The 72,089-nt window shown below is 38.3% G+C and overlaps 1 protein-coding gene and 1 long non-coding RNA gene across 3 annotated transcripts in view; one reads left to right on the top strand and one right to left on the bottom strand.

The window, feature by feature from the left end:
• Positions 1–12,816, bottom strand: part of BBX (BBX, HMG-box containing) — a 348,489-nt gene extending 335,673 nt beyond the window's left edge. Inside the window, exons 1-2 of the mRNA XM_027867261.1 lie at positions 12,720–12,816; positions 9,865–9,937 (exon numbers count right to left, since the gene is read on the bottom strand). The gene's annotated coding sequence lies outside the window, so the exon portion shown is untranslated. The remainder of the gene's footprint in view (positions 1–9,864; positions 9,938–12,719) is intronic.
• Positions 12,817–32,628: 19,812 nt separating this feature from the next.
• LOC114046774 lies at positions 32,629–61,297 on the top strand. Of its 2 annotated transcripts, none has more exons than XR_003569546.1 (3): positions 32,629–32,688; positions 37,739–37,823; positions 61,250–61,297. It is a non-coding gene; the product is annotated as an uncharacterized LOC114046774 (long non-coding RNA). The 2 variants fall into 2 exon arrangements; XR_003569545.1 differs by lacking the exon at positions 61,250–61,297 and adding an exon at positions 38,984–39,018.
• The last annotated feature ends 10,792 nt before the right edge of the window (positions 61,298–72,089 follow it).

Genomic DNA, 72,089 nt, shown 5'->3' with positions numbered 1-72,089 from the left:
CAACATTCATGTATCATTCAATTATTCTAGTCTCAGGTAATCATGCTCATCAATTTTATCATACACAGATGACAGAATATTAGCTAGGAAATAACTCCACAAAAAAAAATGGTTCTTTTATAGTAGTGTGCCAGTGTAATCAATAAATATTAAGATGATATGTTATTATTGAGACGTTTTTATCTAGTAGTACCAACTAGGAAGAGTTGGGCACCTCATTTGCTACCTGGTACCTAACTCAGTTCATAACCTACAAAAAGGGTCTTCAGAAATTCTCACTAATGGGAGAATTTCTCTATTCCTTTCCTTAGAAAAGCATCTGGATGTTAACAGCTTTCTAGCTCCATCAATTCTTTCTGGTAAAATTCCCAATATCAAAATGAGAAGGACCTCTATTACAAAAAGAAAAAAATTATTTGGAGGAATATCTATTGGTATAGAAAGCCAAACACTAAAAGAGTATTTTGTCACACCTCCCTAAGAAGTATAGAGAGACACACTCTCAGCATGAGATTTTTTAAATAAATCACATTAGATACAACTCCTAAGAAACTTTTCAATCTTTCCATCATTCTAATAACAAAACTATACAAATACTGCTTTTATCTTAGTCCATTTCAGGAAAATTCATAAAGATTACTGGCATCTTTAGTCATTCTGGCCTTAAAATCCCAGCTGCAAAACATACTTGCTAGGAATTCTGCAAGAATCAAATTCACATTAAAACAATTTTAGCATCAAGGTGGAATTTAAGTTTATGTTTTAGTTGTTACCTATATATCTATCCCTAAAAATCAATTAGGAGTGAAAAGGTAAACTACAAATATCAATACTCACAAATATTTACAGGGCATATCAATGCAGCAAATTCATCAAGACAACAAGAGATTTTATATGGATACATGTGAATCTAGATGTATATCACTAGCTCACTATGCAGATAATTCCAAGAGCAACCAAAACTTGACAATTGGATAGGGAGAATTATTTTCTCATTTCGTTACATTTCCCAAGTGCCCTTTGTTGTCAATAGGAATTTCATCCACACTCAGATAGCTTTGGGAGGTGGAAATAAAATTTAGAAATGATTCAGCGTTTTGAAAATGCCGTAAGAAACCATACTGCTAACCTAAGAGTTGATGACCTACTCAATCTACTACTAGAATCTCAATCAAAGGAGTTTTTGAAAGACAGTCCCACTGACCAGAAATGAAAAAGAAATAATTTTGCACACCTGCTCAACTATATTCTAGCAATTGCAATCTATTACTTAGTTTTTATTTGAATCGATTCTTAATATAACAATGCCCAGATCCTCATCTATAATTCTATCTCAATAAATTCCATAAGCAACATAATTTATATCATCTATAATTTTTAAAAATTTTCTATATAATCATTTTTTCCTTTATGCTTATTCTTCTTTTCTATTTTCTCTTGAGGAATTAAGACAAAAGGGAAAGTTCTAGGCAGACAATTCAACATGACTTTCTTAAAGAGAAAAGTGATGAGAACCTTCATAGAAAACATCATTAAAGACAAAAAAAATATGAACTAGAAAGATACTTAATCTATATTCATGTTCCCATAGATAGAGTTACTTTTTTTTCTTTTTCTTGCTTTTTGATGAGGCAATTGGGGTTAAGTGACTTGTCCAGGGTCACACAGCTATTAAGTGTTATGTGTCTGAGGCTGGATTTGCACTCGGGTCCTCCTGACTCCAGGGCTGGTACTCTATCCACTGCGTCACCTAGCTGCCCCCTACAGTGACTTTTTATACTTAGTTTCCTGATGGAATAGGAGAAATACTCAGATGCACTGGATAACATTATTTGAACAGTATGACAGTGCTATTAAGAACCCTAACTTTGGGATTTCTTGCCTTTTTAAGCTTTCCACTTTTCCACATAAGACATCTTTTAGCTTCTCTTCTTCTATCCTTCATAATCTGTTCAGCATTCTTCATATTCCACTCTACTTGAATTCAACAACTACACAGTAAATAAACGTAGAATCGAACTGAATTTAACTGAATCTTACCCCTGGATCTACCTTTTTAGTCATTATAATATCCAACATTTATTGAGTTTCTATTCTAATCAAGGCTTTTTGCTAATTAATAAGGGAGATGTAGTAAAATATAAATTACTTGAGGGCAGGGATTGCTTTCATTTTTGTCATGGTATCTCTAGTGCCTAGCGCAATGCCTTGCAGGGTAGGAAGTTAATTAGGGCTTGATGAGTTGACTGAATATGCTATAATCCTAGGCCTCAAGGAGTTTGCAGGATAAGTAGGGACAATATAATATAAACAAATAGCTGTGACATAAGATAGTATGTGCTACAATGGGAAAAAATAGGATTGTGTTCAAACCCAGCTTATCCCTCTTTACTGCCTCACTTCATCTACATAATCTTTTTATTTCCCCTTTATGAATTACATGTCCTCTGGTATTATCTACAATTCTTAAGGTCTGTCTGTTTGGGGTTTGTTGTTTTTGTTTGTTTTTTAAATCAAGTTTTGTATATCCTGTTGAGGATTAAGCTCTCATACATCTTCCTTTCTTTCCTCCCTACTTCATTCATTTTATCCAACAAACACTTATTAAGCACCTGCTATCCTAGGAAAGACACAAAATACTATACTAAGAGGTCTCACTGTGAATACAGCACAGGAGTTGGATTTAAGAAGACCTGAAGTCAAATCTGGCCTCAGACACTTACTAGATATATGACTTTGAGCAAATCATTTAACCCCTGTTTGCCTCAGTTTCCTCATCTGTAAAATATAGATAATAACAGCACTCATGCTGTGTGGATAAAATGGGGTATTTTAGAAATGCTTTGCAAACCTTCAAGTACTACTTAAATATTTATTATTATTATTTATTATATCAACACCCCCTGCCTTACAGCTAAACTCCTTGGGGAAAAAAAGCCATCTATACTTAGCCTCTATTTCCCTTCCTCTTGTATTATTTCTAAACCCATTCCAACCTAGCTTCAAGACTCATCACTCACTGAACTGTTCTCTGCAAGATGACCCACAAATTGAAATTGCCAAATCCATCAGACTTCTTTCATGCTATGCAACATTTAACACGACCACTCTTGCCCTCCTGGAAATACTCTCACCTTTTTGGGTTCCACATGGATATAAAAGGGAACATGAAGACATATGGCCATTCAGTCCAACTCTCTCATTTTACATATGGGGAAAATGAGGCCTAGAAAGATGGTAAGATGCAGGATTTGAACACAGGTCACAGATCCTCTGAATTCATGGTTCTCTCTTGGTTCTTGGAGGTGGAAATAAAATTTAGAAATGATTCAGTGTTTTGAAAATGCCATAAGAAACCATACTGCTAACATGAGAGTTGATGACCTACTCAATCTACTACGAGAATCTCAATCAAAGGTGTTAAAGTTTTTGAAAGACAGTCCCATTGACCAGAAATGAAAAAGAAATAATTGTGCACACCTGCTCAACTATAATCTAACAATTTCAATCTATTAATTAGTTTTTATTTGAATCGATTCTTAATATAATAATGCCCAGATACTCATCTATAATTCCATCTCAATAAATTCTTTGTCGTTGTTGTTGTTTGTTGTTGTTGTATAATCACTGATGTCCCACCTCCTAACTTTGGGCTCCCTCTCATCCTTCTTGGCAACTTCATCAGCTCCCAAGGGTTCAACTCTGATCTCTACGCACCACACAGATCCATACACCCAGCCCTAGTCTCTGCCCTTCCCGAAGTTCATTTCTGCATTTTTTGTTGTTTGCTGTTGAGTCATTTCAGTCACGTCCGACTCTGTGACCCCATTTGGGTTTTTCTTGGCAAAGACACTGGAGTGGTTTGCCAGTTCTTTCTCCAACTCATTTTACAGATGAGGAAACTGAGGCAAACAGGTATAAGTGACTTGCTCAGGGTCACATAGCTATTAAGTTTCTGAGGCCACATTTGAACTCAGGTCCTCCTAACTCCAGATCTGCCACTCTATCCACTGCACCACCTAGCTGCCCTAATGTATTTCTGCATTACCAACTGCCTACTGAATATCTATCATTGAATATATAAAACCAAATTTTTTAACTTTTCCCCCAAACCTACCCTTCTTCCAAACTAACCTATTTCAGTCAAGGGTACCAGTATCTTTCCAGTTCCGGTTTGCAAGCTTGGACTCATCCTCAACTCTCTGCATTGCTCCTTCTCTTACCAAGTCTTTTCAAACATACCTTTAGAATATTAACAACCATTCACCTCTGTCCAGTCACAAGGCTACCACCCCGATTCCAGACTTCATCACCTCTTGCCTTTAATATTGAAGTAGTCTGCTAACTGCTCTTGCCTTCAAACTTTCTCCACTCAACTTCTAAAGTGAAATTACTAACACCTGAGGCAGTTAGGTGTTCGTTGACAGTCCTCCACTACTATCTCTTGAATAGAACAGAAACACCTCTATTTGGCATTTAAAGCCCTGCCTACCCTTGTCCTTCCCTAAATTTCCAGTATTCTCATGCTTTCTTCCCACTACCTGCTGTTCCTCACACACACCACTTCGTCTCAGTTCCATGGCTTTTCACCGTTATTCCACATGCCTGGCATGCTCTCCCTCCCAGCTCTCTGGCTTCCTTACAGCATTAGCTCAAGTTCCTACTGTTTCTACAAAAGACCTTTCCTGGTCCTACTTCCACCTCCCCTCCATGAGTGATTTCCCATTGACAGTAACTTCCATTTACACTGTACATATACATGTACCTGGTCACCTCCGTTAGAATGTGACTTCCTGAAAGGTGGAAACCACATTTTTGCCTTTCTTTCAATCTCCAGTACTTAACACAGTGTACGTGGCACATAGAATGCACTTACTCCAACCTATCTTTCCAACTACCCCTCATGCAGTTTATACGCTAATCAAATTGGCTTACTTACTGTTCCCCGTACATGGTATCCCATGTCCTACCTCCATTCCTGTACAACACAGCCCTCACCTAGGCCTCACACGTACTTTCTTGGCCTCTGTCTCCTAGAAAGTCTAGCTTTCTTCAATGTTTAGTTCAAGCATAGTCCCCTACCATAGGCCTTCCTGATCCATCATTGCAGTTTACCACCTAAAATCATTTTGTATTTACTTTGTATACTTTTGTATTGACCCATCTGTGGATATACTTTCTCTCCTCAGTAAAATGTAAGCTCCTTGAGGGAAGCCATATGTGTTTGTTTCTATGTTCTAGCACCTAGCACAGTGTATTATACATGGCAGACAGTTAATGATTGATGAATGAATGAATGAATAAAAAGATAAGATAAAATACCTCCCATCATTGGGCCTTATGGTCTATTTAGGGGTATAAGACAAAAATTGACAACTTTAATATACAAAATTATATAAAAAGTACATTCAAGAGTTACAAGATATCAAAATGATTTGTGGGCATCTCATATTCAATGCAAAAGAAGAAAAATGTGGTTTTCTCTATGTGCCTGCTAAAATAAATGCATCTAATTCTTTGATTTGATTCTCTTATTAAAAGCTTCACCTCAGGTCTATATTTGATTACTCATTTCATTGCCTGACAAATTATTTGATATATGCTCCCAAGTCTCTTGTTTTATAAAATGTTCACAAGATTACACTTTTTGCTTTCCGATTTTCATTTTGGCTTTCCATATACTTTTCACTTTCTGATACTATGTAACTACTTAAATATTTCATCTTTCTTGCTTTTTAATAGCTTATTTGTTTATGGTGATTTTAAAACTAAAAATCATCTGCATATGTAGGTATGTAAATGTTTTATTGCCAATGTTGATTCTTTCCCTCCAATTTCTCTTCTGTTGATGAACATGTTAAAAATGTATACAATTCTTTGCTAGAGGCATTTGCTTATATTTCTTCATAGCTATTATTTCAGTACTTATGATGCTTTTTTCTTCAAATTCAAATGAAAACATACTACTGTATATCCATGGAGATTTCCTGAATATATCTTTGCACTGGAATTTTTAGGGAGTGATACTCTCAAAAGTCTAACACTTAAGAAGTACCCATGAACATTCATTGACAAAACAGAGGAAAAAACGGTATTTTTTTCGGAACAAGTTTCCTTTTGTTTATTTTTAAACACACTGAACCTGACTCTAACTCCTTGCATGGAGTGAAAGGTAATGAAAATGAGAGGAAAGATTTTAGCTAAGACATTTGGAAAGTACTTATAGGCCATGTGAACTTCAACAAAGACTTTCAAAAGTAAATATTGAATGATGGAGTGCCAAAGGATGGTTTTGGCATTAACATTATAATTCAAGAGAAAAAAAGAATCTGCTTCATAAGTTCAGGATCTATTTAAGTTAAAAATATAATTTTAAAACTTTAAAGGTAGCTATTCCTCACAGATGGCAATGTAAATGCCCAAATGAAGCTAATGGATTTTGGTTATTTAAGAATTTCAACATTCTCTTACATTTTTCTTCCTTTTAGAAACAAGCATCATGGAAAAGATTTCTTTTATATTTTAAGGAATATTCATATTTGGGAGAAGTTTATTTTCTGAACACTTTAATGGAAGTAATGATTAGAAGCTTTTAAAATTCTACTGTAGTGACTAACATGACAGAAATTACTGTTCATAATTTAATCCACTGTAAAACATGATATTAGCACCTTAACATGTATAAGAACAAAGTCTACTTTAAGAAGACTTAGGTTAATGATTAGTACTGGCAATTAATTTTCAAATTCTATATAAAATAACATTTATTAATACTCTAGATGACAGGTAAGTTTTTATAAACTGTGAAACACTATTTCAAATTGTTTCCCTTTATTTGTAACTCTTTTTAGAAAACACAATCAATTACATAGTTACTTATGACACCCCCCCCCAAAAAAATTACTTGAACAAGATAGTTCTTATATAGCCCATATTTTGACTTTAATGTCTAATGAAATCTCCTATCTATCTTGGTGAAATTCTGAATAATGATGAAAGATAGCGAGATTAAAAGTGCTAAGTAACTTTTTAAATCATAAGTGAAAGCCAGGATATATTTTGGAATCCATATACTTTTTCACTTGAGTTTCCTCCCCCTCCCCCAACTTCAATCAATCAACCAACAAAAATCTATTAAGTACTGGTGATTTACCTGGCCCCGTGCTAAATACTAAGGAGAAGGGCAAAAACAATTTCTCCCTCCACTCCCACCCCAGGAGCTTATGTACGAATCTAGAAGACAACATGTAAATAAATTAGAACTTACAAAACACATATCAAGTAGATGGAAAGTCATCTTAGGAAAGAAGACTACCTATAGGCTATACGGGGCCAACTATAAAGAGAAAAGTAAAAAAAAAAAACAAAAAACAAAAAACTGGGCCCTAAACTAATGAAATAGGGAGAGTATCTGATCATTTAAAAAATAGCAATGAAGTCTTGGGTGAAAGGTTCCCTAACATTGACAGAATGCCTTTAAAAACACTGCACAAAGAGATATCAGATACAAATCTATTTTTTCATAAATTGAAATTAAACTTAAGATGTATATAAAGATCATACTTTTAGTAATCAATATAGAGATGCAGAATATTTTCTGACCAATAGTTTAGTCATTAATTTGGAAAATTCTTCATTATGCAGAAGCAATTAAACATCTTTACTAAACTTCTAGTAAAGACTACAATTGGTTCATCATTACTGGGATAAATGTATTTTAGATATAACCAACATAATGAAGAGGGTCTTAAGTTCATGCCATAAGAAGACAAATTGAAGGAACTAGCAATTTTAAAACTGGAAAAGAGAAGACTTAGGGAACAATATCCAAAAGGTGACATGGGTAGAGACTATAGAGGCAGATTTTTCCTTAATGTAAAGAAAAACTTCCTACTAAATGGAGCTATCTAATAAATGGAGTAAGTGTCCTCAGGAAGTAGGAGGTTGCTTTTCACTACCTGTCTTCAAGAAAAAGCTGAATGACTTGTATACACTATAGAGGGGGTCCTTACTCATATATGGAGCTAGATTAGTTGGCCTCAGAGGTTCCTTCCAATTCTTGGATTCTCTGAAGTCTATAATTCATTGAGTCCTTTTTAGATCATTGTTATATCTCATCACAAGTGCTGCTATTCTGAATTCAAAGCTCATATTTGTTCTTTTAAAATCTTTTCTGATGAGCTACTTATTTGATATTCTAGAGAAATGGAATATTTCATCCAGATAGTTTTTATTCAATAAATTAATGATCTGCATATTCATGTCTGAGATGGTCAAATATACTTCTACTGAGAAAAGAACTCATATTAAAAGTTAGCTAAAGTGAAAAAAAAATCCTAAGTCTCACATATACAAATGTGATGTCTTTTAGTAACCAGGAATACACTCTCAATACTCCAGCCCTATGTTCAAAAGTTGCTGTCCTTTGAAATAGGCTTTTAAAAATCAAGGATGCAGAAACCATCATTTTTGGGTTGTTGTTTTTTTTAACCAACTTTTACCACTGATTATATTAAATTATTCACCATTTGTCATTCCACAACATTTCATTGTATTGTGAACATGGGTTTGCAGTGCACAGACCTTATGACCTACAAAAACCAGCAATAATGTCACCATTATTTTGCTGTTAGATAAAGGCTATTAGAAAACCCAATCTTTGAAAACAGTTTTTCTTAACACTAAGACACAAAGTTTCACTGGCATACACAAAGTTCTGGAAGCTAAGTAATGAAGCAAGATAGGCCACAGATTTTTCCTTCCTAAAGAACTGAGCTCAAAATCTCCTTTTGATTGACAAAATCTCACTTCTTTCTCCACTCTAGGGGGTTATAAACTACCAAACTCTGTCTTACAGTTTTGAGGAACTACTTATCTCCATTTAACCACAACTTAAAGATAATATAGTCTCCTATGCTATTATTTAGGATGAGTTGGAGGAGGAATAGATTTATAATCAAGTTCTTTAGCAACTGGGATGACTATATTAACTTAAAATATTCAATGAATCCTTAACTTTCACATTGTACTACTATAACTCGGCCACTAGAAACTTGCAGCCAACCACCTACTGCTTCTTCTCTTTGGTGAGAAAGTAGGGATGACAGATGCTTCAAAAATATATATAACCTCAAAGTTGGGTTTGTTTGTTTTTTTAACACATTGCCCCAAAGTTTGAAACTTCTCCAAATACACAGTATGTGAGGTAAGTTCCAATAATATGGTCACCTGCATTTGCTTTTCAATACACTGTTCTATCTAGATGAACTATTTTTCATAAATATAGCTACTTTCACAAATGACATAGATTACCTAGAAAGAGGGACGGGGTGGATGATGCACTGTGCAAATGTCAATCACTACAGTAATACAGATCCTGTACAAATTACTTCTTTGAGTTTTGGGGGAGTTCTGGAGAATCATCAAATAGAAATTTTACCAACAGTTTCAACTGATGGCCTCCTGTCTTTCAGAAGTGTTATCTGAATTTAAGAAGTTAATTTAAGATATTTAAGTCTTTCCATATCCTACTCATTCACCTATTGTGCTAAAAGTTTCTCAATTTAATTGCTTATTTGCATATAATCAAGGTTTCAATAGATGTTTAAATTTTTTTTAAACTTGCTCCAGGGAAGGGAGAATAGAACATAACATTTAAAGTCACCATCTTTAAAAAATTCCCACCCCCAAAGTGCTGAACCTTAAGCATCATAAATTAACATCCACTGGGGGAACATAGGACAGACATGCCTCTTGGGGATGTTAAAATCTGACAAAGCATCTTCCTACAAGAAACTATTAAGAACCCTCATTTTATTATTAATAATCACTCTCTCTTCCTGTATGAACAGTTTGCATACTTACCTAGGAAGGCAAATGGAAATTACAGGCAGGGGAAGAAGAAGCTGTCTCGAAGCCTTTGTCATGTGATAGTGACCTATAAAGTATCAAATAAAGGCAGATCATCAGTATACCATCATTTTGCAATATCTCCGAATCGACACAATATCAACAGTGAAGAAGCCCCCAAAACTCAAGGCTTGCTTCTTAAAGGAGGTTCTTATTAAACAGCAAGCGACCTTCCTTCTCCAGGGAAAAAGAAATCATAGGCAGCAAGGGAAAAGATGCACTAACGTCTCCAAAGGGCACAGGGGCTATGTAAGACCAACAATCATTTGTTGGTATCTAGCTGGTTTCCACCACCCTGATTCCCCTCCCCCTTTCTCTCCATTCCTCTACTTCCCATATGTACAAAGCAGAAAGTTGATCCATTTTGCCAACGCAAAACCTCCCCGCGATCATTCATCAACTTGCCCAAGTGACCACCACCACCGAGGATAAATAAACCAGAAACAGAATCATAGCAATCGATAGCTAGCCCCAAGACTGCGCCGTCCACAGAAGCTGTAGGTTGCAACGTTGTGCCTCACAGTTGTTCAGGTAACGACTGCCCATTCCCCAGCAGACCTGAGCAGCTACAACAGTCGTCAAAACGCCAACTCTTCCCCCCACCCCCATCGCAATCCACGGATTAGAGATCTGAATCGAGCAAGGAAAACACATTCGCCAAAATCGTGGCAAGTGCAGGGCCATCGGGGTCTGCTAGGTTGGGATTGAGGGGAAGTATTAAAATGGAGAGAGATCTAACCCAGGCTTTGTTGCTGGTCACCATCAAGTTTGCATCTTAGTACAAAATGTCGATCTTAAAGGCTGACAAGACAGAGGCAGAGACAGAGAGAGAAAGAGAAACAGAATAGAGTCCATCTTGCTTTGGGGAAGAGGAAAAAAATGAAGTGCAAATCTCACTCCCGGCGTAAAAGTCTGCAAAACACCTTTCAATGAGGAAGAGGCAACGAGTGGGGTCTCCCCCTTCTCTCCGCCTTCTCAAACGACATGTCGGGAATCAAACTGGCTGTGATCAGGGCAGAAAACACCTCCTCCTACTCCTCCTCCTCCTCCTCTTCCTCCTCCTCCTCCTCCTCCTCCCCGCGGGCCCCGGCGATGATCCCGCCGCCACCGCTGCTGCTGCTGCTGCTGCTGCTGCCGCTGCTGCCGCTGCTGCCTCTACTGCCACCGGGGAGGTGGTGCTGCTTCTAGAACCACATGAGCGATACCATTCCCTGCTTGGACCATCCCTATACAGCGCATGTGATAATGTGGGGCTGGGGGAGGAGTGCCCCCACAGTGCGGGGGTGGGGTGTGCGGGCGCGGTGCTGTTCACTGGTGAGAATTAAAAGACCAGGAGGAATGCTCCTGGGGAGGTTATCATAAAAGTAGGGACAGGGAAGGCGGTGGTAGTGGTGCGCTGTTGGTGGAGGGAGGAGGAGGAGAAGGACAAGTTCCCTCCTCCCCCCCACACTCCCAGACTAGGTTAATCTAAAGGGAAGGGGAAAACGCCTCTCCCCGTGCGATTATCCAGATGGGGAAAGTACCCGTCTATGTTAGCTCAGATCGGGGAAGGTAGGTAACCCCGTGTGTGGATCTGGGAGAAGTGAACTGAACGTGTCATTAGTAGGACAGGCAATGGTTTCAAAGCCCCAGGCCAGTGACCATCAGCAGGAGCAAAGCTTGTTTCGTCCCCATCCCCCACACCCTCCACCCACCTTCCCTCACTTCTCCCCCCCCAACCCAACCTCCACCCCACCTCTCGAAACTTTTAAACTAGATCCGCCTGGACTAATTTGTCCTCAGACACTTAAAATATTGACTAGACCCTGCACACTGCGAGGGAAGGAGAATGCACGCTTTATTTTTTTCCCCTTTCTACAGAAAGGAAAGCAAAAAATAGCTTCTCTCTCCGTCTCTCTCTCCACCCCCCCCCTCTGTCGTACATGTTGTGTCTTAGCTTTTTTTGCATCGTTTCATTTTTACCTTCCTCATTTAGCTAAAACGATTACAGATATTTCACACATAAAAGTGTCACATATCCCCGAATTAATGATCTTTGTAAATTACAGGACTTGGGTTTTCTCAGTCATGTAAGTTTCATACAATACCCCCCAAAAAAATTTTTTTGAGAGCGAGCGAGGGAGAAGAGGTGGATAAGGAAAAGAAAGCTCGGGTCTGATTTCTGTAATTTACTAGCGACCCGGATCACAGCAAATAACAGTGTAACACGAATGTGGCCTCTGAGAGCTGAGAAACCCTTGCTAAAGGCATCAGCCCCATCCCTGGATAAATGATCTCCAAGTTTTCTGTCATCGCGACCATGCAATGTCATAACTTACCTTCAGAAATAAGACTTTAAACAGCGAAGGCCTTCCTCCTCCTCCCCCCCACCCCCACCCCCAGCCTCGCTCTCTCCACCTTAAACTTATTGACACAACATAATCCCACATTCATGCAAAATCCTGACACAGCCTCTCTCCTCCTCTTCCCCCTCCTCTCTCCCTCTTCTCTCTCTCTCCCTCTCTTTCCTTCCTCCCGGCTGTTCTCGCACTGAAACACCACTTTCTCTACTAACTGCACGTTTGCTTAAGGGTGGAGGGTGAGAGGGCATTAGATCTGCGGAGCCGGAAAACCCAAATCTCCAACTCTCAAGATGAACGAACAACTAAGCTGCTTTTTCCTGGTCACCAAACCAAGAAAAATAAATAAATAAACTGGGGGGGGGACCCCCCATGTTAATAATACCTTCTTCTAATTCCCTCTGACCCCTCTCCCCCCTCCCCCTCCTTCCTCGTCCTCCCGTTCCCTCCCCTCCCAAACCATGAACCAACCTTCAGATAAACGCACTTTCCCCCGTAATGAAGTTTGGGGGCTTCATGGGCAGCCACAATTTGCCAGTCAGTGTGGTGGTTCTGTTGTTGTTTTTCCTCCTCCTCTTCCTCCTCCTCCTCCTCCTCGTCCTCCTCCTCCTCCTCCTCGTCCTCCTACTCCTAGTCCTCCTCCTCCTCTTCCTCCTCCCTCTCCTCCTCCTCCCGGGTCTGCTTCGCTCTCCCTTTTTGCCCCTCTCTCCACTGCTGCTGCCTGTGTGGTGAGAGGTACTGGTTTCAAACGCAGCCTGGCACTGGCTGGCCTACTATTCCCCCCCTCCCTCCCCAACCTCTTGCATGCATTGCATTGCATTCACCTCTCCCCCTCCTGCCCCAAGGGGAACAGAAGAGAGGCGAACATCTCCCCCGAACCTCTCCCAATCCAAAGTTTTCGTGTGGGGGGGGGGGAGTGATTAGGAATTGTGGCCGGGGTAGCAGCAGCACAGGACTTGCTAAGGTTCCCTCTCTCTCTCTCTCTCTCTCCCTCTCTCCCCCTCGGTCTTCCTCAAGTCCACCCTACCCTACCGGCTGCTGCTGCTCCTTCTGCTGTTGCTGCTTCTGCTGCTGCTACTGCTGGAAGAGTCCTTGGGGCTGCAGCCCGGCTGTTTTCAAGTGAGTATTAAAAAAAGAAAGTGTCGGGAAAGGGACCTCTCTCGCTCGTTTCGCAAAGGAGAGGCTGGGGATGGTGGGCACTTACCTCTTTCCCTGTGTGTGTTAAATGTGTGTGTGTGTCTCTCTCAGTGGCCAGTCAGTGTTTCTCTATGGGAAAGTGAAGAGAGGAGCTCTCAGAGCCGCTCTGCCTCCGTTTTCACTGTACACTGTTCCACATACAGTACATGCAACCCGGAGAGACTGAAAACACTAATTTTATATAAGGCAGCCTGCCATTGGCCAAGAGATTGAGGGACAGTCTAGCCAGCCATACAGACGGCCCGTTACACCCAAACACGCACACATACACACATTTTACACAGACACACACTCATACACAAAGATCATCACATTTTCTATTTTATAACATTCAGGACCTGTAGACAGCAGGGAAAGGACAGGTAGAAAGACACAGCCAAGTGGGTTGGAGCAAAGGAAACCCCAGCTGCACTAGTTGCAAGGCTGGAAACTGGTGTCCATTTGACTTGGGAGGGCTATGGTAATAAACTACATACAACTCCACTGGATGTGGAAGTGGAGGGGTTTATTACTACTCTGAAGTGCCCCACTGAAGAGGGGCTGTATTAGACTATGATTTCTCCCTCTGACCCAGCCAACAAGTAGCCAAGAAAGGATTTGTCATTTTACCTTTTTTTGGGGGGGTCGGAGAGGGATGGCTTGTGCCACCAAAGAGGCCAGATTGTTGCAAAATAAGTTTATAAAGAACACAGAGCATTCAGGTTGTCAGTACCTCATTAGTAAGTACATTCACTTAAAAATCAATTTAAAAAACAGGAAACAATAAAGATATACTTTTTACTAGAATAGTCCTACACTATAGAAGCTAACAATCTGGACATCTAAGACAACCCTGTATGCTTGCCTCCACAGAGGTGCAAGGTAAAGAAAGTCATTTAAGATGTTGAGTTATTAAACTTTCGTTCCTAAAAGGTCAGTGTCAGTCCAGTGCATGCATTATATATGCTTCGTACATCTCATTTATGATTTCTTATTTGTGTAGATGATGAAATTAAGTTTTATTTTTTCTGGAGATTCTTCCTTTCTGATGATTGTTTGCTTTTAAATTTTTTTTAATTGATTTTTAATTGAGTTTACTTATTAATGGTACTAACCACCTGAATGCTCTTTAGACTTTATAAACTTACCTTGCAAAATGCTGGCCTCCTTGATGGCACAATCTATCAAAAAAAAAAAATGCCAAAGATAAATTCTTTCTAGGCTACTTGTTAGTTGGGTAAGAGGAGAGAATTATCTTTGGCACATTGAAACTGACAGGTACATATAAAATAGTCACCTAGTTTAATAGAAAGAGGACTGAAATGAGAGGCAGGAGACTTGGGTCCTACCTAGTCTTGTCCCTACCACTAATAACCTTGGTCAAGTCACTTAACCTGTATGAGTGTTATATCTTTCCCTCATCTTTTAAAATGAGGTGATTAGAAGAGATGATCTTTTTTGGTTTCTTCCACATCTAGGTATTCAGTGAACTGTTTTTTAATGCCAAACAGATTAGAAACTGAAGTTATAGCATGAATTCATGGCCTAAATGTATATCTAAAACAAATGACAAATCTTAAGAGTTAAATAAAGCTTTTCATTATAATTACATAAAATCACTTTTAAATTTTTTTATTTTTCAACTTAGCCTGGCACATAGTAGGTGCTTAATACATGTTTTTAATACATGTTTATTGACCATTGTTGACTATTTCCTTTAATTTTCTTTTCATCTGTAAAATTAGGGTTGAAGTGGGAGATGTAAAGAGAAGACTATGTTGTTTTTTCATTTTCTTTTAAGTTTTATTGATGTTTTGTTTTAACATTAAAATTTTAAAACAATTCTTTAAAAAATATATTTGGAAATGTGATGCTTTACTTACAATTTTTAAAAAGTAAAATAAAAATGTAAAAAAAATCACAGTGTCTATTTTAATTGATAAATTAAAAATTAGACAGTATGTTGTAACAGACAGAAAGCTAGCTGTGGAGTCAAGAATAACTAGGTTCAGTCCTACCTTGGATACAAACTGACTGAGCCTGGGCAAATACCTTCAATTCTCAGTGAGTGGCCCAGGTAACTCTCTTAGTCTGTAAGTGACAGAACAATTGCTGACTTACACTGGTAGAAGGACTTTTCTACCTGGGAGTTGCCTATAACAATGAAATAACAAGTCCAATCCCCCCCCCAAAAAATATTAAAAATTATACTAATGATATTCTGTGTGTATTCCATCAAAGGAATAATGTGCTTGACCCAACACTCTCTCATTAATCCCTGTTACACTCTTATGAGGTAAGTGCTGAGCCCTGTTATCTCCATTTCACACATAAAGGAAATGAGACACAAAAAAATTAAATAACCTGCCCAAGATGACCCAGAATGCTAATGGTCAAACTGGAGCCAGTACACATGGCTCCACAGTACACATGATACACAGTAGTATCATGGCTTTAGCAACTCAGTAATACTTCCTTTTAAATGACAAACTCAATAGAGAAAGGCAATGATGGTGAGAATCATTAAGAACTTCTTTGTTAAACTTTCTTTTCTTTGTATAAGAACAATGATTAACACATCAATAAATTCAGTTGGTAAGGGGAGTGTTGGGAATTATTACTAATATTTATTTTCTCAGAAATATAGAATAAAGTGAGTTATTGTAGAAAAATACTTTTTTTTTTGTAATAAGTAACAGGAACCCCAGCTTCCCTCAGAGCTCACACAAACTCTGTTTCCTCCACCAGGCCTTTGCTGATACCCCTAGATTCTCCTGCCTTCCTCCAACCTCCTGAATTATCCTGTATTTATTTTTTTATCTATTCACAGGTGTACCTGTTGTTTCCCCTGATAGACTGTAAACTTCTTGATAGTAGACTATTTAATTTTTGTCTTTGTTTTCTCAGTACTTCGCACAGTACCTGGTATAGTTAGTGCTTAAAAAGTACTTGTTGATTCATTCATTCACTGTTGATTGATTGATTCCTTTATGCCTTTGTAAGAGTTTTTGTTCATTTATTGTCATTATAGTGCTAATAGAATCAAGGTTGTGTGCTTTGCAGCTTTTTTTTGTTGTTTAGTCATTTTTTTCAGTTGTGTCTGACTCTTCATGACCCCATTTGGGGTTTTCTTGGCAGAAATACTGGAGTGGTTTGCCATTTTCTTCTCCAGTTCATTTGTTTCAAGCAGAGGCAAACAGCATTTAGTGACTTACCCAGGGTTGCATATCACACAGCTAGTAAGTTTCTGAGGCCAGATTTAAACTCAGGAAGATGAGTTTTCTTGACTCCAGTCCCAGCACCACCTAGCTGCCCCATACAGTAGCTGTACATGTAGAAAAAAGTCCTTTCCTCACTATGCCTTTGCACAAGCATGTTAGTGATCACAAGGAGGTTGAGGGAAGAATGAATTCATGACTCAAAACAACCAGTCCCTACTACTAGAAAAATCACAGACCCATAATGTCATCACTGTATAGACAGGATGCCATTATTTAGCTTTTATTGAGCACTAGTCAGATACCAGATACTATACTGAAATAAAAAAATTGTTAAAGAGTGAATGTCACCAGGTATGGTTGCTCACTTTTGTAATCCCTGCTACTGGGGAGGAAGAGACTGATGAATATCTTATCTTTTGAGAGCTTTCAAGTTCTCAGCATCAGTGGGCTAAGCAGATCAGGTGTCTATACTGTCTTGCACCAATATGTTGAGTGGAGACCAGATTGACTAAAGAGGAGCAGGTAAAAAACAGAGCAGGTCAAACCTCCTGTGCAATTAGGCCTAAGAGTAGTTAATGTACCACCTGCCTGGGGAAAACGGGGAAATCTAGTCTTGGGGGAAAAAAATAGAGTGAATGCCAATTTCAAGATAACACTACAGATTGAAATATTCTTAGTTGGCATGCCATGCAATTCATTAAGATAATACATGTTTATGAAATAAATATTTATGAAATACTTATTTCACTTACCCAGTTGATATTAAACAGGCATAAAAAGGGTATTGATAGGCACAGTGTCTACCCTTTTGCTTATATGTCGTTTTCAGACAGATTTTATCAGGAGTAACTTCTCATCCAGTCTGTTCAGATGATGGAGTGGGAGAGTTTTGTACTCTACTTGCCAAGGGCTTATGGTTTACTCATAACCACCTCAGGACCAGATTTCAGCATGAGTGGACGTAGAAGGGGTGGCAACTTAGTAGGTGTTTCAGAGAACCTTACCTCATATTTCAGAAAAAATTGAGGCCATTCACCATAATCTCTCTCTTTCCCCCTCTTCCTCATTTCATATAAATTAGATGCCTTCTGCCATTATCTTATCCTTCATACCTGTCTTACATGAAGAGGTAGCCTTACTCCTTACCAAGGCAAACCCTTCTTACCTGTACAAGAATCCCATTCCATCTTGTCTCCTTCAACAAATTGTCCCCTCTGTCATCCTCATTGTATAACCTATCTTCAATCTCTCCCTTTTTACTGATTCCTTCCCTAAAAATAGGCACATTTCTCACCTATCCCTAAAAATTTCCCTCACTTGATCTGTCCATCTGTACTAACTTTTGTCCTATATTTCTTCTACCCTTTGTGGACAAACTCCTTGAAAAGACCATCTATAATAATTGTTTCTGCTTTTTTCTCCTCTCACTCGTTTCTTAACCCTTTAAAATCCTTTATTCCATTGAAACTGTTCTCTTCAAAGTCACTAATCATCTCTTAATTGCCAAATCCAGTAGCCTTTTCTCATTCCTCATCTTTCTTTTTTTTTTTAAATTCCTCATCTTTCTTGACCTTTCTGCAGCTTTTGACACTATTAATCACCATCTTCTCCTTGATACTCTCTTCTCTCTAGGTTTTAAGGACACCATTCTCCCCTGGTTCTCCTCCTACTTATCAGATCACTCCTCAGTTGCCTTTATTGGGTCCTCATCCAGATCACACCCTCTAACCATAGATGTCCCTAGGGTTCTGTCCTGGGCCCTCTTCTCTTCTCCCTCTATACTACTTTGCTTGGTGATCTCATCAGCTCCCATAGGTTTAATCACCATCTCTATATTGATGATTCTCAAATCTACCTCCACTGCTTTGACTTTTCTACTGGCCTCCAATCTGCTTTTCAGATATCTTGAACTGGATATCTAATAGATACTTTAAACTCAACATGTCCAAAACTGAACTGATTGTCTTTGCCCCTAAATTCTGCCTCCTTCTGGCTTCCTTGTTACTGTAGAGAGCAACGCCAACCTCCTTGTCCCTCACACTTGTGCAGCCTAGATGCTATCCTCAACTTTTCACTACCTTTCACCCCCTATATTGCCACGGTCTGTTGATTTCAGCTTTGCACCATTTCTAAGATGGGCCCCCTTCTCTTCTCTAATACTGCCACCACACTGTGATAGACCCTCACCTCACACATTGCAGTGACGTGCTGGTGAGTCTGCCTGCCTCAAGTGTCTCCCTGCTCCAATCCATCCTCCATTCAGCGTTTTCCTAAAGCACAGATCCCACCATGTGGTGGCACCCCCACCCCCCCAATTCCCTGTTATTGCCTCCAAGATCAAGTATAAAATCCTCTGCTTGGCATTCAAAGCCCTTCGTAACCTGGCTCTCCTTATCTTTTCAGTCTTCTTAGACCTTACTCCTCCATTCTTTGATCCAGTGACTCCATCCTTCTTGTATCTCATGAACAAAACAATCCATCTCTCCGCTAGGGGCATTTCCTCTATCCCTTACATACAATGCTGTCCATCCTCACCTGTGTCTACTGGCTTTCCTGGCTTCCTTCAAGTACCACCTTAAACCCTATCTTCTACAGGAGCCTTTCCCAGCCCCTCTTATTTCTAGTGCCTTCCCCCTGTTAATTATTTTCTGTTTTCCCCGTATATAGCATGTTTGTACATAGTCATTTGCTTCTTGCCTCCCCCATTAGATTGTCAGTTTCTTGAGGGCAAGGGTTGTTTTTTGCCTCTTTTTGTATCCCCTGCTATCAGCACAATGACTGACACATTAATGATAAATATTATTTCTTAATCAATATTTACTGACTGATTAAGTCTAGGGGTGGTCATTCTTTAGCACCAAAAATTATAGAATCTCTAGTCCACTCTTTGAAATAGCCCATTCTGAACACATCTTGTTTTCTGTATTATAGGCAATATTTATAACAATTGTCTACTTGCCTCTCACCTAAGGCCTCATTTTCTCTAAGGATACAAAAGAAACTTGACCAGTGATTTTATTGGTGGAAGGAATGCCTGTGTGACAAAACTCTCTCACCAATGCACCTTTTCTGCAATTCAGAGAATTGTCTGTAGCACTGAGAGGTCAAGTGACTTGTCTAGGGTCACACAAACAGTAGGTGTCAAAGTCAGGACTTGAACACAAGTCTTCCTAGCTAGAGGTCAGCTTTCTAGCCACTATGCCACCTTTCCTCTCTAAGGGAGCTTTGGGAATTATTGGCACCTAGGAACTAATGAAAATAAGACCAAGAGTCAGAAATAGCCCAGAGAGAATCACTATTAGACTCCAGATAAATACATATTAGATTGTGAACTCCCTGAGGACAGGGAGTGACTGTCTCTTACCTTTCTTTGAAGCCCCAGATTTAGCACCCTGCAAGACAGTTAAGAGGAGCCTTAAAAACGCCTGTTGACTGATGGATTCCATGACAATTAGGAAGGAAAAGAAGATACCCTCCCATTCCCAGGAGGTAGTAGACAGAGTCACACAAGGCCTCCCTCATGGAAGTTAGGAGTGCTAATCTTCCTCTAAGTTCCTCTGGCAATTTGTTCATGTCTGTTAGCACTTTTCAATCCTTTCTTTTGTTGAAGTGATTTTCACAACTTCTCTTTCTTTCTAGGCTTTAAGATCTATAAGTGTTTTATTCATTTTCACATTCCCCCCTACCCATGCCCCCTATACACAGTAACAGAAATAGGGGGAAAAGGGGCCTGCTTTGGAGTCAGGAGGATTTGGGTACAATCCTGGCATCTAACACATCTCATTCTACGTCTGTGGATAAATCACTTAACTTTAAGTGCACCATGAAACTGTAAATTAAGATTCTTGAGTTGTTGCTCATTTCCATTGTGTGAGGGAGTTCCTACAGTGGGAATGCCCTTCACCAATGCAATCACAGGCTCCAACAATGACACTCCACCCTCTCTCTCCCCCCAACAAAAAACGTATTCTGGGCCTTCCTCTCTCTTGATTCTCCCATCATCTACCATGGAGTTCAGTTCTTATCTTTATGCAAATTGCTCCCTGGTCTATGTATTAAGTTCATTCTCTCCCCTGAATTTTAGTCCCTCATCACCACCTACTACACATCACTAAATGGATGTCTCATGGGCATTAAGTTCAACACGTCCAAAACATCTCTTATTATCTTTCCTTCAGAACTCACTCTTTCCTAACTTTCTTTCTGCTGCGGACATCATCATTTCTTTAGTCACCCGGATTTACATCACAGTGGCCTGTAACTTAGAACTCTGTGACTCTTCCCTCTTCCTCCACAAGGCAGGGCATCCCCAAATCTTTTTGCAGCTTAAAAGTGCATGAAGACTTTTGGGACACTGAATACCTCACATTGTCTGCTTTTCCCCACTCACACCGTCAAGACCCCAGTCCAGGCCCACATCACTTACATTGGGCCTAAGGTAATACCCAGTTAATTGAATTCCCACCCCCTGGCCTTGCCCTTCTCAAATTTGTCCTCCTCACCACTATCAAACTGATATTATCTATTTAGTGCTGGTCAAAAAAAGAAGTATTGATCAATGAAACAGACCAAGGAAGCAAAAATATAAAGGGTCATATTATAAAATGTAGAGGAGAATTAAAGAAAGTATCTTATATAACTGTAGCTAGAGGAGAATTCTTAACAAAACAACATGTAGAAGTGATCATAGAAAATAAAGTAGTCATTTTCAGTTATATAAAATTCAAACTTCCTGCCTGTGTGACCTTGGGCAAGTCGTGCCCTTCCTGGGTCTCAGTTTCCTCATCAGTAAAATGAGATAATCAAAGTAGATGTCTTCTGTTATTCCTTTCGGCTATATATACATATCATCTTACAAAAATAAAAAATTGGGGGGAAACTTGTTATTATCAGAAGTTCAAGTCTAACCTTGTCACTCCCATCCTCAAGAAGGACCAGTGGCTCCCTATTGTCTCTGGGATAAAACATCATACTCCTGTTTGGCTTTCAAAGCCCTTTTGAAAATCTGGCTGCAGCCTCTCTTTCCAGATTTCTTTCACATTACCTTCTCACACAATTGATGTTCTGGCCAAATTGGCCCTATTGCAGTTTCCCACACACACAGCCCTTCATTCTCTTGTCTCTGTGCCCTGGCACAGATTGTCCCCATCCCTCCTCCCTCCCACACCTCCAGCTCCTAGGATCCTTAGATTCCTTCAGAGTTCTATTTGTGTCATAGGACGCTTGAGGCATCTAGGTGGCTGGATAGAATGCTAGGCCTGAAGCCAAGAAGACCCAGTTCAAATCTGGCCTCACTCACTTCTGAGCTGTGTGACCCTAGATAGGTCACTCAACCTCTGCCTCAATTTCCCTCAACTGTAAAATGAGAATCATAATAGCACCTGCCTCCCAGGGTTGTTGGGAAGCTCAAATGAGACAATTTTCATAAATCACTTAGTACGTAGTAAGTGCTTAATAAATACTTATTTCCTTCCTGTACTGATTCACCCAGTTGCTAGTCACCTCTCCTTTGAAGCTACTCTGTATATGCTTTTCATTTTATTTTCTTTGTACATATAGAATAGAACCTAATATCTCTGAGGGCAGTGGCTGTTTTATTTTTGTTTTGTTTTGTTTTTTTATCTCCAGGGCCTGGTACGCTGTATACATCACGGTAGGCACTTTAAAAATATTTGTTGAATGAACATCATTTGGTAGTGTCTCACACACACACACACACACACACACACACACACACACACAAAATCTCCCAGGGTGTGTTATATATATACACAGTAGTCTCTCAATCATCATTGTTCAGTTGTTTTCAGTTGTGTCCGACTCTTCATGGCCCCATTTCGGGGGTTTCCTTGGCAAAGATACTGGAGTAGTTTGCCATTGTCTTCTCCAGCTCATTTTACAGATGAGGAAACTGAGGCAAACAGGATTAAGTGATTTACTCAGGGTCACGCAGCTGGTAAGCATCACTACGCCACCTAACTGCCCTTAGTCTTTCAGGAAATATTTGCTCAAAGAATGAATGAATTCCCAGGTCCAGGGAGACTAGGTTAAATCCAGGGCTGGGGCAGGATCAAGCAGAACCTCAGGGACAGTTAGATGAGAGGGTATTTTTGCCAGGATTCAGAATATACTGTCTTATACTGGCATAGACCTTTGCCCTGGTCACAGCAAGGTCACCTCTGCTATCTCATTAGATCCTGCATCCCCTTTATAGCAAAGGAAACTGAGGCAAAGGAAGTTTACAGAACTGGGACAAAACCCAAGGTTTCCTGGCTCCTATTTCAGTGTATTTTTCATCATATTGTGATGCCTTCATGTGTCAGCTGAGGGTCAAGCAAGAATCATAATACTGAAGTAGGCCCTTAAGAAATTGATCTAAAAAATAAATAAATAAATAAATAATTGGGAAAAAAAAAGAAGTTGATCTACCTTTACTCAATGGAGTGTAATAGTTTCAGGGGCAATAGGAAGGATATCCTATGTTCCCCAAATCTCAACTCACTTAGATGTTATAATGCCAAAAAGTTCTCCATTAGATATTCTTTTAGTCCAAAAATTGCCCTTTCTCTCTCAAACCTGGGCAAAGTAACACATTGTAATAGTAATTTAATATTTTTTTTTACATTGTGTTATCCCAAAGAAGACTGAATTAAGTAATAGGATGGGGGGAGAGGAAAGGAGGGCAATATGAGGGTGTGGACTTGGTGGGGGAAGGTTAAAGGGCACAGAAAGGAGGAGTGGCTGATTCCCTAGGACAGATTTTTCCAGCCCTCACAGTTATGCCTGAGGCCATTTACTTTGTACACATCTATGTGCTAGACACTGGGAATATGCAATCAAAATGGAAATGATCTCTGCTCTCAAAGAGCTTCTTACAGCCTCCTGGGAGGATGTACATAGATGACTAAATACAAGGAAATTTGAGGATGAATGTGGCAGCTAGGTGGCGCATTTTCTCCTATAGAGAAATAGGAGCTGGATTCAGAAAGCCTGGAGTTCGAATCCGACCTCAGATACTTATGAGCTGTAAGACCCTGAGCAAGTCACTTCACCACTCTGCCTTAGTATCCTCATCTGTAAAATGGGGATAATAACAGCACCTACCTCCCAGTGTTGTTGGAGGGATCAAATGAGATAATATTGGCAAACCTTTAAGTGCTATACAGGCGCCCCTTCTACATCACAATTTTCCTCATTGCGGTTTCAATATATTATGGGTTGGCATAAGAAATTAAATGGGAATTTGGGAGGAGTTTTGTAGAAGTCACAGATGACGTGTGAAGGCCAACAGACAACAGAAAAAGTTTAGAAACTCAGAAATGTGTAAAACATATGTATGGTATATAAATATATATAGTATATACATATATATTTATTTTTAAATTTATATATAATTTATATGTTTATTATTATATATTTTATTTATATTTATTTTTATGTATGTATATATATAATATATGTGTAGTATACAAAATGTAGCCTATGACCAAATACTTAACTCAAATTTTACAATAAGGCACTGTAAACACCACATAAAGGAAACATTTTTTAAAAATTCAGGCTTGTTCTTTGGTACAAAGGGAGGGCCAAAAGTTTTCACATGGATTTTCTAGATGTTGGGGGGGTACCACACCCCTAACTCCCGTGATGTGGAAAGGATAACTTTTATAAATGCTAGCTGTTATTATGGATCCAGCACTAATATCTTGAAAGGACGATGCAAGGCCCTACAAAGGAGTTGACCCCTGAGCTAAACCTTGAAGGCTAATAAGGATTCTGGGGTTCAGAAATGAGAGAGAGCATATTCCAGGTATAAGACACTGTGATCATGAATATATGTTGAATTATGCTCAGGAACAAGTTAGCGGTCCAGTTTGATTAGAGTATAAAGTATGTGAAGGGGAATGACATGAAAGAAGGATACAAAGATCTTTTGGAGCCTGATTAGATGTACTAATATGTGTACCTGTTGTCTCCATCAATAGAATATAAATGTCTTAAGAGGAGGGGCTGATGTGGTTTTTTTTGCCCCTTTTTCATATTCCCAGCAATTAACCTGGCACATTGTAGGTGCTAATACATACACACTGATTGATTGATTGATTGATTATGGAGGGCTCTAAGTGCCAAACAGAAGAGGTTTAGAAACTGTCAAAATGTATAACTGGCAGTCAGAAAGAAAAACCTACTTCCAGTCTCAATAATTGGGAGAGGAAACAACAGAACAAAGGAAGTCAGCTTTTTTTTTTAGTTAGTTTTTTTGGGGGGGTTTGTTTTTTTTTTAGGCAATTGGGGTTAAGTGACTTACACGGGGTCACACAGCTAGTAAGTGTCAAGGAAGCCAGCTTTTTGAGGAAGGAAGAAAGACTAAGGAATTTGGGGAAGATAAGGAAGAAAAATATTGTGAGAATAAGTTGGAGTCTACTTATTAATGGAAGACCCTATTAAAATAGTTAAGTGAGTATAAAAAGAAAACCATTGAAGATATTTTCTATGTGTGTAATATCGGGCAAATCACTTAACTGCTCAGCCTCAGTTTCCTCATTGGTAAAATTAAGAGATTAGACTGAAAACTTCCAACTCTAGATTTATGATCCAAAGATTTTCTAGGGCAATAGTGCTGACCTCATAGGACAGAGGAATCACAGTTTCTTATTAAGATGTCTTTGTTTTTTAATTTATAATGTTCATGTTTGTTGTTCAGTTGTTTCAATCTTGTCTGACTCTTTGTCATCCCCCATTTGGGGTTTTCTTAGCAAAAATACTGGAGTGATTTGCCATTTCCTTTTCCAGCTAATTTTACAGATGAGGAAACCGAGACAATAGGGTTAAGTGACTTGCCCAGGGTCACCTGCCTAGTAGTGTCTGAGGCTGGATTTGAACTTAGGTCTTCCTGACTCCTCCACTGCCCCATGACATGCATAGTAATCTTCAAGGAAGACAAATAGCCAAATAGTGTGGTATAGTTAAAAAAAAAAAAAGCCCAGGATTTAGAATCAGAGGAACTCCATTCTAATTCTTGCCATGTTCTTACTACCTATGGGACCTTGGGCAAATCACAACCTCTCTGGCTGTCATCTACTGCAGAAGGGTGTTGGACTAAATGACCTCCAAGGTCCCGTCTAAGTCTAAATCTATGCTCCTATATTCTGTCAAAAGGAGTCTGATGCAAAAGAAGCCAGTCCATCAGGGTTTTAGGGAGTCAGTATGGCCCAATGAATAAAGCAATGGGCTTACATTCTAGAAAACTTTGGCTCTAACCCTACCCCAAACCCTTACCGGCTGTGTGACCCTGGGCAAGGCGATTAACCTCCTTCCAATCTATTAGCCCCTATGTCACAGGGTTGTAGTGAGAATCAAATGAGATAATAGATATGAAGTGCTTTGCAAATCATAAAGTACTTTATAAATGCTAATTATTATTAATTTTACCCCACCCCCAACAAGTTACATATCTACCCTTGACTGAATCTAGGGTACACATGGTCACTTTAGCAAGGGAAGATCAGAGATAAGATAGAAGCAAGAGTGGATTTGTTGCCTCATCTTACAAGGGCAACTTTGGGGGCCAAGAGCATAACTCTACTGGGTTCTCCTTCCTCTGGGTGCCTAGCATATGGAGTTTGATCCACTCCTTGCCATCTATTAAATGGAATCAGTAAGGGTAACAGTTACAGAACAATCTAGGTAAGTTTGAACCCTTCCTTTGTTACTCTATTCCTAGGTCTCTGCTCCCTGAAGTCTGAGGTGATGGCTATACCTTCCCCTCAATGACTCACTGCCTGCCTTGCCCTGACCAGAGTAATTGCATATGCTTGGAATAACAATTAGTAGAAGCTTCCTTCTTTATTCATCTTCCCTCCTCTCCCATCCCCCCATTGATCCCCCAAGGCCACATACCAACACTGAGACATCCCTTCTCCGAACACCTCTTTTTTCTTCCATTTCAGGGTGCATGTAGTCCTTAAAAGACTTTAAACCTGTACCCAAAGATGGTTCACAGCTCAGATCCACTTTTAGCCTACCAAGGAAGAGAGAAACAATTGATTTGGAAGGTATCTCAGAGTGAGAAAGTGGGGAAATCTCCTCTAAGGTCTTAGCAATCATTTATGAGTCTCATGGTATAACAGTGGAGTACACTGAACAAAAAAGGAATACTGAGTCTAAGATTTCTTGGTGCTTGCCAGCATCCTCCAGAATTTCTGCTACAACAAAAAAGGAAAAGAAGTGAGGGTCGAGTCATAAGGAGTAAGTGTTTGGGGACACAGAGCTTTATCACATTAGATGACAAGAAATTCCAGGTCTGGAAGAAATCTCAGAGATTTGTTTAGTCTAATCCCCTCACTTTACAGATGAGGAAACTGAGGCCTATGGAGTCTAAATGACTTGCCTAAGGTGACACAAAGAATCCATAACAAATGGAACTAGGACCCAAGTCTCCTGAATCCTAATCCAAGCCAAAGTGTTTTTTACATTATGATATACCATATATACAGGTGGGGGCCTTAAATCCGAGGGATAGAAGGAAACAGATCCAAGATCCTAGATCCTAACATGAGAGAGCTTCATGAAATCTAAAAGTGGAAGAAGAAAGGAGGACACCAACATTGGGAGCTAAAGATATAGCAGTGAAGTCAAGGAATTGTGCTGCTTGGGGAATTGAGGAAACATTCTTTCATCTCCTCATATGAAAAAAGTATGTACTATGGTTTAAAGGATCCTGTGAGATTAATGGTATATGTTTAAAATGAGTGAAAATGTCATTTTGGATCTATACACTTCATGATTTTTTTTCCTGGGTCATATTCTTTTTACTACATATACTTTTGTGCACCGTAGTATGAGAATGGGGAGAGAGATTGTTTAGCTTGCTGCAGAAACTTCTAAAGGAGAATGAATGAATCAAGAGTATTTAATTGGAAAAACAAAGTAAAAAGTATTTGTTTATATAAGAAAGTATAACAATGAATACTACAGGCTTTAGATTTCTGGTGGCTACTATACTAAATAAAAAAGTTTATATTCTGGAATATTTGTGTATTTAGGGTATGTCTGATTAGTGGCAAACACATGATATTGTTAATTTTCTATTTCTGATTCATTTTCTCTTGTTATTCTTATTTTATGCATATGATGAAAGTTTAGTCTTATACTGTTACTTGTTAGCAGGAGTTTCCACAGATATTTTGTGCATTAGTACACTAGAAATAGTTATGGGACACATAAATATGCAATCACAAAGTGGAATTTACTATTGGAGGGAAAAAATACTTCCTCTCTTTCTTTCCACCAGTGCTCTTTCTTTCACTAGATGGCTAAACATTCACAGTATCAGGCCAAAGAGCAGTGGTTTAAAATGATGGACATTGGTGGCTAGCCTGATTCTGAAAGACACCGAGGGATTCAGGAACATTGGTGAACAGTTGTTGGGCCTTCTTCCTTCTCATCTATTATTTCAACATAAGAAAAAAGCCCTGGGAAGCTGAATGAGGATGCAAATCACCAGCTACTGCTGTGCAAATGCCAGAGATCGATATCATTATATAGCTCACATTTATATAGTGCTTACTATGTGCCAGGCACTGTGCTAAATGCTTTACAATTATTATCTCATTTGATTCTCACAACAACCCTGGGGGGTAGGTGCTATTATTATCTCCATTTTACAGAGGAGGAAAGTGAGGTAAACAGAGGTTAAGTGACTTGCCCAGGGTCACACAGCTAATAAGTGTCTGAAGCCAGATTTAAACTAAAGTCTTCTTAACTCCAGGCTCAGCACTCTATCTGCTGCACCACCAAATAAATCTTCATACTGCTACTTAGAATATGTCTCTATACCTCCTAAATACCTGGGTAGAGGGCAGATAATGACTCCTAATGACTCTGTTGTTATTGTTCAGTCCTTTCAGTCTTTGTAGGACTCTGAATGACCTCATTTGGGGTTTTCTTGGCAAAGATACTGGAGAGGTTTGCCATTTCCTTTTTCAGCTCATTTTACAGATGAGGAAACTGAGGAAAACAGGATTAAGTGACTTGCGCAGAGTCACATAGGTAGTAAGTATCTGAGCCCAGATTTGGCCACCTCACTGCCCCTAATGCCTCCTAGTTCTCTTCAAATGAGACAGTGTTCTCACATGATTATGGCCCAATGTTTAAGAAATAAATTTACCTGTTCTAGGACCTGTACCTTGTCCTCCACAGAATCCTTATTGCCACTGACTTTTATTTGTGGACACCTAAATATATGTAGGAGGGAAGCTAGTAGGTGCAGTAGATAGAGCTCCAGGCCTGAAGTCAGGAAGACTCATCTTGAGTTCAAATATAGGCTCAGACACTTACTAGCTATGTGGCAAGTCAATTAACCCTGTTTGCCTCAGTTTCTTCATCTATAAAATGAGCTGGAGAAGGAAATGGCAAATCACTCCAGTATCTTTGCCAAGACTACCCCAAATGGGGCACAAATAGTCTGACACTACTGAAATGACTGAACAACAAAGTATATGTAAAGTAAGGATGGCTTTATGGCTTTGTGAAAATTCTGGGGAGACTTGAGTGGAACTTAACTTCTATAGAATGTGAGCAAAAAGACAGTACCATGGACTGGGAGATATAGTTAACATCGCAATGTAGAGAAAGTTTAGGTTCAATAAGAGAAAACTTGAATTTTCCTTTTCTTTTCTTTCAAAAAAGAGAGAAGACTTACCAGTCTAGGTTATGTAGAGAATCATAGAATATTAGAGTTAGATTAGACCTCGAAGATCATCTAGGTTACTCTCCTCATTTTACAGATTAGGAAACTTGAAGTGCATCAGTGACTTTGAAGTGTTGTGTAAGGCTGCTGGCTTCTGGGGAATTTAACCTGGGACACAGGGTAAAGGAAATGTATAGGTCAGTGGACAGATCATTGCCTCTAGAGTCAAACTAACTTCCAATCCTGCCTGTCATATTTCCTTACAGGTGTGATCTTAGGCAAGTTTTTTTAATTTCTCCAAGTCTCTGTTTCATCTGTAAAATGAAGAGGGTGGTCTATGAGGTCCCTTCCAGCTTTAACGCTAGAATTCTAATGGGCCCAGAATCCTGAACTTTCCTGAGCTATGTGTCTATGAAGCTAATAACTCATTCTAGAATATTAGTTTATCTGTGCTATTTATATAACCTAAAAGTTTTTTTTAACTTATTAAGGACTTTTGTGGGTCATTCCCCAATATTCTTGCCACATATCATTGAAATTGATTCTTTGATATCTATGAGACATTCTATATCCCTAGCCCCCCACTCCTCTGTCGAGAATAGAAAAGCATGCAGATAGGCTAAACCAGGTTGAGGGTAACCAACAGGCCTCAAACCTCAGTTAGGGGAATGTTACCTTAAGCAATTGAAGACTTCCCCAGGTGGAAAGAGCAGATGAGGACAATTTGTTCCAAGGCCATGAAGGCAGCTGAAGCAGGCTTGGTCAGACATCAAAGGTGCCAAGCCATTGCCAGTCCTCTTGACTTTTGTCCTGCCGCTGGACTTTGATGACTCTGGAGGAGAGAGTTAGGCTAATACCTCTGTGCTACTCTGCGTTACTTAAATACAATTTACACACAAGTTAAGACATCACCTGTGATGTCATTGATCCCCTTCAAAAATGAAGGACAAACAATATATTTTATAATCAGTTTCCAAGGATCAGATAAAAGGTTTATTCATAGTAAGTGTGAGAGTAAGGGAGTATGTTTTATAATCTGTTTCCTTGAATCAAACGAAGAGCTTATTCATAGTAAATATGCATAATGCTTTCAAAACACCACAAAATTGTACTTAAAAAAAACTGATAGAGATTTCCCACACCCCCCAAAAAAATACTTATAAGACATATTCTAACTATACGACAAAAGGGTGGATTATTCTGTGTATTTTTTCATCCCATTTCCAAGTCACTTTGATGCATTTAAATTCCAGTTCTCTGATAGACCTAAATAATACTCTCTTTTGCTGTGCTACTAAATGTTAACTTAACCATGTTATTGAAACAACAACCTGACATTTTGTTGAAAGCATGAACAGAGCAGATTCAGAAAAGAAGCTTGGAGAGCCAGGTTTATACCAGCAACTTTGCTGTTGAGTTATTTACTCAAACTCTAACATCTTAACATCAAATCTAGGTTCCTCTGAGCATCAGTTTCCCCCAATTGTCCTCCCTCACCCTACAGCTCTTCAAAAATAGTAAAACCTAAGAGAACATTGTAAACAGTACCAGCAATATTGTTTTAAGAATGACTTTGAGCAAATAAGTCATCTTGAGTCTTATAAATACCCAAATTAATTATAAAAAACATATGAAGAAAGACACTATCTGCTTCCAGAGAAAGAAGTGATAAACAGAAGTAGGTATAGAATAATTTTACACATATACGTATATACACATATACACCTATTTGTGTCTAATGTAGGCATCTCTGGCGTGGGGGGAGGGAAGAAAAAAAGGGGAAAAATGTACGTGATAACTTTATATATTTAAAAGGAATGGCAGGTTTTACATAATAGATTTTCAGTTTCATGTGCAATCATCTTTTTTATTATACTTTGTTATGGAAAGACTTTTTTATTCCATAAATTTAAAAAAATTAATTAATTAATTTAAAAAAAAAAAAGCACCTCCTGAGCTCAAGAGAAAAAAAAAATAGTGAAACCAAACATCTAGCTCTAAGATCTATTCGGATTGAAACCAGCCAGATACAGTAGCTACAGAAACAGATTTCCTTCTGTCTTTATGTCCTGGTACAGTTAACCATTAAGGAGGGAAAACCTGAGTTTTGGTTTGAACCTATCTATTCCAGGTCCCTAGAAAGTATGTAAAACATGCTTGCCAATTGATGGGAAAAAATGAAATGATGCTGGAGAATAGATGTATATAAAAAAAAAAGAAGGAAAGTTGGCTATGAAGTTATGGGAGAAGTTCTTAGCATTATCTCTTACACTTAATAAGCAATAGTAGCAAGGAGACAAATTAGCAATAGAGGAAAATGCATCATCTCGTGTTTGGAAAGTAAATTTGTAAGCACTTAATTTTCTAAGCACTTTCCAAAACAGGGCAAACAGGGCAATGTGAAGAATTCTGGTATTTTAAGTGAAATGCTTTGGGCAAATGATTGCTTGAAGGCCATGATAATTTTCTCTTGATGAAAAAAAATCCATTTCACTTACCTTTCAGGAAAATAAAAAGACATTTTAAAAATTCTTGCAAACTCAGAACTGACTATAGGAATTGCAGAATTTCATAGCTGGTATTTATATGATGCTTTAAGGTTTTCAAAGCACTCACAAATATTCTCATTTTATCCTCAGAATAACCCTAAGAGATAAATTCTTTTATCATCCCTATTATATAGATAAGGAACTGAGATTAAGTGATAGCCTAGGGTCACACAGCTAGTAAGCATCTGAGATAGGATTTGAACTCAAGTCTTCCTGAATCCAGCTGTAGCACTCTATCCACTGTCCCACCTAGCTACTAGAAGGCGCTTCAGAGATTATTTAATTCAGTATACTCATTTTATAGATAAGGAAACTGAGGCCAAAGAAGTTAAATGATTTGCCCAATGTCATAAAAGAGTAAGTGACATTTGGGATTTAGAGCCTAGGTCTTATGACTCTAAAGTCATGCGTTCAGTTGTTTAACAAATATTTATTAATCATCTATGATATATAATAAATTCACTGTGCTAGACTGTAGAGATGCAAACATAAAATGAAACAATCCCTGCCTTCTGATTACGGTATTCTTTCACCGCAGGAAAGTAAAATGATCCAAAAAATGAATGTATGCAGAAGTTTGGGGACCAGTGTAAAATCAGATCTCTGTGTTACGATAATTTCTTCAAGTGCTTTCCAACACCTTGGTTTCACTTTTCCTCTGTACATGCCCTATTTGATATTTAGTATTTAGCTTAAACTAGATTTCTTTACCACTCTTTTTTTTTTCCAACTTTCTCTTTTAGGATTACTCAAACTCACAAGAAGAAAATTCCTATCTGACCACGGCAGTTGTGCTGAACAGGGTTAGTACACCAGGGCAAGCTTTATGTACAGAGAGGAGGCTTGTGCTGCTTTTAAACAAGTGAGATTTGGTGCCTTTCTCTACTTCTTGACAGCTAGGACAGAACAGCAAAGAGGAAAACCCTCAAATGACAAGGGTTGGGTTTTGTTGCTGCTGCTGTTGTTTTTCCAACTCATCCATTCCTCTCTTCCTATAGCGTTTGAAGGTAAGAGCTAAATCCTCATAATTTCAGCCCTCTGGGCCCTTTATGATATTGTGTTATCAGTAAATATGTTATAGCTCCTTACATTATCTTTACATGACTTAAATGTTTGGAAATGAATTGAGATACCACCTGATTAACATCTTAGTCCATAAAAGAATCTAAATTTGAGCAAGGGAGTTATAACATAGTATGATTTTTGAAAATCTCCAAGGAAATCTTATACCCAAAAATGAAAGCATGTGCAAATGTGTAGGGCTATAATTTCTTGACAGGGATTTTGTTGAAAACTGTGATTAAAGTGATTTATTCATGTTCACTGGAACTGAGAGATGGAATTGTAACCTTCTACATGCTATTTACATTCCCTTATCTTTCTGAAATAAGAAGGCAGTGTTATCCTACCAAACACATTTTTGCCTTATACTCAGTTTCATCATTAATTAATATTTATTGAATATTTACACTGTTCTATGATTCCTAAAACCAAATAGAACTTTATTTCAATCTCTTATAAAGAGGTGGCCTTTCTCCTTGTCAAAGCCAGCCCACCATTGCTGCCATCCCCTCCTGTTTTCTCCAGCAAATTGCCCCACTATCCTGTACTGACTCTCTAATCTTCAATCTCTTCATAACAACTAGTACCTTTCCTCCTGCCTTCAAACATGTCTCCCACATTCTTTAAAACACATACACACACACACATACATACACACAACTACTCACTATATCTGAGCATTCCCAGTAGCTATCATCCTCCATCTCTCAACTAAACTCGTTGAAAAAGCTATTTATGGAAATTGAGGGGATGCCTATCAATTAGGGAATGGCTGAACAAGTTATGGTATATGATTGTGATGGACTGCTGTTGTGCTATAAGAAATGAAGAGCGGCATGCTCTCAGAGAAACCTGGAAGGACTTACATGAACTGATGCAAAGTGAGATGAGTATCAACAGGAAAACATTGTACACATTCGCAGCAATATTGTAAGATGATCAACTGTGAATGACTTAGCTATTCTCAGCAATACAATAGTCCAAGACAACTCTGAAGGACTTGTGATGAAAAATTCTATCCAACCCCAGAGAAAGAACTGATGGAGTCTTGATACAAACTGAGGCATACTTTTTAAACTTTCTTTATTTTTCTTGGGGTTTTTTGGGTCAATTTTATTTTTTACAACATGACTTTAGTGGAAATATGTTTTACGTGACTATACATGTATAACATATCAAATTGCTTCCCTTCTCAATGAGGAGGATGAGAGGGAAGGAGAGAATTTGGAACTCAGAATTTTAAAAACAAATGTTAAAAATTCTTTTTATGTATAACTGGGGGAAAATAAAATATTAAATAAATAATTTAAAAGAACATTTTAAAATTAATTCAAAAAGAAAAAGCTATCTATACTCAGTTCCTCTCCTCTCATTGTTCTAAACCCCAGGCAGTTTGATTTCCAATCTTATTATTTGGCTGAAATTTCTCTCTCCCAAGTTACCAATGATCTCTTAATGACCAAACCTAATGATCTCTTCTCAATCCTCATTCTTCTTGATCTCTGCAGCATTTAACACCATTGACCACCTTCTCCTAAATAACTCGGTCCTCTCAAGTTTTTTGGGACAGCGCTCTCTTCGAGCTTTCCTCCTGCCTTTCCTGGGTGCTCTTTCTCAGTATCCTTTGGTGGTTCTTCATCTAATGCTTCCTGAGCTCTCACCTCTTTTCTCTCTTGAGTCTATCCCTTGGTGATCTCATCAGCTTTCACAGGGTACATTTATCATCTCTCTGCAGATGACTCCCAAATGAACATCCAGCACTACTCTCTCTCCTGAGCTCCAGTTCCACTACGTGAACTGCCCATTGAAAGCATCACAAATGCAATATATCCAAAATAGAACTCATCTTTCTTTCCAAACGAAATCTGTTTCTAAAGTTCCCTATTCGTGTTGAAGTCATCACGAGCTTTCCAGTTACCTCAGATCACAACATCAGTGTCATTCTCAATTCTTCATGCTCATTCACCCCACATAGAGAATCAGTGGTCAAATCTTGTTTCTCTTTCCATACTTCTAGTGCGCGTCTTTTTCACTCATTCAGTCACCACCTCTCACCTGGATTATTGCAATAGTATTCTAATTGGTCTCCTTGTCTCAAGTCTCTTCCTACTCCAATCTATCCTCCACACAGCTGCCAAAGCAATTTTCCTAAGGCATAGATATGACCCTGTCATCCCCAAGAAACAATTAGGTGGTGCAATGCATAGAGAGCATTGAGCCTGGGTTTAGGAAAACCTGAATTTAAATCTGGCCTGGGACATTTCCTAGCTGGTATGATCCTGGGCTAGTCATGGAACTACTGACTGCCTCAGTTTCCTCATCTGTAAAGTAGGGCTGATAATAGCTCCTACCTCCTAGAGTTGCTGTGAGGATCAAATGAAATATTATTTGCACGTTTAACTAATTAGTCTTAGGATATCTTGATGCAGGCAGGAGCTTCGAATTCTGCTCATATTTCAAATGAAAAAGTGTGTCTCATTGATCTCATTTTGTGTAGCTAGATCTGTCCATAGAGCCCCTACCCCCACCCCCCTTTAAGCTGTTACTAAATTGAGGTTCTAAAAGAAGTACTTCTTACTCCTATATCCTGGTTGTGACACCATTAGCAAGTCTTAGGTTGTGGAGCTGGGTCGTAGAAGCAGTGGCCTACCTTGTTCTTAACATTTCATTATTAACACAATGGGATTATATATACTTGTCCAACTATTTTGATCAAAAAGTTTTATAAATTTTTAATGTTTAACTAAAAAAAAGAAATATTATTTGTAAATTGCTTAGCACAGTGCCTACCATGTAGTAGGAACTTAATAAATACTCTGTTCCATGCTGTTCTCAGACGAAGAAATTAAAGCCATCTGTAGTCATATGAAAAAATGCTCTAAATCACTATTGATTAGAGAAATGCAAAGCAAAACAACTCTGAGGTACCACATCACACCTATCAGATTGGGCAACATGGTAAAACAGGAAAATGATAAGTGTTGGAGAAGATGTGGGAAAATTGGAACACCAATGCATTGTTGGTGGAGTTGTGAAATGATCCAACCATTTTGGAGAGCAATTTGGAACTATGCCCAAAGGGCTAAAAAATGTGCATACCCTTTGACCCAGCAGTAGCACTTCTAGGGCTATATCCCAAAGAGATCATGGAAAAGGACCCACATGTACAAAAATATTTATAGCAGCTCTTTTTGTGGTGGCAAAGAGTTGGAAATTGAGGGAATGCCCATCAATTGGGGAATGGCTGAACAAGTTGCAGTATATGAATGTAATGGAATACTATTGTGTTATGAGAAATGATGAGCAAGCAGACTTCAGAAAACCTGGAATGACTTGTGCGGACTGATGTTGAGTGAAGTGAGCAGAACCAGGAGAACATTGTACACAGTAACAGCCACATTGGGCAATGACTAATATTGATAAACTTAACCCTTGTCAGCAATATAAGGATCTAAGACATCTCCAAAGGCCTCATAATGGAAAATGCTATCCACATCTGAAGAAAGATCTATGGAGTTTGAATGCAGATCAAAGCATACTATTTGCTATTTTTTTCTTTTGTTTTGTTTCCTCTCTCTGGTGGTTCCTCCTGTTGGTTCTAATTCTTCCTTACAACTTAAGTATTGTGAAAATATGTTTAATGGGAATGTATATGTATAGCCTACATCAGATTGCACGCTGACTTGGGAAGGGAAGGGGGGAGGGAGGGGGAGAAAAATTTAAAACTCAAAGGCTTATGGAAGTGATTGTTGATAAATCAAAATAAATTAATAAAAAAATACTCTCTTCCTTCTTTCTTTCCTTTCTTCCCTATTCAATAAAGTCTAGTGGTTCCCTATTACTGTTAGGATCAAATATAAGTTCTTCTATTTGGCATTTAAACCCTTTCATTACTTGTCTTCTGGCACGTGCTTCTTCTCCACAAATGCTGTGGTCTGGCCATACTGTCCTATTTGTTATTCCTCACACACAATAATCATTGCTCTTTGTGCTGGCTGTCCCCCATTCCTGTATTGTTTTTCCTCCTCACTGATGTCTTTTAGAATCCCTTTCCTTTAAGATTTAGCTCAAGTACCACCTTTTGTAGGAGTCCTTTCCAGTAACCGCAGATGCTCGTACCTGCCCCTCTAAATTTACCTTGTATTTTTTTTTGTATGTTTCTTTACCTCTATACATATATGCTCCTTTAGGTCAGGGGCTTTTTCCTATTTTTCTTTGTATCCTTAGCACTTAGTATAATACTTAGCAATAGTAAACACTTAATAAATGTTATTTTATACTATCATTTACTTTTCTATGTATTACCAACAAAAACCAGGAAGAAAGGATGGAAAGATAGATTCCATTTAAAATAACTACAGACTATATAAAATACTTGGGAGTCTACCTTTTCATTCTGAGTAGCAATTTGGAGCCATGTTCCAAAAGTTAAGAAACTGTGCATACCCTTTGACACAGTGATAGCACTATAGCCTATATTTCAAAGAGATCAAAGAAAGAGGAAAGGACTTAAATGTACAAAAATATTTATAGCAGCTATTTTTATAGTGGCAAAGAACTGGGAGCTAAAGGAGTACCCGTGAGTTGGAGAATGACTAAACAAATTATGGTACATAATTATAGTACATAAAATAATGGAATTCCACTGTTCTAATAGAAATGACAAAAGGAAAGTTTCAGAGAAACTGGGAAGATTTGTATTAACTGGTATAGAATGAAGTGAGTAGAACCAGGAGAATAATTTATGTAATAATAGAAATATTCACAACTTTGTTACAACAATGTTTACAGATTTGGAAGACCTAAGATTATTGCAATGACCGATCATGATTCCAGGGGAATGAAAACGAAGCCTACTACCCATCTCTCAAGACAGGTAATGAATACAAGATACAGAAAGAGACAGATAAATATTTATGTACATAATCCATGCAGAAATTTTTTTTTTGCTAGAACATAATATATTTGTTGTAAGTACTTTTAAGGGGAAAAGCAAAAGGAGGAGAAAATACATTTTTTGTTCATTAAAGACATAATGAAATTTCAAATATAGATGCTACTTGATTGAAATCAGTAGAGTATGTGCTCATGAGTTACCACTTTCTAAGTTAAAAATTAATTTGTATCTTTTTATCTGTTTGGATGGGATATGTGTTTTTAGTGGTATAGCGGACTCCCAATGAGGAACCTGTTCTGCAATTTATACTCTTAGAGAGCTGCCTGTGGGTACCAAGAAGTTATACTACTTGACTAAGGTTATACAGACAGATGTGTGAGAAACACATGGCACCTAAATCTTGGTTTCCTTGACTCCACAGCAAGTTTTCTTAATCCACTATGCCACATTTTCTTTTTTTAAAAAATAATATTAATATTTTATTTTTATGGCGAATTTTAATTTTTTAAAAATAAATGCACTATCTGTGAATGTTTGCTGTTTCCTTTGGGCACACAGTGAAATCAGCTCTTCTCTAAGGAGAACCTATGAACCAACTTTTTTTTTTTTTTGGCTAAAATTCTCATGTCTTCTGATTTCATCTATAGTAATAGAAACACATTCTGATAGTTCATTTCCACTAGTAATATAATGAATATTTGGTCACTGGAAAAATATTTCATATTTAGAATGCCAATTGTCCAATTCTTGGCACCCTTTCCCACCATTCTGTTACCATCTTTTTAGAAATAGGGATGTGGAAGCAGAGGAGGACCACATCAGATGGCAGGTCTTTATCTGTTTTTGTTTGTCTAATGAGTTGCTGTGACCAAATAATCCACAACCTACTAGTCAATATACTAACAATAAGCTTTTTTGTATTTAATTTTTGTATTTAATTTTTGTATTTAATTTTTTGTATTTTATTTGTATTTAATTTTGTTTAATGTATTTAATTTAAATACATTAATTAAATAATGTATTTAAATTTGTATTTAATTTTAATTTTGTATTTAATTTGTGTTTAATTTAATTTGAATAACTCTTTTTAATAATCCTAAATTGTTCCCTAACACAAAACCCCCATCGTTTTTTATCAGTATTCATCCAGTCATAGAGGCAGCTCACATGGCAAAGTAAAGAGTCTTGACTCCTACATCAAGATGCTTTGGAATCAAATCCCATGTCTGACTACAGCAGTGATACTAGGCAAGTCCTTTAACCTCCATGTACCTCGGATAACTCACTATCACATATCTAATAAGTCATAAATGGGTCATAATATGTGTTGGTGGAAGAAATTCCCATTCCAGGAGTCCTTAGAGTTTCTGAAATCACAAGGATGTATGCACGTTTCCGTTCCATAGTTGCAAACAAAAAATACTATAGTTGCGTAGACCTCAAAATTTCTGGTGATCAAAAAGTCAATCAATGGGGAGATGCATAGTAGATACACATTAACAGCAAATACTTGTGTGAAAGAAGTGGCATAAAAAAGATATCCAGGAAATGTATGATTAGAAGAGGAGTCAGGCTAGTCGGGTAGCAAGAGTAAAGGATAGCCGGTGGACAGTCTGAGGGCTGACTTTGTGTTCACTGAATATTGAACACCTCCCAGAAGGCCTCCAATGAACTAGGTAGATCATCTATGGAGGAATTCCTTGAATTATCGTTATCTCAAGGTATGTTTTTCATATGAGTGGGTGCTTATATACACATATATGCACACAAAGACATATATATATGTATATATATATATGTTTAAGTGTGTGTTGATGAAAAAATAGTATGATGTAGTGGAAAGAATATTGGCTATGGAATCAGAAAACCTAGGATTTAATCCTGTTATTGTCACTACCTTCCCAAGTGACCTTGAACAAGTGAGTTTCTCCCTTTGGGTCTCAGTTTCCTTATTTGTAAAATGGACAAATTGAAGTAGAGGACCTTTCACATTTCCAATTCTAAAGCCTTTTTTTCCCTCCAATTCAAACAACCATATCCTTTTTGTTTCTACAAAAGGGTGTTCAGATATTTGTAATAGTCAAAATGACTTATTCACTCAAAGTCGTTCTTAAAACAATATTGCTGTTGCTATATACAATGTTCTCTTGGTTCTGGTCATTTCACTCTGTTTTTCCATGTCACAGTAGTATTCCATCACAATCAAATACCACAACTTGTTCAACTGTTCCCTAATTGATAGACATCTCTGCAATTTCCAGTTCTTTGCCACCACAAAGAGAGCTGCTATAAACATTTTAGAACATATAGGTTCTTTTCTTTTTTCCCTAATCATCCTTGGCAATGGACCTACTAGGAGTATTGCTGGTTCAAAGAGTATAGGCAGTTTATTAACTCTTTGAGCATAATTCCAGATTGCTCTCCAAAATGATTGGACCATAGCTATAGTTGGTATCACAAAATAACTTACTTTATTCAAGATAACTATTGACATATTTGTATTTTTATAATTAAAAATCTACGCTTATAAGTGATGCCAGAGCATCTGATATGCAATGTAACAAAGTTACTGGATGATCAATTTCGTGAGTGTGTGTATAAATATATGTTTTTGTGTATGTATATATGTGTGTGTATGTACTTATATATATATATACACATACACACATACACACATATTTCATTCAGGGAAATTTACACAGTGTAGTTCATAGAATCATAGAGTCTTTTAATTGAAAAAGGATCTTAGTGGTCATCTAGTCCACTCTTCACCTGAAAGATGAATTTTCTCTGTGACTAGTTGTGGTCACTGAACAAAAGGTCAAATCAGAAAATATATTTTTAAATTAGAATATATTGTTAGGAATAAAACAAAATACATATGCTGTCTTTTAATGGCAGTTTTATTTTTCTAGAGAAGCAATTTTAAAATTCTCAAAATTACCTCTAAGTTAGTGAGTAAAGAAAATGCTTTAATGGCGATAAAATGTGTATCAAATGTTTGAATGTTACAGAAGAGATAATAATTAAGAAAAGAACTACACACACACGTAAACAATTTTTCCAAACACTATGAAACCAGGATATAACACCCTGTTTCAGTAAGCTAAAGAAGAAAAGAACACAGTGAACCTTAGGAGCCATTATATTGTCCTTTAGGCTTAAAATGAGCTAATTATTGTAACAGAGGGAAAACACTGGGAAGCAAATAGAAACATTGACTTTTTCACCCTAAATGTTACCAGGTCCTCATAGGCTACACTCACCCTTACATATACCTCTCTTCACCCATCACTCTGCATTATACAGCCTCTCTTTTCCCATGTTTTCACCCAATGTGTAACCTTTTCTATTTGGTTCAGAATATTTTTTTACCTCCTATATCTTTTGATGACCTTCTTTTCCCTCTGCTTCATCTCATTGTATATTAATTGTATACTAATTATCTTGGGGAGGGAAGGAGGAGAAGGGAAGGAATTAAGCACTTACAGAGCATCTACTACATGTCAAGCTCTTTACTAAGTGCTTTACAAATATTATCTCATTTGATCCTCACAACAATTCTATGAGGTAAGTGCTGGTATTATCCTCCTTTAATATTTGAGGAAACTTGGGAAAACAGAAATTAAGTAATTTGCTCAGGGTCACAAAGCTAGCAAGTATCTAAGGCTAGATTTGAACTCAGGTCTTCCTGAGCCCAGGCCTAACATTCGATCCATTGGGCCACCTACCTGCAGAAGTAATACCTCCTCAAAAAAAAAATCATATAGATAAAAATATTTCTTAATTAACAGTTTTTGAGTCTATTTATTTTATATCTCTTAATGGTCATTAAAAGAAACACATTGTAGAGCCAAAAGTCTTGTAATTATTACATACAATTCAATTCAACAACATTTATTAAGTACCTGTTATGTGGGAGGCATTGTACTAGGTGCTGTGAAAGATTAAAAAAAGACAGTCCTCTTTATGGTGCTTATAATCTAGAATGAAGGGTAAGAAAATAACAGTCATGTAATACAAATTATAGTATAGGTGTAGAGAAAATATTTTACAGCTTGCTATGAGAGATTTGAGAAGGGAGAGATAGCTTTCAACTGGAAGGTGCAGGAAATACTTCACAAAAGAGAAGACATTTGAACTGGACTTTGAAAAGTAGGAAGGTTTCAATTGACAGAGACAGAGTAGAAGAACCCATTCAGGTATATGCTAGTAAATGTTTAACAACCAACTTGCAGGGGAGGGGGCGTAAATAGGAGGGGATGTACACTCGACACACTTTTCAGTCTAATCTGGATGATTGGGATGGAGTCAAGATGGTAGAATATAGCAGGAAGAACACCTTCAAACAGACATAGAAAACGCATTCTTCTAAATCTTGATGAAAAAATCCAAGAAAAATTCACAGTGAGTCATTTTTCCAGCTCAAGTTGACATAAGGAGATAGACAAAGAGGTTTGTGGATGCCAAGAATGGGGCCTGGTCAGGAGTGCACCTTTTAGAGCATTCCATTGTAGAAAGAGGCTGTGCACCAGAGTAAGAAGAGTATAAATTGGCTGCTCTGTTGCTCAATACTCAATTAATTCTGGGTCACAAAACCAGGGCAGATTGAATATGGGACCCATACCTGGAGGTGGCCTATTGAGGTAGGGAGCGCTCATAGGCCCTGGAGTGCAAACCAAGAGAGCAAATTCAAAAGCACACAGCAACAGTATGACTTTTCCTCCAGGAGTAGAGCAGAGTTACAATTTCAGCTTCTAGCTCAATCTGAAGCCATAAGGGGAATAAACAGGACAGGAATCTCAAACCAAAGGGAGGGTTGTAGTTTTATCACTCTGAACCAGCAGAGCTTTCCAGCTGACTGATAATGGCTGAGTCTAGGAGCAATACTGTTGATCAGATCCAAACCCAGGCCAGGAACTTGCAAAGCTCAAACTGAGGGAAGGAGTGGGGAGCAGTGATCAGACTTTACTCCAGATCAAACTGCTGTGGAAGCACTGGAACCTTGCAGTTCTCCAGCTTCAGATATTCTTAAGAGTTTGGAATAACACAATACTGCATACCTGCCAAGAAAGCAGCAACAAGGCTAATCCAGTCCTTTCTTCCAGAAGCAGAACCCAGCCCTAATATCAAGTCCAAAGTCAGGGAGTAGGCTTGAAGAATGCAGAAGAGAATGACTCCATAAAAGAAAGCCTCAGAGAAAAATACAGATTGGATACAAACTCAATTAGAATTCCTAGAAGAGATAAAGTAAGAAGTTGAAAAAAATTAAAAATGTTTTTGTCAATGAAATGAGATGACTAGAGGGAAAAAATGGAAAAGAAATGAGAGTTATAGAAGAAAAAATTGGAAAGAGAATTAACAATTTAGAGGAGGTACAAAACCTTGCCCAAGTAACAAACTCCCTGAAAATTAAAGTGGACCAAATAGAAGACAATAACTCCATAAGGCAATAAGAAACATTAAAACAAAAAGTCAAAAGCCTGAAAGAAGAAAATGTAAGGTATCTCATAGTAAAAACATTTGACATAAAACAGATTGAGGGAAAAAATAATGTAATTATTGGACTACCTGAAAGCTATAACCAGAAAAAGACCCTAAAATTTTATTTCAAGAAATCTTAAAAGAAAGCTGTTTGGATCTCAGAGAACCAGAACGCAAATTGGAAATAGAATCAACTAGTTGCCTCCTTAAAGAAACCTCAAAATGAAAACTCCCCCAAAAATAGAGTCAAAATACAGAGCTTCCAAATCAAAGAAAAAAAATACTCCAAGCAGTTGGAAAGACAGAATTAAAGTACTGAGGGGCCAGTCAGTCTTGCACGTGACTTAGCAGCCACCACTTTGGAGGAGCGGAGAGCTTGGAATACAGTGTTCCAGAAGGCTTCTTGTTGTTGTTGGCCCTTCATTCTTGAAGAGGATCGATGATATCATGAGGGTGATGTCTTGACTCCCAAGTAAATTGGATTTAAGTGAGGCAGAGCTGGGCAAAGTTGTTAGCCTCACTCTCTCCTCCATAGTTATCAAAGTCCAGAGGTCAGATAAAAGTCAAGATGACTGGTAATGGCCTGAGATGCAGTGGGTGACTTGAACTTTCTAAATTAAGATCATTCCCAGGCCTCAGTTTGTCTGAGACAACGCCTATTCAATGACTAAGGGCTAGGTAAGAATTGAGACAAAAAATGGTAAATTAGTTCCATTTACCAGCTGCTTGTGATAGGAGCAATATCGTTACATTTCTCTCCATGAAGGAGGAATATAGGCTTAAGAATCAAGATTGACTTCCCCAGCAAAAACAAGAATGATCCTACAGAGGGAAAAATGGATCTTAAATGAAATAGAGGACTTCCATACATTCCTAATGAAAAGATCAGAGATACACAGACACTTTGAAATCTAGGCATTCAAAGAAACATAAAAAGATAAACACTAACAAATAATAAAAGACTAAACAAGTATAACTTGCTTGCATTCTAATGTGGAGAGATGACATATATTTACCCTTTAAGCTCTATCATCACCAGAGGTCATAGAGAGATTCTGATTTGACAAAAGCCCTGGGAGTCACTTTCTTATGTTTTAAGGAACTTGAAGAGTAGAAAGGGAGGAGAAGAGGAATATACTGGAGTGGGAAAGTTAGAGAAAATTATCTCATCTAATTGGGGTCCTCAAGTATAGGTTTAAAGAAATAAGAGGGAAAGGATGGGAGTACTCAATGATACTTGAACCTCACAAGAGGAAAGAATCTACACACAGTTAGGTAGAGAGAAACATTTTACTCAACAGAAAAATAGGTGATATTTTCACACTGAAAATTTAACAATCAGGGAGGATAGTTCCAGCATACTTCTGACACATTTCAGGCACAGGGGAGAGTGTTAGCAAAGGCACTGAGATGAGATCAGGGTATAAGGAATCGTCTAGTTTGGCAAGAAGAAGCCTAAAATCAACATCACAGAATATCAGAGTTGTAAGGTACCCTAGGGATCATCTAGTTGAACTGTTACCCAGTGGGGAAATCCCTCAACAACATCCCTCAAAGTGGTCATCCAAACTCTGCTTGAAAACCATCAGCAAAAGTCAAATCTTCTTGTAGTCCATTCCATGGGTAGCTTTATTTATTTATTAAGAGGTTTTCCCTATACTGAGTCTAAAACCTGTCTCATTACAACTTCTGATTATCACATCAGTCTTTGTCCTTTAAGGCTAAAAAGAACAAGTTTGATCCCTCTTCTTTATTGCAACCTTTTAAATACTTCTCATCAAACCATAGTTTTAGAGCTTAGTGCACTTAAATACCATCAAGTCCAATCACCATCCCCTCATTTTACAGAGGGGGAAAATGAGGCCTAGGGAAGTTAAGCAACTTGTCCATGGGCATCTAGATAATAAGTAGAAGAGATAGGGATGTGAACTTAGACACCTTGGCTCCAAATCCAGCACTCTTTCCATTGTACTACAATGCTTTCTACACAGCTATGGAGTCTACTCTCATCCACTCTTCTTTTTTCTAGGCTAAACATCTGTAGCTCCTTAAATTGATCTGTAGACCAATCTCAGTACAATCTCCCTAACGATCCTAGTTACTCTCCTTGTGGCTTTCCTAGAATGAGGAACTAAACAAATGTCACAGATATTAAATGAAATAGACCTATGACCAGGGCCCAGAACAGTAGGACTATTATGTCCCTACTTCTGGGCAATATGGCATTTTTAATGCCACTTCAGATCAAGTTTGCTTTTAAATTTTTTTTTAGCTATGTCACATTATTGAGTCATCTAGCTTGTGGTTCACTAACATGGATAGATCTTTCACACAAAGTGTTATCAGGGAGTATGTAAAGGGGGATAGTAAGAGATAGATTGGAAAAGTGCCTTGAAGCCAAATGGTAGAGTGCTTTGAATGCCAGGCTAAGGAGTTTGGACTTCATCAGGCAGGGGTGAATGTTTTATTCTGAGGGTGACATTATGCAGTGGAATCAAAGAAACAAAGGGTAACTTGCAGCTCATGCTCTCACCTGTGACAAATGAAAACCACCTCTCTAGATGTGCTGAAGTCTGTGTCATTGTTATCATAAGACTAGGGACAATGCATCCTGTAAATCCATATTTACTGTATGTGAAACTATTTTGCATAAAGTTCTCAGAATTATACTTCTTGAAAGACCATCCCACTTTAGTGACTAGACTTTGGTGCAAGCGGTCCTCAGCAACCTAAATCCAACAACTCTGTGTCAGATGGGCAAAGGCTACTATGATTGTCCAGGGGTCTCCAGTAACCAAAGGATATATTAGTAGATTACTAGAAACACTAAATAATTGCATTAAGTAAAAAGAGAATAGACATGACATCATAGCAGATAACAATTAAGCAAATATTTATTAAATGTGTACTTTGAGCATGGCACCAATGTTTTAGACTATAGTGAGAACTGACCTCCTAGTGTAGAAAATGGAGTGAATATGACTGTCATTGGCCGGAAACCACAGGGAATAGGGCACATCTAAGACCAACAACTATGGTATCTCTAAGTTTGTTGGCTAATAGTAGTGAGCTAGCCATCATAGAAGACTAAAACCTAGACATTTTATTAAATGAAATTATATTTTAATAGCATTTAGTTTTAAATCATATACCTTCAAACTAAACTGAGAATTCATCAGTATATCAAGCTACAATTAGATGGTCATAAAGACAAATATCTTGAATTATCAAGATTAGGAAAAGACAGTGATATATAGTGGGGAAACAAACAGCCTAATGAAATAGACTTCATAAAACATGGCTTCTGGTCCCACTTTATCTGCTAACTATATGTGTAACCTTGGCTAGATTACTTAATTTACCTAAGCCTCTGTTTCCACATCTCTAAAAAAATGACTAGATGACCTAAGGTTACTCCCAAATCTAAAATTTCAATTCTAGGCATAGATTATCAGAATTGAGCTAGTGTGAATTGAAACCTGTTTATTGAAATTGAAATTAATACCACTAGGCAGGAGTTTAGGAATGATAAAGAATCAGAAAACAAAAAGTATATAGTGATGGTGAGGTAAGAGATGTAGCTACATCTCTGGATAGTGAGATTTAAAAAAAAAAGCAATTAAAGCAAGAGCCAACAGTAACTATGAATAAAAACCAAGAAGACCAACAACAGTCAGACAACATGTTAGTAGTGTCATAACCACATTTTAGTGTGTTATTCCCAAAATACACACACACATACATACATATACTTTTTTTGTTCTGTATCTACAATTTCATCAATGTCAAAATCCCTGGAGATTGACTGACTTTTTGTAATTGAGAGGTTAAGTAACTAGCTAGTTTCTTGTCAGAGGCAGGACTTGAACCTAGTTTTTCCTATCTCTAAGGCCAGCTTACTTTGCACTGTGCCATGAGGTCTCCCTTATACTGTTGTTGTAACTGCAAATACTTCTAATATTTTTTTAAAAAATGCATTAAAGAGTACTTAAATGATTAAGCATTATTTTATTATTTAAATTAAATAACAGACCTTGAATATGTATAATGTATAAATCACAGCACAAGTAGGCATAGGAATAAAAGCAATTCCACAAGAAAGCAATGAATGCGTGAAAGAGCTGCAATATGAAGCCTATGGAGAGACTACTTGGGGGCAACTAGGTGACACAGTGAATAGAGTGACAGACCTGGAATCAGAAAGACTCATCTTCAAGAGTTCAAATCTGGTCTCAGACACTAGCTGTGTGATCCTAGGCAAGTCACTTAACCCTGTTTACCTCATTTTCTTCATCTATAACGTGAGGTGGAGAAGGAAATGGCAAACCACTCCAGTATCTCTGACAAGGGACCTCAAATGGGGTCATGAAGAGTCAGACACAACTGAACAACAACAACAATGGAGAGATTACTGCAGAAAAATCAGTGTGCTAAGAGAAGAACTGAGGTCTGAAAAGAACTGTGTAATGAAAACATATCAACCAACCAAGAAAACTAAACAGTAAAATTTTTTTGTAATCCTTTTATATCATGAGGCTGAAGTAAAAATCTACTGATTGAAAGAATTAGTTGATTAAAACATGTGACCTTTGAGCTAGATTGAACCTAAGAGGTCATCATTATCAACCCCTTCATCCTAGAAATGAGGAAAATGAGACCACAGAATGAAGAAACTGGAGCCTAGACCAAGGTCAACAAACTACAGCCCTGGCTTTACTTGAAAATGTAAAAACTATTCTTAGCTCATGAGCCCTACAAAAACAAGTAGCAGACTGGATTTGTCTTTCAGGCCACAGTTTACTGACCTCTGATCTAAACAGTAATAATAATAATAGCTCATGTTTATGTAGCATATTACAATACACTTTACAACAAAATATACATGATATAGTACAGTTAGTCTAGTATTATTACCTCTATTTTATAAGCATGGAAACTGAGGCATTAAGAGGTTAAGGGATCTATATCTGGTCACAAGAGGACTAGTACAAGCTGTGTAAACCCAGGTCTTCTGACTCTCAGGTTTAATGGTCACTCCATTATACTGTGATATCTCCAAGTGACTTTCTCAAGATGAAAGAGCTAGTTAGTGTATGGCCAGGACCAGTTTTCCAGACCCTCCTGACTCCTAGGCTATCACTCTTTCTATTACACTATATCCATGAAAAATCTACTGTAAATGCTTATTCAAAAATACCATATACTCATATAGGAAAAAAAAAACAAATTAATATAATGAGACATCATCACTGTAAACAATTCCCAACTTACAGATGGATTGTGTTTCAAAAGTTCTTTGGTAAATCAGTTCCTTGGAAGTCAGAACACATTTTCTCCTAGAAACAATGTTATAAATAGCTTACATTATAAAGTGTGCTACAGTATGAAGTATACTCACATGCATTATCTCATTTGAACCTCAAAAGAATCTTATGAAGTGGGTAGGATTATTGTCTCCATTTTATTGATGAGGAAACTGAGGCTCTGAGAGGTTAAATGATTTGCTTAGGTCCTCACAGAAGGTAATTAGCAGTGAACAGATTAAAACTTAGGACTCAAAGCCCATTATACTATTGGACCTTTCAAACAGTGACCGGGATAGGAGAGGTAGGCAACAAAACAGTCTATTTAATTCACAATGTAGTTAAATATTAGATATTTGCAATGAAATAATCACAGAAAACAATAATGTCATAACACAATAATAAAACAAAATAGGAAAAACAAGAAAATTGAGTAAGAAATAGACTTTTATTTAACTTGAATGCAAGTATTTGAAGGAAAGCAGGTTTATCTAGAGCATGTGTTCTTAGGGTTCTTTATCTTTTTCTTTCTTTTTTTTTACATTTTGAGAACTATATTTCAAGATAATTGGTTTCCCTTGGTAATCCTATGCATTTGATTTTATACATATAATAACATTATTCTGAGAAGGGGTCCATAAGTGGCACCATACTGCCAGAGGGGTCTTTGCCTGGCAAAATGGCCAAAAGCCTCGAATTTAGAGGAAAGCAAGGAGGTAGGATATAGCCTTTTAGAGAAATTCTAACTAGGCTTTCTGGGAACCTTCAAGAAATAAAGTGGTTGTTGGCATTTTTTTGCCATTATGTCTAATTTCATTTCAAAACATTGGCTTTCTTGTTCCTTCATAGATGCATATAAGTAGCATTGCTTTTATGCTCAGGTAGTATTATTATTATTGTTTTCAATATAATGACGAGAGAGCAAGATTTCCTGTGGGAACTGGATCAGAGCTGGAGAGAGAAGGAGATTGAAGAAAGTTAAAAGATGATCTGTGAGAGAGATTGCCTGATGTAGAATTAACTGAGGTATGAATGGCAATGGCCAGTGGATTAGAGTGCCAGACCTGGAGTCAGGAAGATTCATGTTCATGGGTTCAAATCTGGCCTCAGACATTTACTAGCCATGTGACCTTGGGCAAGTCATTTAATCCTGTTCGTCTTAGTTTCCTCATCTGTAAAGTGAACTGGAGAAGAAAATGGCAAAACACTCCAGTATCTCTGTTGAGAAAACCCCAAAGGGTGTCATGAAGAGTCAGACATGACTGAACAACAAAAGATTGGTAAATGACAAAAAGAAAAGGGAACGTATACATGATTTTTTTGAGGGAGAAGGAGAGGTGTGAGGAAGAGATGTTGATAGATTCATAGCTTTTAGACTCGACGGGATCTTTAGGTTTCTAATTCCTACTTTCTCACTTTACAGAGCAGAAAAATGAAACCAACAGAGATGAAAAGACTTGTCCTAGATGAAATAGGGATCAAATAGCAGAGCTGGGATTAGAATCCAGGTCCTTTCACCCCAAACCCAGACTCTTCTTATTGCTCCATGCTGTCCTGAAACTAGTAATTAGGTAGCACCTTTGGCTTGGGAAATCTCAGTTGCCAAACTTAGATGGTAAGTCAAATTAAGTCAACAAGACAGTCCCTGATCTCAAGGAAGGGAAGGAAACAAGCATTTATTAAGCACCTACGAGGTGCAAAGCAATGTGCTAAAAGTTTTACAAATATTATCTCGTTTGATCCTCACAACAACCCTGTGAAATAGATGCTATTATTATTCCCAGTTTATACTTGAAGAAACGGAGGCAGAAAGAGGTGAAGTTACTTGCCCAAGGTCACACAGCTAGTAAATGTCTGAGACTGAATTTGAACTCAGGTCATCCTGACTCCAGGCTCAGCACTCTATTCACTTCATCTGTAATGGCTTATAATCTATGGGGGAAACACCATGAAAACAACTATACAAACAAGATATATACAGGATTAATTAGAGATAATCAACAGAGAGAAGGCACTAGCATTAAGGGGGATCAAGAAAGGCTTCTTGCAGGTGTGATTTTAGCTGACATTTGGAGATCAGGGAAACCAGAAGGCAGAGATAAAGTGGGAGAAATTCTGGATGGGTTTGGGGGTACAGCCAGTGGAAATGCCTAGAGTCAAGAGTTGTACTTGTCTTGTGCAAGTCACAGCACAGAGGCCAGCATGACCAGATAACAGAGAACATGGTAGGGTTGGGGGGGTTAAGATGTAAGAAGACGGGCAGCTAGGTGGCGCAATGGATAGAGCACCAGCCCTGGAGTCAGGAGGACCTGAGTTCAAATCTGGCCTCAGACACTTGACACTTACTAGCTGTCTGACCCTGGACAAGTCACTTAACCCCAATTGCCTCGCGCAAAAAAAAAAAAAAAAGACGTAAGAAGAGTGGAAAGGAAGAAAGGGCTTTATGTTATGAATAATTAATTAATTATAATTATAATAAATTATTGATATATAATTATAAATAACAAATGAATAATTACAATAACAAATAATGAAATAATTAATGTTATAAAGGGCTTTAAAAGTCAGATGGAGGATTTTATATTTTTTCCTGGAGGTAATAGGTAGCCAAGGGAGTTTATTGAATAGGAAGGTGATATGGCCAGATGTGTGCTTTAGGAAGATCATTCTGACAGCTGAGTAGAGCATGTTCTGGAATGGGAAGAGATTTGAGGCAGAGCAATCACCCATCAGGCTGTGGCTGTGGATCAGGGCCTATACCAGGGCAGTGTTGGCTGTGTCAGAGGAGAGAAAGAAGCAGGGATAAGAGAGGCTTTGTGAAGGCAGAAATGTCAGGACTTGGCAACTGATTGGATGTAAGGAGGGTGAAAGAATGAGGAGTCAAAGATGACATCTATGTCGTGAGCCTGAGTGACTGGAGAGATAATAGTGTCCCCAGTAGTAACAGGGATGTTAGAAAGAGGGGAGGATTTGGGAGGAAAAAAAACGAGCTCATTAAGATATCTATGGGGCTACAAAATGGGACAATGGATAGGGTACTGGGCCCAGAGTCAGGAAGGCTCATCTTCCTGAGTTCAAATCTGGCCTCAGACTCTTACTAACTGTGTGACCCTGGGCAAGTCACTTAACCCTGTTTGCCTCAGTTTCTTCATCTGTAAAATGAGCTGGAGACAAAAATGGCAAACCACTCCAGTATCTTTGCCAAGAAAACCCCGAATGGGTTCGCTAAGGGTTGGACCTGACTAAAATGACTGAACAACAACAATAACGGAGTTGTCTGGAGGACATCCAGTTCGGGATATCCAATGGGCAGTAAGAAATGCAGAATAGGTTAGGGCTGGATACATAGATAAGAACCTCTTCATAGAGATGATAACGGAATCCTTGGAGGCCGATGAGATCACCAAGTGAAATAGTGTAGGGAGAAAAGAGAAGAGAGTCAACAACAAAGGCCTGTAGGACATCCTTAGTGAGCAGTCCAGAGCTGGATGAAGATCCCGTGAAGAAGACCAAGAAAAGGCTGGTCAGACAGATAGGAGAGTCAGAATAGAGAAGTGTCGGGAAAACCTTGAAAAAAGAGATTATCAAACAGCACAGAATGATGAATAAAGTCAAAGGCTGTGGAGAGATCCAGAAGAGTGAGGACCGAGAAAAAGCATGGTCGTTTAGAGTAGGGGAAAACAAGGTGGGCCTTATACAATTACTGATTCTCAGAGTGGGAAGGTCCCTCAGGGGTAGTAATAATAACAACAACAACAACAACAATAACAATAATAGCTCGTATTTATATACAGTGCTTTCAGGTTTGCAAAGCACTTTGCATATGTTATCTCTTGTGGTTCTCACAACAATCCTCTAAGGTAGGTGTTAATATAAGGTCCATTTTGCAGATGAGGAAACTGAGGCTGAGAAGGGTTAAGTGACTTGCCCAGTTTCACACAGCTAGTAAGTGTCTGAGGTAGGACTTGAACTCTTCTCCCTTACTCCAAGTACAGTATTCTTTCCACTATACCACCTAGCTGCCTAAGTCATCTCATCACGTAGCCGAATAGGATCCTAGAATGTTTGAGTGGTAGGGGAGAAAGTGTCAATTGAGGCCCGTTATACAGATGATACATTCATGTTAAGTGTGCGTAATTCAGGGAGTGTCAGTACTCTGAAATAATTAGATAACACTGCCAGAACAAACAGAATTATACAATTTTTTTTGAAAAGCAGTTTTAACATTTCAAGTGTAGTTAACATTTTAAAATATGTTAATTTATATAAATAACATGTAAATAGATGAAAAGATTGCCATTCATTCATAGAATTATAGACCTGTAAGAGACCTTAGAAATCATCTATTATAATCCCACTTATTAATGTCTTAAAAAAAAAACTGCGATCATTTCCTAATGTATGTTTCTTGTTGTTGTTCAGTTGTGTCTGACTCTCTGTGACCCTACTTGGGATTTTCTTGGCAAAGATACTGGAGTGATTTGCCATTTCCTTCTCCAGCTCATTTTACAGATGAAGAAACTGAGGCAAACAGGGTTAAGTGACTTGCCCAGGGTCACATAGCTAGTAAGTGTCTGAGGCCAGATTTGAACTGAGGAAGATGAGTCTTCTTGACTCCAGGCCTGATACTCTATCCACTCTGCTACCTAGCTGCCCCTAATTTAACCCTTCCTTATAACAAAGAAAAGCAGTTAAGTCTGGCTATTAGGGTGGAGTGTGACACATCAATCTATCTATATCTTGAGTCAGAGGAGCTGGGTTTGAATCCTGTCTCTGTTTTTTTCTGTGTAGTCTTGGGCAAGTCATTTAATCTCTCTGGGTTCTCAATTTCCTCATCTGGAACATGGAGGGGGTTGGACTAGAAGAACTTTTATGTCTCTTCCATAAATTTATAATCATGCCACAACTAAATGTGTTTAGAGCATTTGAAATTCTGCCTCTCTCTCAAGAGGAGAAATGTGTGTTTTGTCCTCCTATCCTCTTGACTCTTGCCCATAGCCTCCTATAAATCCTCCATAGGAGTGCCATCCAAATTGCTGGGGCCATCTTCTAGCTTTGTAGCATGCACCAGTTGCCCATCTCATATTCTTTACTCTTCTTCACTATAATGACCAGAAAGACTTTTCCATAAATCTCTTTGATGATATGCTTTATATGACTTGTTGCATTTAATTCTTCATTAGTAAAATGATGCAACAGATTTACATCCATAGTGATCTCTCCATTGCCCTTTGGGTGACTAAAAATTTTTATTTTTTTAGCCAATATTTGGACTAAGTCCAAAGATGAGTCCTGTTTCAGATGTGTTGAGTTTAAGATACCTCTGGCATACACAGTTGAAAATGGCCAATGGACAGATAGTTCATGACTTAATGTTTGGATTGGGAGAGAGATTAGAGCTGAATATATAGTCAAATCAAGTCAATAAATAAATTTACTAAGTGCCTACTATGTTCCAGGAACTGTGCAAAGTGCTGAGGATATAAAGAAAGGCAAAAACAGTTTCTGCCTTCAAAGAACTCTCAATAGTAATCATCTGCATAGAAAAGATAATTGAACACATAGGATTTGATGTAGCCTGCAAATCATAGTGTAGAGATAAAAGAGAAGAGGGCCCAAGGCAGACCCTTGGAGTATAACCACAGTTTTTTTTAGAAGCTATCAAGTACTTTTCCTAGAAATCTAAATATAAATGCAGCACCCTTCCTGGACTACTGCCCCTGAGTGTAGTTACGATGACGTTGAGTTGTAAAGATAACCCTATATATATACACTGCTAACACTATAGCTAACTCATGAGCCCCCATGGATGTAGTCCTCATTATCATTCAGCCAGTAGATACAATTAGATCTTAGCAAAGGCATTTGTTATATGGCATACCCAATTAGATCTTAGCAAAGGCATTTGTTATATGGCATAGTAAAAACAATAGCTACAAAACATTTTCCCCATAAATCTAGGGTACACTCTTCCACAAATACACACAGTGTCAATGAGAAGAGTGAACTCCAACTTAGAGTTTGTAATGGTGCTAAGGTACATGTGTAGGATACAAATGTGTCGAAGGCAACTCACAACTCTGATACTGCAGAACCTGGACATTCTTTCTCTCTTTGTATAGTCCACATACATCTCTCCTTGGGAAAATTTGCTCATCTGGATTCCCAGGGTCTGCTCTTCTCCCTAGAGACTCTCTTCTCTGCTGTGAAGTATAACATTCCTTGAAACTGATTCTTCCCTCAACTGTCTGTCTGTATGTCTCTCTGGAGTGCGTGTCTCAGATCCCCATTGGATGCAGTGTCTACTACTATTTCTCTGTTAAAGCTACATGGCAGATGATAGTAGGAAGGAGAGAAAAGTTCCTATCTCTCTCTTCAAGGATTTCCTCTATAGACAGTTCCTGACTAGAAATCTGCCTACTCTTCAACTATTAAAATTCCTCTAAGGTTTAGCTATTTAAAACCCCCAGAGCTTTTTGCTCATTTGTTTACTCATCCAAGCACATTATTCCCTTCTCAGTCAAAGAGTTGATCTTACTCCATCAAGGGATCAGAGGGTATTACACCTTATTACTACATTAAAACATCATCATATTCTGTGACTACATTGGCTGAACTGGAGGTGGAGTATTATAAAATACCTCCTTTCCTTACATAAAAGGTTATTAATTTTTGAGTCTGAAAAAGTTAAGTTTGGTTGTATTCCCCTTACTCATAATTAAGACCCTGAAATTTCATAGAGGAAAAAATATTTTAAATGTTTTACTCAACATTTACATCAGTTATCTTAATTATTAAAAGTATTTGTGTTATTGGAATCTGAAGTAATGGAGTTTGTCTTAGTGTGAGCTTACAGAATTACTAAAATAATTTTTTTTGGAATTTCCTATTGCCTCCAAATAACCTAAAATGAGGGTGAAAAGGTGTCAGAAGCCTTAATAAGAATGTAAATTTGTATTTGAATGTCAGAACACTAACATGATCCGATTGTAAGTCTAGAAATCTTGGAAGGAGTCACAAAAATGTGATTCATTTTCAGATCTATTGACCCTCCTCAAAACAGTAGCTTCCCTGGGAAAAGCAGAACCAATTGGTTCAAGCAACATGAAATACATCCTCCAATCAGCATTGTAATTCACGATATGAAAGTAATACCAGAAACAATTAAGACTAATTCATTTGACTAGGAGAGTAAATTACTTAACTATGATGGCTTAGGAGATAGAAACTTGAGGATGTTTTAGAAACCATCTGATTCAACTCATGTGACTTGGGTTCCATACTTTTTCTCCTCTTCAAGAAGTACCTCAGGGAGTCTGTCTGTCCGAGCCTTAACTAGCATGGGATAATTATTATTGACTCTCACTGCTTTTGGAGGGAAGGCTGCACAGAGACTGGTCTACTTGTAAAGGAGGTAGGAAAGAAGAAACCTTGAAGAAGGGACTTATTAGAACAGATTGGGGATTTCTTTATGTGATGAAGGGTGTGTGGTGGCATCAATATCTCAACTCCTCGCCTCATGCAAGTTAGGCTAGTTTTTCCTTAAAGGGTATTGAAAGCTTGGTTATCTTGAGGGGACTAAAAGCTCAAGCTGTTGACATCATTTCTTGGTCACCTGGGTACAAAACAGACACAAAGAGTGCCAGGCACGATCTCTGATTTTTAAATGGTGAATTACAATTGATAACTCAGGCAAGGGGTCTTTGCTCAGCTGAATTATCCTGAGGTGTTCTCCAAGCCTGTTCTTATTATATACCTTTCTGCAATGGCTAAGTAAATCTCTTATTGTTAACTGTTGAAACGACCATGAGGATCTCATTTTGTTCCAATATTAAACCGAAATTACCATGGGACTGATTTGAAGGAAGGAAAAAAGCATTTAAGGGCAGCTTAGATAGAGCATCAGACCTGGAGTCAGGAAGACTCATCTTCCTGAGTTCACATCTGGCCTCAGACACTTACTAGTTGTGTGATCCTGGACAAGTCACTTAACCTTGTTTGTCTCAGTTTCCTCATCTGTAAAATGAACTGGAGAAGGAAATGGCAAACCACTCCAATATCTTTGCCAAGAAAACCCCAAATGAAGTCACAGAAAGTTGGACGTGACTGAAAGTGACCAAACAACAACATGTGCTAAGCACTTCATAAATATTATTATCTCATAGGATCCTCACAACAGCCTTGGGAGATAGGTGCTATTATTAATATTATTATTATTAATATATTTAATATTATTATCATATGCATTAATATTATTATTATTCCCATTTCACAGTTTAGGAAACTGAGGTTGTGTCTTTCCCAGGGTCACACAGCTAGTAAGTGTCTGAGGCCAGATTTGAATTCAGATCTTCCTGACTCCAAGCCCAGAGCTCTATCCACTGAGCCATGCAAATGACTGCTTGAGTTAGGCCCTGCCCCAGAACAAAGTGAGAGAGGATGAGCCGTGGACCAGAACTTCTTCTTGCCCATTCTTACTTAGGGCTTGAAGGTGTACTCTCATTTTCTGCTTCTACTTCACTGAAGGAGTACATGTGTTCAATTTTCATGTCCTTTAAATTTCCCATTGTGGAACAAAGCCCTAGTAGTTCAGGTCTAGTTATGGCTCTTCTTGTTAGAATATGTTATTGTTTTTTTTTAATTAATTAATTTATTTTTAGTTTTCAACAATCACTTCCATATGCTTTTGAGTTTTAAATTTTCTCCCCTGCCCTCCTCACCTCCCTCCCCAAGATGGCGTGTAATCTGATATGGGCTATACATATACATTCCTATTGAACATATTTTCACATTACTCATGTTGTAAAGAAGAATAAGAACCGATAGGAGGAGCTACAAGAAAGAAGAAACAAAACCAAAGGGAAAAAAAGAGCAAATAGTATGCTTCCATCTGCATTCAGACTTCATAGTTCTTTCTCTGAATGTGGAGAGCATTTTCCATCATGAGACCTTTGGAGATGTAAGTCTATCAAAGTTAGTCATCATACAATGTGGCTGTTACTGTGCACAACGTTCTCCTGGTTCTACTCACTTCACTCAGTATCCGACCATACAAATCTTTCCAGGTTTTTCTAAGTCTGCCTGCTCATCATTAGAATATGTTATCGTTGGACTCAATGCATAATACAAGCTCCTTGTGAGTAGGAGTTTTTCATTCTTTGTACTTGTGCCTGTATCTCCTAGCACAATGCTTGGCCTGGCACACGGTAGATGCTTAATGAATATTTGTTGATTGATTGATGGAGCAAGTTGCTATTGGAAATCATTTTGATCTAAGGAGCCTTATGGAAGAAATTCAACAATATATCAGGACATAGTGCTTTGAACTAAAAGTCTATTTGGAAATTCACATAGTCAACATGTAAAAAACTGAACTAATTTTTTTTCCCCAAAGTCCACCTTTATCATGACTTCCCTGTTTCCTTTGAGGATCCCACTGTTCTTGCAAGTGCTGAGGTCTATAATCTTAGAGTTACAGGATCAGAGCTGAAAGGGATATTAGAAGCCATTGAGTCCAAACTCTTTTTTTACAGGTGAGGAAACTGAGGCATAGAGAAACTAAGTGACTCACCAAGGTCACAAAGCTATTAGGTATCTGTCTTTCTGACTCACTCTCTAGAACTCTATGCATTTGATTCTTCTCTTTTCCTCTCCCATTCCGTTTTTAATCAGTTACCAACTTTTTACTAATTAATTTTTTTTTGACTTATTCTACCTCCGTTAACATCTCTTGTATTTGTCCCTTTTTCTCCACTTAATTGTCCATAAACCTAGTCCAGGTCCTCATCTCCTCTCCCCTGGATTATTGTGTTGTCATTGTTCAGTCATTCAGTTGTGTCTGACTCTTTGAGACCCTGTGGAACATAACAGGCTAATACTGTCCGTGGGTTTTTTTTTTGGTGAAGATACTGGATTGGTCCGCCATTTCCTTCTCCAGCGGATTAAGGCAAACAGAGGTTAAGTGACTTACCCAATGTCACACAACTACTAAGTATCTGAGGCCAAATTTAAACTCAGGTCTTCCTGAGTCCAGGCCCAGTGCTCTATCCACTGAGCCACCTAGCATAGCCTTCTAACTGGTCTTACTACCTCAAGTTTCTCCACTCTCTAATCTATCCTTCACACAGGCAGCAAATTAACATTCCTAAAGCATAAGCGTAACTATGTTGTTTCCCTGTTTGAGAAGTTGTAATGGTTTCTTATTGCCTTAGAATAAAATATAAACTTTCCTATTTGGCATTTAAACCCATCACAACTTCTAACTAGCCTTTGTTTTCTGGGATAATTATATATTACACTCCTTTATGTGCTTTACCTTCTGCTCAAACTGGCCTACTTGCAGTTCCACCTAGATAATATTTGGTCTCCCATCTCTCCACCTTTGCACAGACTCTCCCCTTTCCTGTAATGCTCCTTCCTCAAATCCATCGAGTCCCTAAAAAATCAGCACAAGTACTACTCCCTCACATACCAGGCCCTTCCTGAATCCTCCCTAACAGCAGGATTACTTTGCATTTATCTTGTATTGACCTGTACATTGTTTCCCCCTAGTGGGATGTAAGCTACTTGAGGTCAGGTATTGATTTTGGTGTATCTCCCCACCCCCACCCACAGTCCCCTCCCTCAGTCTGTGGCATAGTACCTAGCACTTAGTAGGTGCTTAATAAATGTGAGTGGAATGAATTAAATACTGTTCTTCATTTTTCTTTCTCCCAAAGCACATAAAATAGCCTTCTGTGTTATAGGTATACAAAATATTTAGAAATATGTTACAGCTTCGGAGTTACTCTAAGTACCCTTCCAAAAGTCCTGGGCACATAGTAAACATGCTGGTATCTTAGTCCCCTAATTAGGAAAACTGTGTTCTGATTTCCCTTAGTACAGACAGCACACCTTCAGGCCTAGGAGCCTCTAGGCTGCCTCTAAGTCTACAGGCAAGATATGTCTACAGAAGTCTAAGGAGGATGGGAAAGTATTAGACCTGTTAGATCATTCTGATGGAATTCATAGGAAACTTGGGAAATCTGAACCAAATTAGAATCAAGCCAACTCACTGAGGATCTCTCAACACAAGAGCCCTATAACCTCTAGGTTAAGACTGAGAGGATTCCAGTGTGGGTATAAAAGGGATTGTTTTACTGCAAAACAAGCCAAAAACAGGACCAAAAAGTTGAGAATCTCTTAGAAATTAAGTGAGAAAAGAAGACTTTTTTGGGGGGGAGAAGAAGAGAAAAAAGGAAAAAAAGAAAAAATAGATTTAGATGATAATTTTATTATATATTTAAAAGGAATAGCAAGTTGCACATAATAGATGTGCAGTGTCATGTGCAATCATTTTTTATGATATTGTTATAGAAATAATATTTTATTCCATAAATTAAAAATAAAATAAATTTTTAAAAAGACTTTTAATGCTAACATACTTATATATGTATATATATCATAACATAAAATATAGATACACACACATATATACATATATGTGTACATATATATACACACACACAAATATTTTTCTATATGGCCATTGGCATATCGAAGTAACCTGTCAAACCAACATATTCCTGTTCCTCTGAGGATCCCAGTGGAGCTATGACAAGATACTTCAAGAGACTACAATAGGATGATGACACAATAGGATGATGGGGGAGACTGATGCTAGTGGATCACTTGGACTTGGAAGAGCGAGAGCTGGTCCAGTGGCCTCACTAAGTCTGGCACCAATACACAAGCCCCAGAGGGTGGGGAAGGGAGTATTACCAGGTTGCCTAAAGTGGGAAGATATAGTCCAGGTCAGAAATAGAGTAGGTCAAAACTTCTAAGAGAAAGAGAGAGACAGAGAGAACGAAAGACTACCCAAATATGAGACAGAGGCAGCCATTGTTTTCTTACATAGAGACTACTGGCTCTCCACAGATTGACTACATCCACTTTGTCAATACTATAGTTGAACAAATGATAATTTGGCTCAACCCAATGCTGGTGAAAATTGCCACACCATGTCCCCTGCTCTAGAGCCCTTGTGAAAATTAGGGTAGAAGGGGGAGCTAGGTGGTGCAGTGGATAGAGCACTGGCCTTGGAATGAGGAGGACCTGAGTTCAAATCCGGCCTCAGACACTTGACATTTACTAGCTGTGTGACCCTGGGCAAGTCACTTAACCTCACTTAACCTTGATTGCGTCACCAAAAAAAAAAAAAAGGAAAAAATATTAGAGTAAAAGGTTTGCATGGCTTAGTCATGTCTGGGGTAAGCAAGCACATGTGGAGGGAATTCTAAGGAGAAAGGCTTGTCAGTCTCTAGTGGCATGGGTGTGTATTGAAGGTTAGTCATCTGAACAATTTGCTTCAAACTGTTAGCCACTAAAGATGCAAATATAGTAGATGGTTTAATTATGGAGAAAAACACTCGGAGGTTGCTGTCAGTGTCAGGGCATGGACCAAACATTATTGGCCGTAAAAGTTCTATCGTGCACTGGATCCTGAGTCTATATACCTTTGCCAGAAGTCCATACCACGATCTTGAGTATTCAACTGATGACTGGTCTTACTTGATGAAATGAATCAAATATCAAATGACAACTCTATTATGTTATCTATACTCTTTTAATATCTTTTAGGAGGTGTGTTCACAGAGTATATAACAAATCCAGAGAGTGGAGGTTCAAAGCAGGTGAGTGAAGATTGCTTTGATATGCCAAAGGCCGTATATAAAAATATTTACTTATATATGTGTATATATGCATATATTTACACATATATTTATTTATGTAGATTATATATTTATGTAGATTGTAAGCTCTTCTATTAGATTATAAACTCCTTGAGGGCAAGGACTGTCTTTTGCTTCTTTTTTTTTTATCCCCAGTGTTTAGCACAGTGCCTGGCACATAGTAGGCACTTAAATGTTTATTGATTATTGATTTATTTTACTTTATATATGTATATTTGCATATACTTTACATCTATGTTTATGTATTTACCTTTATATCTATGCATATTTTATATATTTTTATTTATGTATATTTTATATGCTGTATATTTCTATATTTTGTATATTTATTTATATATAAATATTTTATGTGTATATATATGCATATACACACATTGTATATGTATATGTGTGTATATGTATGTGCATATGTCTATCTGTATCTATATATCTATTTCTCACTTGTTACCAATTGTTCCTAAGCTGAGAGTAAAACACTTCATATAGCTGAACCTATTCTGTCTCCTTTAGGGAGTGACTCCATTATTTCAATGTCATATGACTAGGGATCGGTGCAATATAACAAAGAAGGGGAAGTTTCTGGTAGGAGGGAAGATTGGAGCTTGAAAATACCAGGCCTGACTCAGTTTGGCTGGTACTTCAGGTTCAATATTGGAACAAAATTGTATACTTCTGGAACATTTAGCAGTTAACAAAAGGAGGCTTGCTTAGCCACAATAGGGGATGTATATTCAGCGAGGATACAGCACTGATTCAGATGACCCTACCTTTCCTTTGCTGCCCATGGTGCTGTACTGCCCATCAGATGCTAGAGAAAGGTCAGAAGCCCTACATATTGTGTGCTGTCTTTTCTATCCAGGTGATCAGGGAGCTACATGAGCAGCTTGAGCTTTAGTCCCTTGAACCAAGCAAGCCTTGAGAATAGTTTTCCTGCCTTTCGAGGAAAAAAAAAACAACAAAACTACCTTAGCCTGTATGGGTTAGCACTGTATATGATAACAGAATCTGGTAGGTGTTCCCAGAGTTGACTCTCCACACTCTCAAATGCTTGAATATCAGAAGTATGATTTGTTCAATACAAATGACATTAAAGAAGAGGCATTACCATCTTGTTTGCAGCTGCATCCTAAAGACCATGTACCCTTTCCATTTCATTTGCATCTGAAATTCCCTATATATATTCTCTTCCCATCAAAGTGTGAACATAGTCATTTAGTCAATAAACATTTATTAAGCACTTACTATGTGCCAGATACTGTGCTAAGTACTGGGGATACAAAGAAGGGCAAAAGATAGCGAGCTCCAAAGGAGCTAGAGCAGCTATGTGGTGCAGTGGATAGAGTGCTGGCTCTGGAATCAGAAGGATCTGAGTTCAAATACAGCCTCAGGAACTTACTAGTTATGTGACCCTGGACAAGTCACTTAACCCTGTTTACCTCAGTTTCCTTATCTGTAAAATGAATTGGAGAAGGAAATGGCAAACTACTCTAGTATCTTCTTTGCCAAGAAGACCCCAAATGGGGTCACACAATGTCAGACACAACTAAACAACAACGACAAAAGGAGCCTACCATCTGATGGGTGAGACAACATGCAAGCAACTATGTACGAACAAGCTATATACAGGACAAATTAGAAGTAATCAACAGGGTGCAGCTAGTTGGTGCAGTGGATAGAGCATGGTCCCTGAAGTCAGGAGGACCTGAGTTCAAATATGGCCTCAGACTAAACACTTGATACTCACTAGCCATGTGACCCTGGGCAAGTCACTTAACCCCAATTGCCTAAAAAAAAAAAAAAGAAATAATCAACAGAGGAAGGGTACTAGCATTAAGGGCGATTGGGAAAGGCTTCTTGTAGAAGATAGGATTTCTAGCTGGGACTTAAAGGAAACTAGGGAATCCAGGAAGCAAAGATGAGGGGGGTGTGGGGGGAAATCCAGGCACGGAAAATAGCCAGAAAAAGTGCCCACAGTCAGAGACAGAATATCTTGGTCAAAGAGCAGCAAGGAGGACTGTGCCAGTGTATCATAGATTATGTGGGGGGTGGGAGCAGTAAGGTATCAGGACATTGGAAAGGTAGGAGGGAGTCAGGTTATGAAGGGTTTTTTAAAGCCAAACACAGGATTTTAAATTTGACGCTGGAGTTAATAGGGAGCCAATGGAGTTTATTGAATAGAGGGATGACACAGCCAGTCCTGTTCTTTAGGAAGATCATTTTGACAGCTGAATGAAATATAGACTGGAGTGGAGAAAGGCTTGAAGCAGAGAGGACCAACCAGCAAGCTACTGCAATAATTCAGGTGCAAGGGGATGAGGTTATGCACCAGGGCTGTGGCAGTATCAAAGGAGACAAAGGGGTGCGTGCTAGAGATGTTTTATTGTCAGTCGTTTTTAGTCATGTTTGACCCTTCATGACCCCACTGGAATTTTCTTAGCAAAGATGCTGGAATGGTTTGCCATTGCCTTCTCCAGCTCATTTTACAAATGAAGAAACTGAGACAAACATAGTTAAGGGTTTTGCCCAGGCTTACACAGTAAGTGTCTGAAGCCATATTTGAACTCAGGAAGGTGAGTCTTTCTGACTCCAGGCCCAGCACTCTATCCATTGCACCACCTAGCTGCTCTGCTACAGATGTTACAAAGGCAAAATTGATAGGACTTGGTGACAGATTGTATATGGGGGATGAGACAAAGTAAAGAATTGTGAGTGACATCTAGAATGAGAGGCTGAATGATTAGGAGAATAATGGTACCCTCAGAAGTAATAGGGAAGTTCAGAAGAGGGGAGGGCTTCAGGATAAAAATAATGAGTTCAGTTTTAGACATGCTGAGTTTAAGATGTGTAATGGGACACTGAATATATGAGAGAGAAGGTTAGGAAAGAGGTTAGGGCTGGATAAGTAGTTGAAAATCATCTGTAAAAAGATGATAGTTGAATTCATGGAATCTGATGAGATCACCAAGTGAAATAATATAGAGGGAGAAGAGAGACCCAAGACAGAGATTAGAAGATCACCTTTAGTGAAAGTGACGGAGATAAAAATCCAGCAAAGGAGATTAAGGAGTAGTTAAATGGGTAGTAGAAGAATCAGGATAGGGTAGTGTCATGAAAATCTAGAGTGAACAGTGTATCAAGGAAATATGGCGATCAGCAGTGCCAAAGCCTTCAGAGAGGTCAAGAAGAAAGAATGAGAATTGAGAAAAATCCATTACATTTGGCAATTAAGAGATCATTGTTCACTCAGAGAGAGCAGTTTCAGTTAAAGGATGAGGTTGGGAGCCAAATTGTGGCATTAAAAAGAAAATGAATTAAAAAAAAAGAAAATGAAAGGAAAGGAAGTAGAGGCATTTCTTTTAGATGTCCTTCTCAAGAGGTTTAGCCGCAGAAGGGAGGAGAAATATGGGATGAGAGCTAGTGGAGATCTAGGCATGGGGGTGGGGCTGGGCATGGACATGTGTGTAGGCCCCTTCATGTGGAAGAGGAGTGAAGGAGAAATTGCCAAAGTCATCCGAGTGATATGAGATGAGGAAAGGGGAGAAGAGGGAGCTCTCAGCAAATGGCCTTAATTTTTTTTCAGTGAAATACGAGACAAGTTTTCAACTGAGAGGGTGGGAGGAGAGGGAGAGATATAAAAGGTTTAAAAAAGACATGAAAAGGTTTGGAAAAACCACTGTAGTGAGTGGGACAGTGAATCAATTAAGGAGGTGTAAAAGGATTGCCTTGCTACTGAGTGCCCAGGAGAGATTATGTAACATAAATTGGCAGTGGATCTAGTCAGCAGAATTTCGTGATTTTCTCCAGCTTCATTCAGCAGCATATGAATAGGAGTGAAAGGAGCAGATGGTGGGAGTAATCCAAAGCTGAGGTTTGGCAAGTCAGGATCATTGATAAGATAAGGGAGCAAGGAACCAGAGAGAAGAGGACTGTGTAGTTTCACTGGTTTACCAAGGAGTGCACGTGGCAGAGGGAGGAGAGTATAGCCAATGCAGTGGTGTTAGCCTGGGAAAGACCTGAGGAATGGAGGGATTAATGGTCCCAGCAAGTACAAAGGACAGGTTTAGGAGTTGCAAGGCAGAAGAAGAGGTAGAATGGCAATATATTGTGTTCAGATGAAGGAACTTCAGAGTTTGTGAATATGGTAGTAGCACTCCTTGAGAACAGACATTGTCTTGCTTTTCTATTTGTGTCCCATGTGTTTAGGACAGTCCTTTATAGACTACGTGCACAATAAATGCTTTTTCATTCATTTATTGAAAAAAATATCTGTGATCTGTAGAAAGGCAAGAGATTTATAAGAAATCTTTTCATCTTTTGGCCTCATTCATTGTTTAACTCTGAAATATATTTTCTAACTTATTTTTTCCCCATCATCCCTGTGTCCACTTTTACAATTATGTCATCAGATACATAAATGTTGTCTTGGTTTGAAGTCCCTCATTAAATTCTTTGTTAATGTTCTATCCTTCATCCACTGTAATAGATTGCAATTGTCTTCATAGTGGTCTGTTTTGTTTTTGCTTATCGTGAGGACTACAGGGTGAAATGACCAAGTACCCATGAAATGACCTTTGGGGTACCTTTTTCCTTTGGGGTACATGATGAAACCTACTTCACCAACTTTTTCATTTGCCTTTCCAAAGAGAACTCATGAAGCATCCTTCAACCTAAACTGTAATTTTCTTATGTCTTCCCATTCCATTTACAATAAGAATGCCCATATTGATGTGATTCATTTTCTCTGTGACATATAACTTCATTGGTTGATGGACAACAATGTCCCATTTAGAGCACCAAGAGTTAAATTAATGTTTATGGATGGACTATTAAATTCAACAAGCACTTATTAAATACTTGCAATGTCTCTAGAATTGTGCTAGCTATTAGGGATACAAAAACGAAAATGTTAATAGTTCCTACCTCATTCCACTAAAAATTGTTAAAACTAAAAAATTGTTTAATTCTTGACACCTTGGTACCCTTTTTCATAGCTTTGCCATCATCACTAACCCAGCAGAAACATCAAGACAGAGAGAGGGAGGGAATACATATCAGACAAATCAAACGATCACCATTTTGATCACAATCTTCCCTTAGACCCTAAAGAAGACAGCCCAGGATGCTGAGCCCAAGAACCTTGGGAATATCAGTACACCCTAAATCAGACCTGCCTAGTCCTACAGTCATCATTGAGGAGAGAAATCATTGTGAAGAAAGGGCCCACCTTCCCCATCATTATCACCAACAGCTGTTGACCAGTTGCCACCAACAGGCAGATGGATGCACAGGAGACCTGGGAGTAGCATCAACCCCCGAGAATACTGGTCCTGCTTCCAGCACAAATCTCATAGCCATCATCCAGGAACACAACTCCTGTGGAGTTGGATCCTGGTAACTGCTCTTACAGGTGATATAACTACAGCTACTGAAGACCCAGAAAAGAAAGTTCTTTGCATCAGATACTTCAACATCAGAAAGTGGTATGATCTTATCAGTGGGAACAACACTAAAGAAGAGGTATTAACATCTGCGCCCAAAGGACGGTGAGACCTTTTTCTGATTTGCATCTAAAATCTTCAATATGTGTTGTCTCCCCCATTAGAATGTGATCTCTTTGAGTTCAGGGACTGTCTTGCTTTTTTATTTGTATACTCAATGCTTAGCATAGGCTTTGTACATAGTAAGTGATCAGTAAATACTTTATTCATTCATGCATCCCCTGAGGAAGCAGAAGAGGGCGATACAGGACTTGGGGCTATTTACAATTTTTCTTTGTTTCATTGATTGCTGTTGCTGAAGAGTGGCCAGCCTACTGGTGATGAAACTTTCTTCATGTACTTGTTCTGATCCTCATGAGTCTATGTGGTTGTTCTTACCAGCCACATTTCAAGCTTTATCAGTTTAATAGAACCTATCAAAGCTTGTCCTCTGATGGTATAGCTTTTAAGGACAGTAGTGTCAAAGTCAAAATGAGATGGGGCCACTCCTTTATACAGAGAGATTCTCGTGGCCTCCTGGTGACTTAGTTTTTAAATGTAATGTTATCTATGTTTAATTGTATTTTTATTTATTTTGTTAAACATTTCTCAATTATAAATTTATCTGGTTCAGGCCATTTGGGAGTGTGGCAAGGCCTCATCACCTCCACCCCATAGGGAAACATTTAGAGTAGGACTTTCATTGAGGTTTGTGGCAAAATTGGAACAAAATCCCAGTTTCCTGATTCCTAGTCCAGTGTATATTTCATACAACTCAATTAATTTCAGCTTAACTAAACGTTAAGTGATGAGTAAGCCACAATGTGCGTTGGTGGTATTCACTCAAGCATATTCTTTTGGACTATAGATGCCAAAAATGCAGAGACTGTATTTCATTTAAAACTTTGTCTCTTCCTCGGTGCTTAATATAATGTATTACATACAGTAGGCATTTAATAAACATTCATTTAATGTTTTATTGAATTTTAAAATAGTGCAATCCCGCCAGCCAAGTGGCATGGGACACATAACATTGGAGCAATATTTTATATTTAAATTTGGAACCCTTATATAGAAATTCAGAGGCAGCTAGGTGGCAGAGTAAATCGAGTGCAGGGCCTTGAGTCAGGAAGACTCATCTTCCTGAGGTCAGCTCTGGCCTCAGACACTTACAAGCTGTGTGACCCTGGGCAAGTCATTTAACCCTGTTTGCCTCAGTTTCCTCATCTGTAAAATGAGCTGGAGAAGGAAATGCCAAAGCACTCCAGCATCTTTGCCAAGAAAACCCCAAATGGGATCACAAAGAGTCTGACACAACTGAAATGACTGACAATAATATATAAAAATTCAGCAGAGTAAAGGATTTGCAAAGTAAAACACCCATGAGGGAAAAAAGTGGGTTAAGAATACATACGGCTCAAATTTGGACATGCAGTTGGATAGACATCCCATTGAGTTGGTCCCTCAGAACATCTATAATGAGAGAACATCTATAATGACCTCCGAATTGAACAGGAGAGTGAAAGGAAGCTGGATTGCATTTTAGAAATTGCACAGTACTTTGGGGGATCCTCAGCTGCATCCTAACACAAAAACTCATCTTTACAACGCCGGTGTTCTCTCTCAGTCATGCTACACGGTAATGAATCATGGTGAAAAATGATCTGCAACAAATCAAAATTGTAGGTGACTCAGAGAGTGAAAGGGAGATGCGTGGTCGATTAAAGTGGTTTATCTACTGGTTATTTTTTGCTTTCAGTATATGCTTGTTTCCTTTTACCCATCATATGTTTCTTAGATTACAATATCCTTTAGACCACTTTTTTTCTCATAAATCATCAGAGGATCACAGGATGATCAATTAGAACTGAGAGGAAAGCGGTCACCTGTGAGGTAGCAGTGGAAAAAGTAGTAGCTTTGAAGTTGAAAGAACCAGGTTCAAATCCCAACTTTTCTGCTGGCTTCCTGTGTGACCCGGAGAAAAGTCATGTTTACCTCCTTAAGCCTTTGTTTTTCAGTAGTTTCAGTTGTGTCAGACTCTTCATGACCCTATTTGGAATTTTCTTGGCAGAGATGCTAGAGTGGTTCGCCATTTCTTTCTCCAGCTCATTTTACAGATAAGGAAAATGAGGCAAACAGGGTTAAGTGACTTGCCCAGGGTCACCCTGCTAGTAAATATCTGAGGTCAGATTTAAACTCAGGAAGATGAGTTTTCCTGACTCCAGGCACAGCGCTCTACCCATTGCGTCACCTAGCTGCCCAAAGTCCTTAGTCCTTAGGCCCTGTAAAGTGAGGGAGTTGATGAGATAGCCCATAAGTTCCCTTCTAGCTCCCAATTTGTGATTCTGAAATCTAGTCAGTCAGTCAACAAGCATTTATTAAGCACTGCCAGGCAGTATAACTTCTTCCACTCACTTCCTTTACTCCTCTTTCCAGTGCTTTTTATGTGTTATCTTCACCAATTAGAATGTAAGCTCATGGACTGCAGAGACTTTCTTTCTGCTTGTATTTGTTCTGCCAGCCTTTAGCACAGTATCTGGGAAATCATAACATTTACATAAATGTACAGAAAAAATATAGAAGGGATTTAAAAAAATTTTAATTTTATTTTTTTTTAAAACAGGAAAGTTTTGAAAAGTAGCTTGTAGAATTTGCTATTTACTTTTAAAGAAGCAAGCAGTATGGAGATTCATGGTTTCATATAGAATCCCCTTTTTGCATTGTGTGTATGGAAATTTTTAAAAAATAATATTTAAGTTCAGAATAAAAATGCTTTGAAAATTATTTTTACAATCACATTTTTTCCACTGAAGTCCTCCTCTAATGATTCATTCTGGTGTGGGGTGACAGTCAGGGGTGTGCTGGAGCAAGAGCCAATTGTTAAATTTTCAGTGAGCATTTATACCTCAGGAATTAGCAAGCAACATAAATGAGGGCTTGATTTATCGTTGGGCTGGTTGCCTTGACTTAAGAAAGTGATTGAGAGAATGTTAATCATACAAATTAAACTTAGAAGTATGTCAGTGTACATCCCTCCCCACCCCCAGCTGGTTGTTAAATATTTACCAACGTGACCCCGCCCTTAACTCACAAAGGCTGTGACAGTGGAACAGAAGCTCCTGCAGGCTCTAGAGATCTCAAAAGGCTTTGAGTATACCCCTGGAAATAGACTGTATCTGCTTTTTAAGGATAGCCTAATTATGTATAGAGAAGATAATTATCAGCATCATAATAACTAGCATTGATATAGCCTTAAAGTTTGCAAAGCACTTTACATGTGTTATGTTATTTGATCCTCATTACAACCCTGTGAGAAAGGTGCATTTATTATCTGCATTTTACAGATGAGGAAAGTGAAGTTGAGAGGAGTTAAGTGACTTATCCAGGATCACACAGCTTTTAAGTGAGTGTCTGAGGCAGGATTTGAATCTAGGTCTTCCTCACTCTAAGTCCAACATTCTATCCACTGTATCACTTTGTCTATGGCAAGGCAAGAAGAAAAGAAAAATATAGGTGGTCCTCAGTCCTGTGTGGCCCTTTTTTGTTCTGACCATGGCAGGTTAGTGGAAAAGAGGAAAGAGAGTACTAACCATCAAAATTTTTTGAACCATCTATAAACACTCATTTAGATGCTGGTACTCTAAATGTAATCCCGTTGTCCAGTGACCAATGAGTGGACAAATATTGGAGGAACCAAATCATATGAATCTTGACATTTTCCCTATAAATGAAACTAGAAGATTAAAAGAAGTTGCAGTAAAATGGTAGAACTGTTCAAAGATTCTCCTTGGAGAGGCAATACTATTACTACTACTACTACTACTGCTACTACTACTACTATTACCACCGTCACTACTACTACTACTATTACTGCTACTACTACTACTACTACTACTACTACTACTGTTAGCAGAAGCAACAACAGCTAGGATTTATAGATTTAAGATTTATTTGCTTAAGATTCACGAAACTTCTTGCAAATATCACCTCATTTTATCCTCACAACAATCCTGGAAGATAAGTGCTATTATTATCCCAATTTTACAAATGAGGATACTGAGGCAGATGAGAATAAGTGACTCATCCAGGGTCACATAACTAGTTAAGTGTCAGAGGTCAGATTTGAACTCAGTTCTTCTTGACTCCAAGTTTAGTATTCTATCTACTTTGATTTGGTGGATTGGGTTTTGTCATGCATCTAAGAGCAAGAAGAAATATCACTTCATGGGACGTTTGTCCATTTCAAATTGCATTGCTCATGATAAGTATTTTTGAAAATATCACCATAAGAAATATAATTGAAGCATCAGTAGTTGGAGAGATTAGAGCTTAGAACTTGAGAGAGGAGGAAGCCTCCAGATTAAATCAACATGCTACTCAGTGACTTCAATGCAAAGGTGGTGAGAAAGAAGGATGATGAAAAAAAATCCTGGAAAATGTAATTCAAGTGCAGGAAACAAGAGAGACACAATTGCTTGTAAACTACACAGAAGCCTTACAACTAATTATCATGAATACTTGCTTCAAGAAATAAGTCTGGTGGCACAAGACATGGTAAGCGCCAAATAACATTTAAAAATATGTATTTGTGGGAAAGTGAACCCCAGGTTTTTTATGGGAATATTTTGTAGCCACTGTTTTACTCTGCTGTCTTTGTAATGCCTTTGTAAAGAGCTACTGACTTATAGTAGGGCAGTGAGGTGACATAATGGATAGAGTGCCAAGCCTGGAGTCTGGAAGACCTGAATTCAAATCTGGCCTGAGACACTTACTAGTTGTGTGACCCTGGGCAAGTCACTTAACCCTGTTTGCCTGTTTCCTCGTCTGTAAAAAGAGCTGGAGAAGGAAATGGCAGACCACTACAATATCTTTGCCAAGAAAACCCGAAATGGGGTCACAAAGAGTCAGACATGCCTGAAATGACTCAACAACAATGACTGACATAGTAAATGGTTAGTGATGTGCCTGGAACACAAGTGCTTAATAAAGACATCATCATGATGATGATGATGATGACGATGATGATGATGATGATGATGAGTGATGGTAAGGAATATCAAGAGATCCCTTGAACTTGTCTTTTTGAGTTGCCTTATTTTCCAGAAACACTGGACCCAGAGCATGCAGGAGGTCCTGAATGTATCAAAGATGAAGCCCCCCACCCTGAGCTGACATAATTTGTTGTTTGCACCTCAAGCTGGACTCCCTGTGCATCATGAGAGGAACCAGTCAGTCTGCGCTAGGCTGAGA

Source organism: Vombatus ursinus, unplaced genomic scaffold (assembly GCF_900497805.2).
Source record: "Vombatus ursinus unplaced genomic scaffold, bare-nosed wombat genome assembly UNPS02001419.1, whole genome shotgun sequence".
In the NCBI taxonomy this organism is placed as follows: Eukaryota; Metazoa; Chordata; class Mammalia; order Diprotodontia; family Vombatidae; genus Vombatus; species Vombatus ursinus.
Note: the sequence above shows the minus strand (reverse complement) of the source record. Positions and strands in the feature narration are given on the sequence as shown.